The 72,089-nt window shown below is 37.4% G+C and overlaps 1 protein-coding gene across 1 annotated transcript; it reads left to right on the top strand.

Moving 5' to 3' along the window:
* Positions 1-59,265: 59,265 nt before the first annotated feature.
* Positions 59,266-69,342, top strand: LOC129899845 (uncharacterized). Its single transcript, XM_055974854.1, has 2 exons — positions 59,266-59,333; positions 68,871-69,342. Exons 1-2 carry the CDS (start codon positions 59,266-59,268, stop codon positions 69,340-69,342), a joined length of 540 nt encoding a protein of 179 aa, XP_055830829.1.
* Positions 69,343-72,089: the final 2,747 nt, after the last annotated feature.

Below are 72,089 nucleotides of genomic sequence, written 5' to 3'. Positions count from 1 at the left end.
TTGAGGAATAATAGCATCGAGACTTGTAGTTATCTGTCATTTCTTTTGTATTAGCAGCATGTACATATGACAACCAGTCGTTTGGGTTATTATAGTTGACTAAGACTTCCGTTTTCATACACTTATCTATCTATTTAGACTATTTCTGCTTTATTTCAATATTTGTTGGGGTTAGGGGGACATGCCTTTGTGATTTGATACGAGTGCCATCACACCTAGATTTGGGTTGTGATAAAATGGTATTAAAGTCTCAGGTTCATAGGTCTCACGTGTATAAGCTAATTCTAAGTAGTGTCTAGAGAATTGGTGTGGAGGCGTTTGTACTTATCTTCGTGAGGCTATGAAAACTGATTGGAAAACTTCCTTATTTTATTATTGCTTATCTTACGGGATTATTGCCACACTCATGTGCTGTTTTTGGGAAATGTCGAGGACTAGAGCTACAACTATTAGTAAAGGAGAGGTAGTCTCCAAAGCAGTTATTGAGACCCCAGCTAGGGGTAAAGGTAGGGGTTGAGCTAGAAGTTATGGTCGTGGACCAGTTCTAGGTAGAGTTCATTCCCGAGGAGAGAAACCTTCCCTAGGTCATGTTAGAGAGGCTCTTCATAGCCATATGTTGAGGTTGGTGAGGACCAGGGTACTCCAGGATTTATGGCACTATTGTTTAAGGAGACCATATTAAGGATGCTAGGTGTTTTAGAGAGTTTTAGTTAGGGTGCTGTAAGTATGCCATAGGGTTCACAGACTAAAGTCGGGTCACAAACCCCATAGCAATATCAAGTCCAAGTTGTTCAAGATCAGGTGGGTCAACCACCATTTGTTCCTGCACCAGCTCTTAGTGATATGTTACTCCATCTATGGTCATAATAGTAGCTGACCAGTAGTGTTAAAAGAGGTTTTAGAAGATGAAACCATATGTTTGAAGGTGGTAGGAGTGATGATGCTCATGAGTACTTGAGATATGCCATAAGATACTGAAGGCATAAGCATGGTTCATACCCAGGGTGTTTATTTTGTCTAACTGCAGCTCTGTGGGTCAGCCAGTGGTAGAGGACATTCATGATGTCTAGGCTAATGGGATCCCCTCTAGAAGAGTGGGCTTCTTTTGCTAGTGCTTTTGAGGATTGCTTCATCCCGTGGAGAATACATATGGAGAGAAGGTTTAGATTTGAGAGTTTGACTCTGGGTGGTATGTCTATTGCTGAGTATGAGGCATGATTCTGTCAGTTGTCGAGCATACTATGGCATTGATCTTAGATGAGGTGGAGAGAGTTCGGAGGTTTGTGAGGGGATTGACTTTCTCTATTCACTTGTATATGTTCAGATCGACCCATGAGGGGGCTTCTTTTTGGTCTATAGTGATCACCTCTAAGGAGTCAGAGTTGATGGTCAGAGAGTAGTTTTGGGACTCCAAGAGGGCCTGCTCCAATGGTCAATTTTTCAGCACCTCGTCAGAATGCATAGGATCGTATAAAGGTATTTAATTTGTTTCAACGACAAAGACCCATTCATGCTTCTACACCAGGCCGAGGGAGGATAAGTAGTTCAAGGGACCTACAGTTATAATAAAGGTGGTTATGATACTTCTTTCGGTTCATCATAGTAGAGGTCAACTCAGAGGTAGTTTTACACCTATGGGGATCCCGATCATCTCATGTGGAGGTGTCCTGCTTAGGCCGAATGGAGTTCATTAGCTTTAGCTAGAGAACCATCCCCACCAAGCAGAGGTTGAGGTATAGATCAAGCTATTAGGGGGGTCGTACTTCCGGTTGGGGTATTGGTGGTTCTATAGTCTTGCAAGAAGGAGGTCGAGGTATTACGCAAGGCAGAGGTGGCAGGGGAGAACAGTGTTATGTTTTTTCCAGGGAGGCTTGAAGACAAATCTTCTTATGCAGAAACAGGTATCGTCCCAGTTTGACATCGACCTACATCTGTGTTATTTGATCATGTATCTATGTTCTCCTATATGTCTACCTATTTTGCATCTAGATTTAATTTGACTTGTGATCGCATGCCTATGCCTATCCATGTTTTTACACCCATGGGTGAGCCCTTAGTGGTGGATTGAGTGTATCAATGATGTCTTGTTTCATTAGTTGGGTATGATACTTGGGTAGACATGATCATTTTGACGATGGTAGACTTTGAGGTGATATTGGGTATGGATTGTTTTTTTCCTTATCGTGCTATTGTTGATTACTATGTTGAGTGTGACTTTAGCGATACCTATCATCCGAGGATCGAGTAGAAGGGCACTAGTGGTTTTTATCCTAGTAAGGTTGTTGCTACCAAAGCACACACAATTGTACGCGATCGTACAAGTAATAAAGTGACTCTTTTTAGGAGTCAGATATCGAACCCACAAGAACTTGTCGATTAATTATTTTACTAAATTATATTATGTTTAATTATTTATTTAAGCAAGCTAAAACAATACTATTAATATTTGTATATTAAAAATTGCAAGATTTAATTAATAAAGTAAACTTACAATATGATTGGGACAATTCCAGGGTTTCAAAGTACTAAACATTCATGTTTCTCATCTCTTTCATGTATTTCATAATGTTATCAAATTAATGATTTACAGGTTGATATTACAATCAAGGTCTTCTGACATCTAATTACCTACCTTTGTTGACAACCTAACTACATCGTTGAGAGAGGATAGGGTGAACAAACAAAAATACATTAATGTTATCGTCCTGTTTAACAACCAAATATGGTGTATAGGTATGTGTCACGGGCATCCTATACACGAATCATCCTAGTTAACCCTAGAACAAACATGCTCCTTGCATTTCGTGTTCTATCCTCCTATTTGTCTTCTGAGTTCATGGCAAACAATAGATTTATTCTAATGGTAGCTAAGCATTAAAATAGTAATTCAAGAATAAAAGAGTAATTTACATTGATGAGGTCAGGTGCCATCACTATAGCGACTCCTGGCTGCTAAAGTGAGTGCCACTAAAGTGGCTATGAGGTCTCTAAGCGATGGGTGTCTCTAAAGAGACAAGAGGTCGCTAAATCGACCCCTCGCTAAAGCAACTGGATCCTCGCTTAAGCGAGGCCCACCTCTTTGGGATGTTCTCTTAAACGACTAGCGGGAGTTTGCTTAAGAGACACCTAAGGGACTTTTAAGGTTTAATTTTCAGTTATTTATCCAACTTTGAGACTTGATCTTTCTCTCAATTTTGGGGCATTTTGGATGATTCAAAAGGCTATATTGTGTGGTTTTTCGAAGGGAATCTAGTGGAGTGTCCAGAATTAGGAGTAAAGACATCATTTGAGGTAATTTTCCCTGTTCTCCATGATTTTAGTAGTTCTTGGGCTAAGCTAATTAGTATGGTGCATGTGTTTATTGTAACTATTTTTGTGTTTGAAATGAGTTTCCTTTTGGAACACAAGCTAGGTTTAGAATCTAGGACCTATTCTTGGAGTCAATTCCATAAGTTACGGAGCAGCTCTCATAATTTCTGAATTTTACTCTAAAATTGGTCATCTCCAAATTCGATAATTTTTGCATCTAAACAATAGTATTGATGATATAATTAACATTTTGCTAGCGTGACAGTGATTAGAGGAGATTCGGAGGATAACAGCTTCATCATGTTGGATTTAGAGTGGTAGTGATTGGCTTCGAGGTAGGCTATGGTCTCTCCCTTTTGACTGAACTCTATTAAGTATTTTGTAGTATATTTTACATGTGACTTACGTAAGTAATTATCGAGATTAGCATTCTCCTCATCCGATTCCATCTTATTATTCCAGGGTGATCTTTAGGCTAGAATAGTCTCATGAAATCCTTAGATTAGGTTGTGCACTTTGGTTATGGTGTTGACTTAGAATTATTATCCTTTTTAGGATTGATATTAATGTCCTTAGTCTAGGTTTGAGCCTTAGGTTCTTTATTAGGTATTTATTTCCCTCTTAGCTAGGCGTAGCTTTCAATAGGGCTTATTATGGATAGGATACCCTTTATGCTAGTGCTTGAGACCATTGGGGATTGTCGTAGCCATAGTTTGGCTTAGCTATTGTCAATTGGAGCTGAGGTGGAATATTTTAGGGTAAGTCATTGATCCTAGAGATATTTCTCCCCTTGCTGATTTTGAGCCATGTCGCAATTATTCGCTTTTGTTTAGCGGTAGGCTTAGGATGCATCTTTATCTATTACCTTTTGATTGAGCTGGAGGTCATGTTCGAGGAGAGACTAGATCCTAGGTTAGTCCCTTTTTGCCTTGTCAGTGTGGTTTAGCTTGATGTTACTATTTGTATTGTGTGTTTCTTGTTTAGATACTGGTGATGGCGTACTTGTATTGATTAAGCATATTCACTCGTTTTTGGTACAATCCTAATATTTCATTTTTTAACTACCACTTTTAAGATGGATTCCTCACATTTTACCACTTTTAAGTTGGTTTTAAAGAGAAACGTACCACCTAGGATATTGGATACTAGTTTTGAGATCTATGAGGCATCGAGGATGTGCTTCTTTTGTATTGATAGTTTCAGAGACATCGAGGATGCGCTCAGTTTTATTGATATTCAGTGTGGTATTGCCCTTTCTACATCAGTTTGGCTGCTCACTCTCTGCTACCACTATAGAGATTCTATATGTCTATATAAGACTTGGTTCTGGCCTGGGCAGTGTATACAGACTTCTCACATCCCCTATGGGCCCTTCTGGCCCGTGGACCACTGAACTTGATAAAGAAGATGCATGGGTCCCATCTGACAAGCCAAGGGTCAAGGTGGGTCTATACATTTCTAACTGTTGTTGATCTCTTAGAGCCATTGATGATTTCACTAGTTTTTACTACAAATATGCATTTATTAGCATCGCCTATCACTAGTACACTTGTATAGTATGGTCCCCCAGTTTTATGGGGGTCGGGGGTATGTTTGTCATTGATTGTACCTTTCAAGGGTATGGGTGTCCGGTCGGTTATTTTCTAATTTTACTTGTTCTTTTCTCTGTTGTACTTGTAGTTAGCACCTTTTGGTTGTATTTGAGTTGGATTGTAGTTGGTACTCCCTGTTAGGTCCATTCAGAATAGTTCCTAGGTGATTATATGGTAAGAGTTGCTAGTTAGCACTGTATCAGGTGCATTCTTTTACTCTATTCCTTCATCGATGTATTCAGTCTTCTTGCCTTATTTCCTGTCATTATTATGATAATTCCTGATTAATTACTTGTGCAGTATTTACCTAATTATATGTCAATTATTCTTGCTTTATTTGTGGAGCTGAGCTGACCTATGCCTACCGAGTACTATTTATTTAGTACTCATACTAAACTTCTGCCCCCTACAGATCATAGTACGAGTTATCATCGTTCATTTGGACTGGTACGGACTAGTTTCTTATTCAGAGATTTGGTGAGCTCCTGGCATCGAGAGTTGCATATTTCCATCCATGCTAGAATAGGACTAGTCTTTACTCGCTTTTGAAGATTATCTGTACTCATATTATATTTGTAATAAACCTTGTACTCCTATTTTTATTTAGATGCTCGATTAGTTACTGATGTCAGTTCTTGGGATGGTTTCGTGTGTTTGTTTTAGTTGTTCATTCTCTACTCATTAGCACTTACTTTTAATTTTATTTATCCATCTTCCGCTTGATAGCCCGTTGCCTCTGGTTTTGGGATAAGGGTTAAGGGTTAGGCTGACCTGTTGGTGGGTTTTAGCAGGTGCCATCACAGCCTGAGAAATTAGGTCATGACAAATTGGTATCAGAACTCTAGGTTGACCAACATCATTGGTATGAGGGAAATGTCTAGTATAGTCATGTGGATCAGTGTGGAGACATTTACATTTTATCTTTGGGAGGCTATAGGGCATTTTTAAGGAATTCTATTCTTGAATCCTTATCGTGTGTCCTTGCTTTGAATAATCTCTAAACTAATCATTTGTAATCTATTCTCTCTTAGATGGATAGCACGAGATTTTCGTTAGATATGGTCAGAGCATCAGCAAGTTCTACTAGAGTTTCGGCAGATGGTTTTTAGGCTAGAGATGGGTTAGTTGTTCCCCAGCAAGGTTCGTCCTCAGTATCAAAGTATGTCTTGGAATTTCTTTAGTGGGCTAGGAACAACCACACATCATCCTCTACGGATTGAGATATGAGTCGGGAATCCATTAAGAGATTATCCTTGCCACTATATTTGGCGGCATAGCCCTTAATAGAGGTTGGGTATTCCTTTCCTCAGGTGGTTAGTCATATGAAAGCCATGGAGCAGGCATGCCTTAGGGTTTATAGAGATAGCGGTAAAAGGACTCTTCATCAGTATAGTGGTGATGGTATCCCACTTCGTGGCGAGTATCAGTTTTGTGAGGGTCATCTTCTTTCTTGACCTATCAGGCCCACATCGGTAGCACCTCATATCCCCAAAGGTTTCAAGGTAGGATATGGGGTTTATAGTCGACAGGGTTCAGGTAAGACTTCTCAGGGTGAGTAGATTGGGCCTTCAGTTGTGGGAGCTCGTCCTATTCCAGTTGGTTCCTCTCCAAGGATTGGAGATGGTTCACAATTTATTAGGGGCGCCATAGGAGTTCTCCACATTCTTCACGCTGAACTTCAATCTATTAAGGTTTCTATGACTATGGAGGTTTAAATTACTGGTCCAGGGATTGCCTTAGGAAAGGGTTGATCCTTCATATGATTATGGCTCTTCTACTCCCCAGACCAGAATTGGTAGACCTTGTCGCATCTATGGAGAGATCGGCCATTGATCTAAAGATTATCCTCAGCATGGGATACATGCACAATTTGCTCAACCAGTTCAGTATCATTGTTTTATGCCATCTCTAGGTAGAGGTAGTGCTCAAAGGGCTACTAATGATGCTTTAGGTGTTTAGGCCAAGGTCGGTAATGATCCATTCCATACTTCCATAAGTCATTCTGAGGCCGAGGGTCCAGGTATTGGTGATATTTTCTTGATTTCCTTGTTTTGGTTTATATTATTCATTTTATGTGGTTTTGGGGTTTTCATACCCATAGGTGTCTATTGTCTTACTAGTTACCTCATGATTGTTGTGGCTGCCTTATTTGGACTTATGTATATTTATTTTAGCTCCGTAGTTGATTTCGTTTAGTATTGGATTGACTAGGTCGAATTTCTATTTGAGTTATAATTGTTGAGCAACTCCATACCTTCCTTGGGCGGTGTTGTTTTGAGTTACGGATGGTCTAGTTAGCCTTCCCTTTCATCTCCCTTACCATTAATTTTTCTATGGTGCTGACCCTTGTTAGATATGTGGCTAGATCAACGGTGTTGATTTTGGGATTTGTGATATTAGAGGATCTAGTTGGCATTAGGGGTCACCTAAGTTGCATGTTGCCCCATTGGTTAGTAGTTGAATAGCTCCTTGTATCCTTTTTGCATAGCTAGAGTTTCCTTGGCTAGTATTTCTCTCCGTCCATTCTAGTTTCTTGTCCTAGATGGCTATCTTCATTGTGAGGTACTGGTTGGTTCGGTTCTAGGTTGTGGGTTGACGTTTTCTCTGTTATCCTATCAGGTTGGATCCTTTCAGTAATCCTAGTTGACCGTCTCTTCCTATTTGCCTTAGTCTTATTCTCGGTTTCTAAGTTGCGGTCCATTCATTCAATATTTTGGGAGCTGTCTCTTTAAAGAGTTTTGGTGCCGGTTATGGCTTGTTGAGAAATTAGGATGTGTGACCTCCCATCGCGCCTTGTTATTTCTTTTATTAGTTCTCTATGGTGGTGTCGGTAGATCCAGAGGCTTTGTTGGTCAGTTAGAGTTGGAGCAGTGGTTTTCTTTGGTGGCTTCAGATATAGCCTAAGCTGGAGGTTTGAAATTTGGTTATAAATTTCATCCATAAGATGGGGTCAAAGTAATTCCTGAAGTGTGAGATTTAGAATTTTTTTAGGATGGAAGGCTTGATCTCATTATATTTGGTAGGTTGCAGTATTTATTAGTGGGAGTAGATGCCCTTGGACCATTTCTGATTGATTTTCCATGTTGATGCACCGCCTATCGACATAGTTTCCCTTAGACTTGGATAGTTGACTAAAATTTGAGGTGGCACAGTGATTTCTGGGCACATGATGCCAATTTTTCATAAGTTCCTATGGCGAAGTATGACACCATGACTGGGCTTAGTGTGGCCTTGTCAGTTTTAGGATAACCATCCCTTGGAGTGGAAAATTAAATTTTAGAATATTGTGTTTTCACACTAGAATTGTGGGTTTTGGAGCTAAAATTGGAGATTTGGGGCTTTGCCCAGGGTGTCTCCTTGTTTTGGCTGTTTTCATCCTTCGATGTTTAGATTTAGTATTTAGCTCCTACGAGGTTGGTGTTGTATGGTTTGGTAGGTAGTTTTTAGATAGAGTTGAAGCCTTTTAGGATAGCTAAGAACTGGCAGAATGCCCTTGGTGGCTAGAAAAAAATGGATTTGGAAGCATAAGATAAGTATTTGAAATTTTGAGTGAGTTGCATCTACCATGGTCCTGTATGCCTTATTTCGATGGTTTTGGTTTAGTTTGGTCCTCCTCAGTTGAAATTCGGTGTTGTTGGTCAAGTTCGAGCGAACTGAGCGAGAGTTGGAGCCCATAAAGGGATTTGGACGAGTTTTGAGAGTTTAAATTGAATTTGAAGATTTTTCTCTCAACCCGAGTTCTGTAATGGCGTTGTTTGATTCGAGAGGGTGTCAAAGGGTCTGGCAAAGCATGCGGGCCTAGTACCCTTGTACTTTTGTGCCTCCAGGCTGCGACTATACTTTTACTTTCACGGATGAAAGTTCTTTTAGTAGTTGATGTTATAATGATCCTCTAGGTCATTTTCTTCATTCTCCAATCTTTTCAGCATTTAGAGTTTTCTTGCAGCGACCACAAATCATTTATGACTTGCTGGCACTGATAGTTTGGTTGCATGGTCTTCGTTTGGGTTTTATGCCCATTTCCCTATTTTAGAGCTTTTATAACTTGAAAAATTGACTTTGGTCATAACTTTAGATAAATGACCTTAGAACGAAATTCTGATGATTCCATCAGCTCCAGAATAGCCAAATTAGGCTAGTAGCATAGACAGATTGAGTATTGAGGTAATTAGTACAAGTTTGGGGCCAATAGACGCTTTTTCTTTAAAATTTGACCTATGGTTGACTTTGGTCAAAATTCTTGGAAAACACACTTGGATCAAAATTCTAAAAGCGTGGTTAATTTTGAAATATTGAGTTAGGTCTAGAACAACCCTTCATTTTCTCGCAAGGCTTTCGGCCTAATCTCAGGCTCGTTGTAGATTTTGACCATAAAATGGCATTAGGAGTAGGACCCACATCCAATCAGAACAACCTCGTATGAAAATTTTGACTACACTTTTAAGTCCAGAACATCGAATTCAATAGGGTTGGATAATTCGTTTGCGCGCATGGGGTTCCGAATGAAACCCGAGCACCCTATCGGAGAATTAGACATACCAAAGTCCATTTTGCACCAGTTGGGTCTGGTGCCGTCACTAAGGCGACTCCTAGTCGATAAAGCGAGTGTCGCTAAAGCGACCAGCCCTTTATGGAAGGGTGTCGCTAAAGCGATTGGCTTCTCACTTAGGAAAGGCCCGCCTTTTGGGGCTGATTGCTTAAGCGACCAGCGGGGGTCCGCTTAAGCGACACCTGAGCGTCGTTTTAAGGTTTAATTTTTAGTTATTTATCCAATTTTGAGACTTGATATTTCTCTTAATTTTGGAGAATTTTGGTCAATTCAAAAGGCTACATTGTGTGGTTTTTCGAGGGGAATCGAGTGGTGTGTCCAAAATTAGGAGTAAATACTTCGTTTTAGGTAATTTTCCCTATTCCCCATGATTTTAGTAGATCTTGGGCTAAGTTCATTAGTGTGATGCATGTGTGTATTGTAGTTGTTTTAGTATTCAAAATGTGTTTCCTTTTGGAACACAAGCTAGGTTTAGCATCTACGACGTATTCTTCGAGTCAATTCTATAAGTTACAGAGTGGGTCCCACAATTCCCGATTTTGACTCCGAAATTGGCCCTCTCTAAATTCAATAATTTTGGCATAAAAATGATCCTATTAACGAGGTGATTAACATTTTGGTAGTGCGGCGTGATTGGAGGCGATTCGGAGGATGAGAGCTCATCGTAGTGGATTCGGAGCACACGTGATCGACTTTAAGGTAGGCTACGGTCTCTCCCTTTTTACTAAAATCTACTAGGTATCATATAGTATGTTTTACATGTGACTTAGGTGAGTAATTGCTGAGATTAGCATTCTCCTCATCCCATTCCATTTTCTTGTTCCCAGGTGAACTTTAGTCTAGAATTGTCCCATGAAATCCTTAGATTAGGTTGTGGGCTTTGGTTGTGGTGTTGACTTAGCATTATTTTCCTACTTAGGATCGATATTGATGGCCTTAGGCTCGATTTCAGCCTTAGGTGCTTTATCAGGTGTTTATTTCCCTCTTAGCTAGGTGTAGCTTTCGGCAGGGCTTATTATGGATAGGATACCCTTTGTGCTAGTGACTGACACCTTTGGGGCTCGTCGTAGCCATAGGTTTTGCTTAGCTGTGCTCGTTGGAAGCTGAGGTGTCATAGTTTGGGTAAGGCATAGATCCTAGAGATATCTCTCCCCTTGTTGATTTTGAGCCATGTCTCGATTGTTAGCTTTTGTTTAGCGGTAGTCTTAGGATGACTCTTTGTCTATTACCTTTCGATTAGGCCCAAGGTCATGCTCGAGGAGAGACTGGATCCCAGGTTAGTCCCTTTTTTCCTTGTAAGTGTTGTGTAGCTCGATGTTACTATTTGTATTGTGTGTTTCTTATTTGGATGCTGGTGATGGCATGCTTGCATTGATTGAGCATATTCACTCATTTTGTGGTACGATCCTGGTATTTCATTGAATCACGATGTCAATAAGGTCGTTATTATAATTAAACTATCAAATTCGGAGATGGACAAAGATTTAGAGTAAAAATCGAGAATTTTTCGGACCCGCTCAGAATTTACTCTGAGAATAGGCCTTAGATGTTAAGCCTAGCTTGTGATCAAAAAGTAAACACAATTCACAAAACCAAACTACTACAACACCAACATACACCAAAGTCTTCAACATAGTACAAGAACCACAAAAAATTTAGGGAAAAAGGGAAATTTACCTCAAAAGAAGCCTTTGCTCCTAATTATGAACACACCAATGAATTTCCCTAAAATATTTATGCAACTTCACCTTTTGAAGTGCCCAAATCGCCCAAAATTATAGAGAAAAATCGAGTTTGAAACTTAGGGCTCAAATTCGAAAAAGTGTCCAAAAATGAGCCTCTGGTGTCACTTAACCAAACCCCCGATGTTTGCTTAAGAGACCACCTCAAAAAGACGGGTATCACTTTAGCGACATCAAGTCGCTTAAGCGACAAGTTGCTTTAGCAATGAGTGGTCTCTTTAGCGACCGCTGACCCCAGGTGCCTGGTCGCATTAACGACCTCCTGACAGCTTTAGCGACACTTGCTTTAGCGACCAGGAGTCACTTTAGTGATGGTACCAGATCCCTATTGTAAAAAAATGAGCTTGGCATTCCAAGTTCTCCGAAGGTGTGTTCCATATTCATTCGGAACCTTTGCGTGTGTAAATGAAATATGCTAACCAACTGGAAATGGAATTCCAAACTCAATGGAATCGACGGACTTCCCAACGGAGGTCGCTTTGATGAAACATTGACCAAAGTCCAAGGTTTTCAAGGAAAAGACGTAACTCGCACAAACGGCCTAAGCCTCATTTTGAGCTCCTCGAGAAGTCAACTGAAGGTCATTCTAGAACAAACTTGGTATTTTGGAGCTAACTATGCTGACGAAATTTTCATCCTAGTACGTTTACTTAAAATATTGACTGAAGTCTAACTTGGCCAAAACTTTAACATTAAATCGACAAATCACGCAAATTCAAAATAAAGACTCCAAAACCCAAACCGACCTTTCTATAGACCAAAATGGACCTTCTGGGCTAATGGAACTGTCAGAATTCTCATATGACGTCGAATCTCTGAATGTTGACTAAAGTCAACTCTTTCAAGCCTTAATCCTCAAAAATGTCCAAACCACTACAAAACTCAAATGAACACCTTGGGGAGCATGCCACCCATCCCAACACCAAAAAACGCTACAAGAAGCTAGGGAAGAGGTAAAATGGTAAAAACATGCAAAAGCGCAAAAATGACCTTGGAGGTCATTACACCAGCCAATCCCAAAAAAAATTGAATATCAGTAGGGGAAGTAGTCTTGGTCCAGCCTTTAACTGCCTCAACCTTGGAGCGGCATTGTTGAGTGCATAGCATTTCATACACGTGGAAATCCAATTCCTCCAGGTTTTGGATTTTCCGATTAGTTTTGGAGTCAGTTATTTTATTTATAATTTTTTTTCTATGCCTATAAATATTCCATAAAATTAGTTTGCGAAAAAAAATTAACTTTTGATCTAAGGTTCGTTTCTTCTTCTTCTTTTTTTAGACATTAGTAGTTAAAGACCCTTATTTTGGGGTTGCAGCTATAAATGATTGTTGAACATTAATTTTGTGGATGAAGTTGGTTATTATGTAAATTACTCTTTTATTCTTGAATTACTATTTTAATTCTTATCTACCATTAGAATACATTTGTTGTCCGCCTTGAACTCGGAAGATAAATCGAAGGATAGAACACGGAATGAAGGAGCATGTTTGTTCTAGGCTTAACTAGTATGATTCATGTATAGGATGTCTGTGACACATACCTATACACCATGTTTGGTTACTAAACAGGAATGATAATGTTAAGGCATTTTTTTTGGTTCAGCCTATCCCCACTCAATGATATAATTAGCTGTAAACAAAGGCAGACAATTAAAGGTTGGAAGACCATGATTGTTATATCAACCTTGTAAATCAGTAATTTGATAACCTTCTGAAATTCATGAAAGATATGTGAAACATGAATTTTTAGTACGCTGAGCCTAACCCTTAACACTTAGCCTAGTACCAGAGGCAACGGGCTATCAAGTGGAAGATTGATAAATAAAGTGGAAAGTAAGTGCTAATGAGAAGAGAATGAACAACTGAAACAAACACATGAAACCATCCCAAGACCTGGCATCAATTAGTAATCGAGCATTTAAATCAAAATAAGAGTACAAGGTTTATTACAAATACAATATACAGATAGTCTTCGAAAGCTAATCTACAATCGCATGATAGGGAGATATCCAATCCATACCCAATATCACATCAAAGTCAAGCATATCTATTAATACTAAGTTTGCCTAAGTCTCTCTACTCGTAGGTGTCACTACACATCCCCAGTGCACCCGGTCCACCACTAAGACTCACCTATCGGGATAGAGACACAATAGGTACTACAAGAAGTTCACATACGTAATCAATATCCATGGAAAAATAAGTTGATATATAAGAACTGATAGACTCGGGATCCAATAACACTAAAGCAGCAGGATGGAAAATTGGGATGCTACATGTGATCGTTTCGTCGGAGGCCTTTGCCTAGATCTACCCGGTATAACATAGTATAGCCTCTGACCCCCATTACTCTGAGAACCACCACTACACTGCCTCGAGTACCCTGAACTCCACCCTTGGTACTCTTACCACCACACTAGTACCCTATGAAATACCTCAAACGGCTAAAACTGGTATATCATAGATGGCCTGTGACCCTGTCTGAATAGAAGAAGAATCATATCCTGGGAAATTCTTTTCCTCATGCTCAAACTCATCACAACAAAACCACCTCAAGGATCGAAACCTCACTGAGGATAACCAAGAGATCCACCAATATTATCTATACTCTGAATCACTGCATGCATTATCTTACCTTGATAACCCTGCGTACCCAGACCTGAATACACTCTACCTCTTCATGAATGGCCAATAAACTGACCCTAATAATGGAACCTCTTGGTGCCTCCTTACTTAGCATGTCAGATACTCTCCATCATCCTGGCATGGTCAATAATACTCCCGAATGAGCCACCTGATAACATAAGAGAAGGTGTGTCCTCTTGAAGATAACTAATGAATACGGATCTTCTCAATCTTTGTAGGATACTCGACAAAGCATGATGATACAACTCATGAAAATGAGCCTCATTCTCAGATACCGATAAAGAACCCTTCTCTAATCTGTCGAACTCATCTTTACGCTGATCATAAAGATAATAGGGCATAGACCTCCCGAGGGAACTTCAGTGAGAGGGGTAAAACACTCCATGTGCCTTAAAAATATCAAGATTGAACAACCTGCCCTGGCACTTGATCAAAACACCAAAATCCTTCTCACAGTCATACCATCAAACTTGGGAGGCAAAGATCTAATGAATCTCTCAAAACTATTATGCTCCGATGCACACATAGCAACACTAGAAGAAAAATAGGTGAAGTCACGGATTTTAGGGGAATGAAAAGTGGGGATGAATGGATACCCAAAATATTAAACCCAAATACTCAAGGTCTAACCGATCACTTCCCCACTTCTTCAGACCGATGCTCCATATTCTCATACTCATAGATGGGCTTGGGTGTGGCCGCACTAGATCATCCTTGAGCAGGAGCTGCCCTTTCAAACCCGGTCATCACCTTTAACATGGAACAAATAGATTAAAGGTTTACAACACTTGATATGAATAACTCACACGATAAGAATCAATGAAAGGAATTTATCCTATTAAGTATCGTGTAGCCTCTCAAAGATAAGTACAGACGTCTACATACCGATCCGCAAGACTCTATTAGAAACCCTACTCTTTAACTTATGAAATCGGTGAAACTAGTGCTCTGATACCATTTTGTCATGACCCAAAAATTAAGGCCATAATTGCACACATCCCAACACCCAACCTGATGTGTAATCCTAAAAGTAAAACTCATACGAGACTTCCAAAGGAAAAGTCAGGCCATAAAGTAAACAAAAGTTAGACACAGAAGCAATATCCAAAAACCTGGTGTCGTGTAAAGAGTATCTAACACAATGGTCAAATATGATATACATCATAAGTCTTCAAATAATAGAAAACACTGAAAATAAAAGATAGAACTAATGGCGATTCGAATCCTAAGACCTGATCACTAATTTTAATAGTAAGACATCTGCTAGAGAGACATCAGCTGCTGCACGGAATTCCCTAACTAGGATTTGCATCAAAAATGGACACAGAAGTAGGGGTGAGTACAATCAACATGTACTTAGTAAGTTGACCGACTGAGCAAAGGAATTAATCAAACCTATGCAATAAACTATGGAACGCTTCACAACTTACATGCAAAAAAGTCCCACTCTAGCATCGGTGCCGCCAATTTATATAGAACAATGCGAGTAAAGTAATATATAAGAACAGTTCAATATATCATAATATCAAATAAGGCAAATAATCCAAGATGCAACGCAATACAATGCAATGAGATGTTGCAATGATGTGGTGGTACGGTAGAATAAAGACTATTACATAGCCTGTCATATACACCTGTTGGGCTATGCTACCAAGCAAGACCCATGGGGGTCTTGTAGACCATATACCTCATCACAATCTCAATGTATCAACTCCTTACCACCTAGCTCGTGACCAAAGACTCATGATACTAATATCTCATCCGCTTGCCAACTAACTCATGGTCAATGATATAAAAAGGTGTCATATTTTCTTTCTCAAAAAGAATTTCCACAGTTCTCAACTTCTCAATAATCAAAGATATGATGAATGAGGATAAATGCATTCACAACACATAAGGCATGGAGGCACTATTCAACTCAATATGTAAAACAAGGTTCAAAGTTCTCAAAACTTAACCTAAACATGATATTTATCATGAATAGACAGTAATGGGAAGGAAATACCCCAAATTAAGTGTTCACCCTTTTTCAAAAATGTTTCAGTACTCAGGTATACTAAAAAACCCTAATTCAACCCCTCAGACGGGCATTACAAGTCAAATAGTCTCCTCACATCTTTCTCACAGGAAAATCATGAATCATATATTGTCAAAGTAGATAAGATAGCAAATAAGGCTCCCACACGGGCTACATACCACAAATAAGACCCACACGGGCATCTCAAAGTAAATTAACAGTCTCAAATTATACGACAACCCCATCTTAAAGTCTATAACATAAGAATGACTAATTACCCAATCCCAGTCTCAAAGAATCGGGGGTAAAATGGTCTAAAAATTGCTTAAAATTTTAAAAGGTCAAAACTGTAATTTTATTTGAAAATCATATTCTACATATCGAGGAGAGTTTTTTGTTGAAAAACCCATAAAATTGATTAAGAATTGAGTTAGAAATCAACAAATTTTTATTTTGAATTTAGGAAGAAAACCCCTCAAAAACCTATTAGAAATCAAGAATTTTATGAGATTTAAGAAGGTAAAATTAAGGAAAATCGATAAAGATGTAATAGATAGACTCACCTAAATGATTTTCCTCTAAAAATCTCCTCAAGAATCGTCTCTTCAAGCTCCAACCCGAGCAAAAAATGATAGAATATAAAAAATAGGCTAATTTCCCGACTAAACATTGTTTCAGGTCTCAGCGATCACGGAGCACAAAGGGGCTTCTCTTCGCGAACGCAGGCATCACTGCCGCGATCGCGAAGGTCAAAAGTATGGACCATCATGAATGCAAAACCCAAGGTCGCGAACACAAAGGGTTAAGATCCCTGCACCAGAACCAGAAATTTATCAAACTCCACATCTCTGATCGGACCCTTGGGATTCATTCGAAATTCGAAGTTACAGACTCAATGGTACCATCATAATTCAAATTCGAGGTCTCTCTGACCTGGAACTCGATAAGTCAAAACTAAACTAACTTTGAACCTCAAAAGACCAGAACGAGCTGGGGAACTCCAAAATATATAACGAATCGGCTTCTAGGCCTAGAATCACCCACTGAAACCAACAGAATCATCAAAAATCTAATTGGAATCTCCAAACTCGAATTGTTGACCAAAGTCAAACTTAACTCATTTAAAACCAATCTTTCCAACTTAGGACCTCAATTTCACGAAAAAACTCTGAATTCAAAAATGAAGATACTCCTAGACCAATTTCTACATTTTGGAGCTGATGAAATTGACGAAATTCTGTTCCGAGACCCGTAGCTCCAATTAGTACCAAAAATCACTTTTGAGTAACTTAAACCTTTAAAACTTAAAAAGTCACACAATTCACAATCTTTTAACAATTTACCAAAACCAACAACAAAAACTAATCAATTAACACCTAGAAAAACTAATGAGAGGGGTAAAATGGTAATTTCTCAAAAATTTCAGGAAATAACTTTCAAGGTCATTACATATACTGTCTATTATATTAATATACTAACATTATATTATATATACTTACAATTTATACCAAATATACTCACAATATACTATCTATTATATTAATATGCATATAATATATATCAAATATACTCACAGTATACTATCTATTATAATAATATACTTACATTATATCAAATATACTCACAATATACTATCTATTATATTAATATGCATACAATATATATCAAATAAACTAACAGTATATACTATCTATTATATTAATATACTTAAAATGTATATCAAATATACTCACAATATAATATCTACTATAATAATATACTTACATTATATTATATGTACTTACAATGTATATCAAATATACTCACAATATACTATCTATTACTCAATCTATACTATCTATTGTAATAATATACTTAAATTGTATTATATATACTCACAATATACTATCTATTATATTGATATACTTACAATGTATATCAAAAATACTCACAATATACTATCTATTATATTAATATACTTACAAGGTATATCAAAAATACTCACAATATACTATATGTTATATTAATATGCATACAATGTATATCAAATACACTCACAGTATATACTATCTATTATATTGATTTAGTTATAATGTATATCAAATATACTCATAATATAATATCTATTATATTAATATACTTATATTATATTATATATACTTATAATGTATACCAAATATACTCACAATATACTATCTATTAGAATAATATACTTACATTATATAAAAAATACACACAATATACTATATGTTATATTAATATGCATACAGTGTATATCAAATATACTCACAGTATATACTATCTATTATATTAATATACTTATAATGTATATCAAATATACTCATAATATATTATCTATTATGATAATATATATATATATATATATATATATATATATATATATATATATATATATATATATATATATATACAATGTATACCAAATATACTCACAACATATTATCTATTACTTAATCTATACTCTCTATTGTAATAATATACTTTTATTATATTATATATACTTACATACTATCTATTATATTAATATACTTACAATGTATATCAAATATAGTCACAATATATAATTATTATAATAATATACTTACATTATATTATATACTCTCACAATATACTCTCTATTATATTAATATACCTATATTATATTATATATACTCATAATATACTTGCATTATATTATATATACTTACAATGTATACCAAATATACTCACAATATACTATCTATTATATTATATGCATACAATCTATATCAAATATACTCATAGAATATACAATCTATTATATTAATATACTTACAATGTATATCAAATATACTCATAATATACAATCTATTATAATAATATACTTATATTATATTATATAGCCGTACTATGTATACCAAATATACACAAAATATCATATACCAAATGTACTCAAAATATACTATCTATTATAATAATATACTTAATTATATTAGTTATACTTACAATTTATACCAAATAAACTCACAATATGCTATCTATTATAATAATATACTTACATTATATTATATATACTTATAATTTATATCAATTACACTTACAATATATTATATATTATAATAAGAAAAAATCACCTGACATGTTTATTTAAGAGTGTATATTACAGATTTTAAAGATACTATTTTATAATGACTACTAATAAAGCTTTAATTACATGTCTTAACAGATTTATATTAATTTATATTATATTTAATTTTGTCCTTCCCCGGACTCTCCGCATAGCGGGAGATTTAGTGCACCGGACTGTCCTTTTTTATATTATATTTAATTTAATTTTATTAAGTGTTAGCATTGATTAATAAGTAAGAGAAGATGAACGTTTTTTTTGTACAAATCTATTACTACATTTAAGGGATTTCAAGTTACACAAGTTTTTCCATATTATCTCAATCAACAATATTTTTTCTCTTTCCACATCATTCTCCATATTCTTCAACATCTCTCTCCATATTTCAAAGAAAACCATCTTTCATCCAACATTCAAAAACAATTGTTCCATCTTTCTCGCTTCTTGAAGTTATTTTTTATGTGTGTTTATTTTTTTTGTTTGATTTTCATAGTATGCCTAAAAAATCAAAACTTGTTCTTACACCTAGAAAGCGTCATATGTTAGTCGTAGGCGAAACACATGTGAAGATAGAGCCACCAAGTTTTGAGATATTAACCCAAGCACCGGTGAATAAAAATAACACTCCAGTGAAGAAGAATCAAACACCATTGAAGAAGAAAGAAACAACAATGAAGAAAAATTCCACTTCTTCAGTTCAAGGGCCAGACCCAGAGAAACAGTTGCGACATAGAGGAATGTCTTTTTTGTAAAGATGTTGGATATGTTTTAATTTAATTTTTGACATTAAACTAAATATACTTTGTTTTATTAGTGGTAATATTCCTTATTAAATACGTTTCGTGTTTTCGATCATGATTTATGAAATTTAAAAATATAATTTTTTGATTATAATCTTAGCATATAATCTATATAGTCAGAGTAATCAGCTCATACAAGTAAAATTCAGTTACATACCAACCATTTACACAAAATATATTGTATGAGTTTGATATGAAATTTGCATTAATCTATTCATATTAGTTACACATTGAAATTTTATTTATATACTAATTGAATACATATTATACACACAAAATATATTGATATAAATATGGTTTGCAGTTTGTATTTTTATATCCACATTAGTTATGCAATTATATTGTTTTGTGTACAAATCTTTAGTAGTCAAATCTTTGGTTTGGATGCACATTATGATGACATTAGTTATGTTGGGATAAGTTATAATGGGATAAGTTATGCTGAGATTAGTTATTTGAGAGTAGTTTTTGTTATTTGTTTGGTTTGTCATATTCAAAATTATTTTTATTACATAAAATTTAAAAATAAGTTGTTTGTTTACAAAAATACCATCTACCTTATTTAGTTCTTTTTTACATTTTCTTTGCAAGCTTTAGTTATTCATTCTTAAAAATAAAACTTCCATCTTATTTAACTTAAATATTTTTGTGTATGCATTTCCATGATTGTTCCATGTATTTTAAAAATTAAACTTTCATCTTATTTACCTAATTTTTTTTTATAAATTTCCATCTTATTTAGCTTAAATAAAATGTCCATCTCATTTAACTTAAAAATAAAATTTTCACATTATTTAGCTTAAAAATAAAACTTCCACCTTATTTAGCTTAAAAATAAAATTTCCATCTTATTTAGCTTAAACATAAAACTTCCATTTTAAATTTATTAAAGTAAAAGAAATTTTATTATTAAAATTATCTACATTTTAAAGTTATTCACATTTCAATTGATATATAAAATATAAATTTTAAGTGAGTAATTGTCACGATCCGATTCCTCAGGTCATGATGGCACTTACTATAACCCACCAGTAGGTAAGCCAACCCATAAACCCGGAACATCAAGTAATGGGTTTGAGGGTGGAAACTAATACAAGAGTGGCAAATAATAAAAACAAAAGCAGAAACAATAAGCGAAAATAAACTAATACAAGAGTGGCAAATAATAAAAACAAAAGCAGAAACAATAAGCGAAAATAAACCAAAACATGATCTAAACAACTAAAGATCCCTTCCAAAACCTGGAAGTCACAAAGAGCTGCTACAAAATTAAAAATGAGTACAAGTATCGAAAGTGAACCGAAAATATATATACAACTGGCTAGTCTCAAAGGAAAAGACGGCCCATCCATACTGAAGAAGACAGAAATGATCCAAAATGTCAATTGCTCACCCTAGTCTCTGAAGACGACTGTAACAGGCTCCATCTATCCACGATGCTAGTTGGTGCTCTATCCTGCATCACAAAAGTAGATGTAGAGTGTAGTGTGAGTACCAAGACAACAGGAACCCAGTAGGCATCATAGGCCAATCGAGCAGAAAAGGTAAAAACAATATGAAAAAGAGGAATAAGCCTAAATAGGAATCAACATAAGCATCTAAAGTGAAAAGAGTACTATCTACGAGAACTATAGCTAACTATACCCAACTAGGCCTCCATAAGCCCATAAGGGACACTCGTGCACAAGTTAAATAAAAAACGGACGAACCCCTAAAAGCCCATAGATTAAACAAAATAGCTACAACTACCAAGGCTGGGAACCCAGAATCTGCAATGTCAGGAACCAAAGTATTGTATCATTTAAAAACCTAGAATCTCCAAAAGTAAATGAACAAGGGGGAGTGCTTTAGGGGTCGAGGCCGTTACTAGGACTCAGATTCTTGCTTAAATGTCCAATATATACATCAGTGTAGTCGAGCCCAGGATTGGGTACCTAGATACTCACCGTAACACATTAATACAATCAAGGCCAGCATTAGGTACCCAAATGCTCGTCATACTAGCAAGCCGGCTGAGGCTGAGGCTAGGTACCCAAATGCTACCTGATAATTTAGAATGGAGGCTGGGATTGGGCACCTGGATGCTCACAAATAATTCTTCCCATGGTAATGAATATTCTCCTTTTTGACTAGACAACAGTAGAACTGAGGATCTCCTCCCCAATGTGCTAATGAATATGCCTCCAAAACTTAAACTGGAGCCGAAGCCAAATGATCACGGAATCTGGTATTTCTGACACATCTCGCGGTCATGATTATATCAATTTATAGATAAGGGTGTTATTAAGAGCAGGGGTATCGCCTAGCTAAGGCCAACTACCAGGCACTATCCTACTACTCTATTTTACAAGGATCTAAGTCCGTCGGAGCGACGCCAGGCAACTAAAGTAGGTCTACAACCTATACTAACGCCAACATACTCCACAATATCAACAACATGCTCATTCAACTCTCCTAACAATACCAATGAATAACGACAAGACACACATGCTTCTAGATACTCGAAAACCTGATAATAAGCCTAAATATGATGTCTAAAATCTAATATATACAGATAAGCTGCCCAACCCAAATTCCATCAATCTCAACATGATTTCAAATATTTCGGCTCAATCTAAAGAAAGGAAAGTCGTAACCTACCTGTAGGCTGAACACGCGAGCTCCAAATTATTATGCCATAGCTTTTTCCCTTTTGAACGGCATCCAAATGCTACCATGCTATCAAAATAGAATCATAACATCGATATGATTGTTTAGACAGTAATTTCATAATTTTTGGAGATAGACCAATTTTAAGGTCTAAAATAGAAAATGTGGGACCCACATCTGAAACTTTGGATTTGACCCCAAAAATAGGTTCTAAACATCACCCCTAACTCACAAATCAACAATATAACACAATTCAGGGTGGGAAACTACGCGGGACGATCATGCAACCATAATTCACAAAAATTTGATTAAAAGGTCAAAAATGGCAGCTTCTTCATCATTTAATTCCGAAAAACCGAGGCCCTTACAACCCAAACTAATTATACTATGACGATCCTTGTGAAAAACCCCACAATCTAGCCTAAAAAATCACTCAAATTGAGTTTAAATTGATCAAGTTATAACCTCTACAATTTTAATAAAATACAACTCCAAAAATCACTAGAATAGTAGCTAAATTTGATTTCTTACCTCACACGAAGCTTCTCCTCGCGTTTCGAGCTCGCCACTAGATTCCCCACAAAAATCTCTCAAATTTGGACCTTTAGATCGGCAAATTTGAGCTTGAAACAAAGGAGAAATAGAGGTATGAAGTGAAGCTAATTTCCAAGTAAATGTTAAAATTGGTTGCTTTAATAGAGGCGAGGGTGCACCAGATACGGTGCACCAGATACGGTGCACCAGCACACCACCAGATTTCAGCAATCACCAAATCCTTGATTCCGACGCTCCGGACTCATCTGGAGTCGGAAAAACATAAACCATATATGGAATCTTATTGGAAATGATATTCCAAACTCAACGATGTAGTCAGAATTCCCATCAAAGATAGTTACAATAAATTGTTGGTCCCACCTCTGAATACCAAAATCCATTGAGGGGGTCAAAATGAACCAAAAAGTCTCGAGAACCAAACAAAAGGTTGTGCTAGAATAAAATCGATGTTCTAGATCTAACCACACTGTCAGAATTTCCATCTGAGTGCGTTTTAGAATGTTTACTAAAGGCAACCATATGCTACTTATCAAATTCAAAAGAGTCAAATGGCCCCAAACTCGTATAGATTGCCTCAAAATTCATGATGACCATGTCGTAGCCTAATTTGGCCATTCTGAAGGTAATGGAGCCATCAGAACTCCTTTCTGAGGTTATTTTCCTGAAGTTATGACTGAAGTCAACTTTTAAAGTTATAAAAGCTCCAAAATAGGGAAATGGGTCTAAACCCAAACGAATGACCAAGCGACCGTGCTACCAGCGCTAGAAGGTCATAAATGACCTAGGGTTGCTATAGGAATGCTTTAAACGATGAAATGGATGTAGTAAAATGACCTGGAGGGTCATTACAACATCCATTACTAAAAAAGCTTTTGTCCGCGAAAGTAAAGATAAGGGTATACCTGGAGGGCCAAATAAGCTGGGAAACTGCTCGTGCATCACCTACTCGGTCTCCTAGGTTAGCATCCTCAATTGTACGATGGTGCCACTGGACCTTAACCACATGGATGGACTTACAACGAAGCTGGCAAACATCTCTGGCTAAAATAGCAACTGGCTCCTCAATAAAAGTTAGGCAATCATCTAACTCAACAGAATCAAATTGAAGCACGTGAGACTCATTTGGAATGTACCGGCATAGCATAACAACATAAAAAATAGGGTGTATAACTGAAAATGTTGTTGGCAAAGCCAACTCATAAGAAACCTCTCCAACTCTCCTCAGAATCTCAAAATGCCCGATATACGTGGGGCTAAGCTTACCCCGCCCGTTGAATCTCATCACGCCCTTCAAGGGAGACACCCGTAAGAACACCCGATCTTTAACCTCAAAGTGCAAGGTCGACACCTATGATCAGCATAACTCTGGTTCCTACTCTGATATGTCCTCATGCTATCCTCAATAACCCAGACTCTGTCTATGGCATCCCAAAGTAAATCGATACTATGCAGATTAGACTCTGAATAATCAAACCAACCAACCGGAGTGAGACAATGCCTACCATATAAGGCCTCGAATGGGGCTATCTGAATACTAGAATGGTAGCTTTTGTTGTACGCAAACTCCGCCAAAGGAAAGTACTTCTCTCAATAACCCTCAAACTCTAATACACAAGCTCACAGCATATCCTCCAGAACCTAAATAGTACGCTCTAACTGACCTCGGTCTATGGATGAAATGCCATGCTAAGATCAACCCGGGTGCCCAACTCTCTCTAAAAGGCCCTCCCAAAACTGGAAGTAAACTGAGATCCCCTATATGATATAATGGACACCGGTACTTCGTGCAGATGGACCACCTCCTAAATATAGATTCGAGCTAGACGATCTGCAGTAAAAGTGGACCATGCTGGCAAAAAATATACTGTCTTCGTCAATCGATCAACGATGACCCAAATACCATCATTACCTCTAGGTGTCTGAGGCAATCCCATCAAGAAATACATGGTAATCCATTCCTATTTCTACCCGAGAATGGGTAATCTTTGAAAAACTCCACCAGGCCGCTAATACTCAGCCTTAACCTGCTGGCAACTCAAAAAATAGGATACATACTCAGCTATATCTCTCCTCATGCCACATCATCAGTAATGTTGTCTCAAATCCTGATACATCTTGGCAATGCCCAGATGAATAAATTACCTAGAATTGTGGGCCTCGCGAAGGATCGACTGAATAAAGTCTCCAACTTTAGGAACACAAAAGTGACCATCAAATCATAGTATCCCATATGAATCTATAGAAGCTTAGCCACCCTGTCCTCGCAATACTAACTCGTAAAGGTCTACCAATGCTCCATCCTCAAACTGCCAGCCACGAATTTAGTCTAAAAGAGATAATCGAGATCTCACAAAAGCAAAAATTAGTCCAAACTCTGAGATGTACAACCTGACCATCTAATTAGACAAAGGCTGGATGTCCAAGGCCAGGGGTCGCTCCATAGAAGAAAAGTAAGCTAAACTACCTATACTCCCCATCTTCCTACTTAAGGCGTCCGCTACTACATTCGCCTTGCCCGGGTGGTAGAGGATAGAGATGTCATAATCAACTAATAGCTCAATGTAGCACCGATGTTAAGAATTAAGATCCCTATGACTCATAATGTACTGTAAGCAGCGGTGATCTATATATATCTCACAATGGACTCCATATAAGTAGTGCCTCCATATCTTAAGCTCAAAAACTACTATCGCTAACTCTAGGTCATGAGTGGGGTAGTTGCGCTCTTGTACTCTTAACTCTTTGTAAGCATAAGCAATAACTCAGCCCTGCTGCATTAATACACACCCAAGACCTATACCATAAGCATCACAATATACCAAAAAGATCTTTCTCTCAACTAAAAGAGTTAGAACAGAAGTGATGGTAAGAAACTCTTTGAGCTTTCGAAAGCTCGACTCACACTCCTCGGACCACACAAAGGGAATATTCTGGCAGGTCAAATAGGTTAATGGGTTGCAATGGTAGACAAACCCTCAATGACTCGTCTATAATACCCAGTCAATCCAAAATAGCTTTAAATCTCCGTAACAGATATAGGCCTAGCCCAACCATGAATAGCCTCAATCTTTATCTAATCTACCCTGATACCCTCTCTAGACACCACGTGTCTCAGAAATGCCACAGACTCTAACCAAAACTCGTACTTTGAGAATTTAGCATAAAGCTACAGGTCTCTCATAGTCTAGAGCACAACCCTCAAATGTTGCGCATGCTCCTTTTTACTCCACGAGTATACTAGTATATCATCGATGAATATAACCATGAAGGAGTCAAGATAAGACTTGAATACTTGAGTCATAAGATCTATAAAATTTGTGGGGGCATTAGTAAGCCTAAAAGACATCAGAAGGAACTCGTAGTGGCCATAACAAGTCCGAAAAGTAGTCTTAGGAATGTCGGCTGCTCTAATCTACAAATAGTGCTAGCTGGACATCAAGTCAATTTTAGAAAATACGGCTTCACCCGAAAGCTTGTCGAACAGATCAGCGATATGAGGTATAGGGTAACATTTTTTCACCTTCACCTTATTCCGCTACCTGTAATAAATACACATCTGCATAGTCCTATCCTTTTTCTTAACAAACAGGATGGGTGCACCGCATGATGACACACTTGAGTGAATAAAGCTCTTACTTAGAAGATCCTAAAGCTACAAACTAAGCTTCTTGAGCTCTGCGGGGGCCATACGGTAAGGTGTTATAGAAATAGGCTAAGTGCCTAGATCCAAATCTATGGCAAAGTTAATATCTCTCTATGGGGTAGGCAAGGTAGGTAAGAAGGGAAGACATCAGTAAAATCCCTAACCACAGGGACTGAATTAATAGTAGAGGCCTCGGTGGACTCATCAAGGACATATGCTAAGTATGCCAAACACCCAAACACAACTAGCCACCGAGCCCGCATAAAGGATATGATCCCGGTCGGTGAGCAATTATATGCGCCTAGCCACAAGACTGGGGGAGTGCAAGACATGGCTAATGTAATGGTCTTGACATAGCAGTCCAAAACAACATAATAAGTAGATAGCCAATCCATGCCCAAAATAACATCGAAGTCCAGTATATCAAGTAAAATAAGATCTGCTCGAGTTTCATGCCCCTGAATAGTCATCGTATAGGATCTACAAAACCTGATCCACTATTAAAAATTCCCCTATCGGGGTCAAAATATGTAACGATACCTCAAGTGACTCATAAGTAATACCTAGACATGGAGAAAAATATATAAACACATAGGAATACGTGGAACTTGGATCAAATAAAGTTGAAGCAGTCTGCTGATAAAATGAGGATAGTACTTCTGATAAAATTATCTGATGCCTCAGCCTCTACCCTTACTGGAGCAGCATAGAAGTGACATTGGCCTTCCCTATGACTATCTGCCCTGCCACCTGACCTGCCTCCATAGGGACCTTCTCGAATACCCTACTAACCATTATCGTGACCCTGACCCCAACACCTTTTGGGGGAGGTGGCGCTACTGCTAACGGTCTAGCCCAGCTAGAACACTCTCTAGACTAATGCTTAGGGAGCCACATTTAAAGCATCCTAAAGCTAAGCGGCTCATGATAACTCATTTGAGGTAGGAAAGAAGCAGACATGATCCCTTCGAGCTTTGGCCTATAGTGGAACAACCTAAACGGGGCTGACTACTCTCAACTACTAGAAGGGAGGCCAGCACCGATAGGCTAAACTAACCCTGATAGTACCTATCCTACTGGAACTGCTGGCGGGGACGGTCATAGACTGGGACCCAATTAGCTGCCCTAATTTTTGGGTCTCTTATCGCTGCAGCCTTGGGCTTGGCAATGAATAATCTCAATCGTGCGGGCATGATCCACAATAGCTTGAAAAGAGTGGCCCGTAGAAACAAAGTGCTCGGTCCCTAACCTCAAGTAAGGTCTTAATATGTGTATAAAACATCATACCCTCTCATTCTCAGTGGGTAGAATCATAGTGGCATGCCGGGATAATTGATGAAATCTAGCCTCATACTCGAAAATCATCAAGTGGTCCTGCTCCAACCAAGTAAATAGATCCCAGAGTCGGTCCCTAATACTACTAGAGATGTATCTATCTAAGAAAGCCTCTAAGAAGTGGGCCCATGTCAATGGTGGTGGACCAGCTGGCCTGGACTATAAATAACAGATCCACCACTGCCTGGCTGCCCCTCAAAACTGGTGAGTGGTGAAGTTGGCACCTCTAGACTCCACAAAACCCAAAGAATGGAGATGCTCTTGATAGGTAGTCAGGAAATCCATGGCATCCTCGCTAATGACTCCAGAAAATATCGGGGGTGATAGCCTCTTAAATATCCCTAACATCTTCACCTCTTGTAATGATATCACACCATCCGGAACTGCTAGTGGGGGTGTAATAACTGGTGGAGGTGGGTGAACCTTAAGTGCTGGCTGGGCGGGCGGATCCCGCGTTATTGGTATGCTCGCTACTAGGGTCGGGGCCTGTGGTACAACTCCAATAGCCATGAAGAGCTACACAGTCACTACCTGTAGTGCTGGGTCATAATTGGTTCGGATAGGGGCTTTGCCGCTGGTGGTGACCCCTCCGACGGAGGAGGAATGGGAGCGTCCTGATACATCTCTACCAGCTCCACTCTATCTCTGAGTCGGGAGCTGGTGCTGCTTCCATGCCTACTCTACAAGGCCGTCCTCTAGGCCTGTCCGGTGTTGGTGGGTCATCACCTCCGATAGTACCATGCATACGAACTATCCCTGCAAAAGAGCGAATCAAATCAGATTTTAGGAACCCAATAAGACATAAGAATGCACAAAATAAAACAACATAGAGATTGTTCCTAATGACATCCTGTAGCCTCCCGAAGATAAGTTATGGACGTCTCAGCACCCATCCTCGAGACTCTACTAGACCTTAGCTCTGTACAAGTGAGAGCAACGAACCTGGGGCTTTAATACCAACTTATCATGACCCGATTCCTCAGATCATGATGGCACCTACTATAATCCACTAGTAGGTAAGCAAACCCGTAATCCTAAAACATCAAGTAATGGGTTTGAGGGCAGAAACCAATACAAGAGTGGCAACTAATAAAAAGAAAAGAAGAATGAATAAGCGAAAATAAACCAAAACATGATATAAACAACTAAAGATCCCTCCTAGAACTTGGAAGTCACAAGTACAAAGCTGCTACAAAATAAAAGATGAGTACAAGTCCCAAAAGTGGATTGGAAATATATATACAACTGGCTAGTCTCAAAGGAAAAAGACGGGCCATCTATACTGAAGTAGATAGAAATGATCCAAAATGCCAAGTGCTCACCCTAGTCTTTGAAGCCGACTATAACAGGCTCAATGTATCCACGACAGTAGCTAGTGCTCGGTCCTGCATCATAAAAGTAGATGTAAAGTCTAGTATGAGTACCAAGACAACAGGTACCCAGTAGGCATCATAGGCCGACTGAGAAGAAAAGGTAAAAACAATATGAAAAAAGAGAAATAAGCCTAAATATGAATCAACATAAGCATCTAAAGTGAAAAGGGTACTATCTATGAGAACTACAACTAACTATACCCAACTGAGCCCCCATAAGCCCAGTAGGGACACTCGTGCGCAAGTTAAATAAAAATTCGAACGAACCCCATAATCCCATCGAGTACACAGAATAGCTATAACTACCAAGGATGGGAACCCAGAATCTGCGATGTTAGGAACTAAAGTACTGTATCATTTCTAAACCCAAAATCTCCACAATTCAATGAACAAAGGGGGGTGCCTTAGGGGTTGGGGCTGGGACAAGGATGCATATGCTCGCCAAAATATCCAATATATACATCAATATGATCGAGACCGGGGATGCTCATCATAACAAATTAACATGATTGAGGCCAGTATTGGGTACCCTAATTCTCATCATACTAGCAAGCCGACAGAGGCCGGGGTTGGGTAGCCGGATGATCCTCAATAATTCAAAATGGAGGCTGAGATTGGGTACCCAGATGCTCATAGATAATTCATCACATGGTACTATATATTCTCTTTTGCTACTAGACAACAGTAGAAGCGAGGATCTCCTCCCTAATGTGCCAACTAATATGCTGCCAAAACTAAAACCGAAGCCGAAGCCAAACAATCACGGAATCTGGTATTACCAAAGCATCTCGCGGTCATGATTATACCAATTTATGGATGAGGCTGTAATTAAGAGCAAAGGTATCGACTAGCTAAGGCCAACTACCAAGCACTAGCCCTCTAATCCATTCTACAAGGATCTAAGTCCATCGGAGCGACTCGGGGAAACTAAAGTAGATATACAACCTATACTAATGCTAACATACTCCACAATATCAGAAACATACTCATTCACCTATCCTAACAATATCGATGAATAACGATAAGATACACATGCTTCTAGATACCCAAAAACCTGATAAAAAAACCTAAACATGATGTCTAACACCTAAGATATACATATAAGATACCTAACCCAAATTCTATCAATCTCAACATGATTTCACACATTCTGGCTCAATCTAAAGAAGAAAAGTTGTAGCCTACCTATAGGCTAAATACGTGAGCTCTAAATCACTGTGCCGGAGCATTTCCCTTCTGAACGGCCTCGAAATGCTGCCATGCTATCAAAAGTAGAATCACAACGTCGATATAGTCACTTAGACATTAATTTAATAATTTTTGGAGATGGACCAATTTAGGGATCTAAAACAGAAAATATGGGACCTGCATCCAAAATTTGGTATATTATCCCCAAAAATAGGTTCTAAATATCACCACACGCTCACAAATCAACAATATAACACAATTCAGGGTGAGAAACTACACGGGACGAGTATGCAACCGTAATTTGCAAAAATTGAATAGAAGGTCAAAAATGGCAGCTTCTTGATCATCTACTTCCAAAATACCAAGACCCTTACAACCCAAACAAATTATACTATGACAATCCTTGCAAAAAACCCCATAATCTAGTCTCAAAAATGACTCAAATCGGGTTTAAATTGATCAAGTTACAACCTCCACAATTTCAATAAAATACAACTCTGAAAATCACTAGAGTAGTAGCTAAAGTCGATTTTTACCTCACACCAAGCCTCTCCTCACGTTTTCGAGCTCACCACTAGATTTCCCACAAATATCTCTTGAATTTAGTCCTTTAGATCATCAAATTTGAGCTTGAAGTGAAGGAGAAATCGAGGTACGAAGTGAAGCTAATTTCCAAGTATGCTTAAAGTGGTTGCTTTAATAGAGGCGAGGGTGCACCAAATCAGTGCACCACCAGATTTCAACAATTACAAATCCTTGGTTTCGACGCTACGGACTTATCTAGCGTCAGAAAAATACAAACCGTATATGGAATCTGATTTAAAATGATATTCCAGACTTGATGGTGTAGTCAAAATTCCCATCAGAGATCATTACAATCAAATATGGGTCCCACTTCCAAATATCAAAATCCACCGAGGGAGTCAAAATGAATACGGAAGTCTCGAGAACCGAATAAAAGGTCATTCTAAACTAAACTCAATGTTTCAGAGCTAACCGCTCTATCAAAAATTCCCATCCGAGTGTGTTTTTCAAAAATGTTGACCAAATACAACCATAGGCTAATTTTCAAACTCAAAAGAGCCAAATGGCCCCAAACTCTTATAGATTGCCTCGCAACTCATGTCGACCATGCTCCTAGCCTAATTTAGCCATTCCAGAGCTAATGGAACCGTCAGAACTCCGTTCTGAGGCCATTTTCCTGAAGTTATGACCAAAGACAATTTTTCAAGTTATAAAAGCTCTAAAACAGGGAAAAGGGTCTGAAACCAAAACAAACAACCAGGCGGTTGTGCTACCGGCGTCAGCTGGTCATAAATGACCTGGGGTTGCTATAGAAATGCTCTAAATGATGAAATAGAAGCAGTATTAGGAAAATGACCCGGAGAGTCATTACAATAATAAACTATTTAATTAAAATATATAATTTAGTAGTGGAATGAATATTTTAAGAGAAATCAAAATATAAATAAACATAAGAATCAAACAAATAAATTCAACTTATACCAAAAATAATATCCAGTACTTTCAAAAATGGCTAGGGATTTGTTAATTATTCCAATGTAAACTATTGCATCAGACAGTGTATTTAGTCAAGGAAGACAGCAAACACTCATTGAGTAAGAATGCCACGAATGTTTTAATTTGCAGTAGAGATTGGATTAAATCAGAGAGAAGTAATAAAGGAAGACCACAAGATAGGGAAGAAGAAGAAGAACTTGAAGAAATAATGTCAATTGGAGATATTTCAGCACAAGCTAGTCCAAATTACGGAATAGTTGATTTTGAAAATTATGAGTCAATTTCAGTTAATGTTAACACAGATGAATTGGAGAAAACTATTCGAAATAAGTAGAAATTAAAATTTATTATAAACAACTAATTATAAGTTTGTAACTTTGTATATTTGATATACATTGTAAGTATATATATAATTTAATGTAAGTATATTATTATTGAAAAAATTCAATAAATGACATATTTAAGAGTGAATATTACTATTCCTAACAGGACTTTCTAGTTTTCAATATATAACATTAGATTTCTAACAATATCTAACAAATAATAAATTATTAAAAATAAAAAATAAAAAATGAATTAAAATAATTCTTAATCAATTAATTAACATTATCTTTTCCTTAACTATGTCAATCTCATGACTTTCTCGTAATTAGTTGGTCGTTATCAATCTTGGAACTAATAGTATCAATCTTCTATTTTGGTTCTTCTTTCATCCTTTTATTTGTTAATTGTTTTTTAAAAAATCAGTAGGTAGTTGGGATTCTACGGGAAAAAACTTTTACTACTTAAAAACTGATATCTTTATTAGTTTTTTTAATTCAAAAATCATTTTTTAAAAAAATAATTATTTTTATTTCTGAAATCTGTTTTATTTTTGAAATATGTATTTTGTTGTATTCTTTTTTTTATTCGACGAATGATTTTTTGTCTTAATATGCATAAAAACAAATTTATTTCTATTTGAAAATACTACATAATTTTTAATTAGCATCTTATATATAAATATATATATATATATATATATATATATATATATATATATATATTATAAATTAATTATTTTTAAAATTTATTAAAGTAAATCAAGTTTACCAGTTTGTATATAATTTTTATATTGAATGAAATGATCATATCTTTTTAAATATTGATTCACATGTGTCATTTATTGTGTAATGAGTATATAATCTATTTTTTATGATTAACTTTAACTAATACTATTGAAACCGATTTACATATCAACATTAAATAATATATATTTTTATAACAGATTGACTTTAATTTAAATTACAGATCATTAAAATATTTGAAACGCATAAATAACACCATTTCAGTTAACATTATTTTGATATGACTCTGGAGCCTGTCTCAAATAATAATAAGTTCATCTTGATTTTACGCTCCTTTGTAATGCAGGTTGTATTATATTTCAAAAAAATAAATTAATAACACAATGGGTAGACATACCTTGTGTCTGTTTTTTAGAATATGATGGCTCGTCAGAAGGATGAGAAGAGGAACAATATGAATAGCGGTAGCATTATCAAGTAAATTAACGTAATGATTATATAATATTTGAATATGATCATTTGTATCACTCATTTTCTTAAACATACTAGGTTTTTCGATATTTTTAATTTTAAAAGAACTATATATAATGCGAGAAAATTCAGACATATTAGCAAATTTCATACACGAATTTAACATAGCACCAATCAAATAAATAGGAGGAATACGAAAAAAATTAAAAAAATTTCAATCAGTTACAGCCTCTTTGTAATCTTCTTAAAGTTTATATTCCATAAGCAATAAAGAAAGATCGGCTATATAAGCTTAAATATTACAAATAGTAGGATAATAAGCACCAAAAAATTCAATAGTAGCCGCATAATTTTTTTCTACAAAAGTAACAACATCATTAATTTTAACCCAATTAGATTCTTGCTACATGACTTTGGGAATTTTATATGCATATTGATTAAAAGTTGTAATTATAGGGGTCCATAAATATTGCAAGTCTTTAAAACATCATGTCAAGACCCGATTTCTCAAGTCATGATGACCCTGCTAAAACATCATTAATTTTAACCCAATTAGATTCTTGTTACATGACTTTGGGAATTTTATATGCATATTGATTAAAAGTTGTAATTATAGGGGTCCATAAATATTGCAAGTCTTTAAAACATCATGTCACGACCCGATTTCTCAAGTCATGATGACCCTGCTAATACCCAACGGAAGATGAACAAATGAAGCAGAGAATAAATATTATTGAGAACAACAAAAATAATACCCAAGAAACCAGCCCAAGACCTAGCATCAGTCAGTAATGAGCATCTAATCAAAATAGGAGTACAAGGCTTATGTAAATACAAAATAGATACAAACAGTCTTCGAAAGCAAGTAAAGATTAGTCCTAGACCAAAATAAATGGAAATCGGCAACTCTAAGCACTAGGAGCTCATCCAATCTTTGAATCAAAAGTTACTCTGCACTAGTCCAAATAAATAGCGATAACCCATACTATGATTTGCAGGATGAAAAAGTATAGTATGAGTACCAAATGAATGGTACTCAGTAGGAATAGGCCGACTGTGCTCCTCAGATAAAGCAAGTATAGACAATATATAACAAGGTGAATATAGCACAAGTAACTAATCATGAACTAACACAATATAGGCAAGAAATAAGGCAAAGGATATATGGAGAAAAGAACAGAGTCAAGAAGTGCAAGCCATCAACCTATTGACAATAAAAAAGAACTATAGGAGTCAACTAATGAAGAACGAAATACTAATTGACACCTTTGATCACACAACCATCTAAGGATTAATCTAACTCAACCTAACTGATAGTACCAACAACAAATCTGAACTAAGACACCTTGTAAGCCAACTACAATCACAACATAAGACAGGTACAAGTATAATCAGCTAATAATCGACCGAACGCCCATACCTCAGAAGTTACAAATAATTATAAACATACCCCCGACCCCCATAAATTGGGGGACCAAATAACAAACAAGTATACTGGTGATAGGTGATGCTAATGAATATGACTTTGTAGTAAAAACCAATACATCATCATTGGCTCTCAAGATTATCAATAATAAGTGTATAGACCCACCCCACCCCTACCCTCAGCCTTCTAGGTGGGACCCATGCAGTTCCCTCATCCAATTTAGTGGTGCACTAGCTAGAGGGGCCCATAGGGGATGCGAAAAGTCCATATATATAGCATGTGCCCGAACTAGGTCTTACATAAACATATAGCATCCCTATAGTGGTACCGAAGAGTAAGTACCCAAGCCGACATAGAAAAGGGCTACGCCGCACCGGATAGTCAAGTACACGTGTCACGACCTAAACTTGGGCCAAGCTGTGAAACAATGATCTAGATGCAAAGGACCCCAACCATAAGACATCTTAGAATACATTGCATACATAAGGTAAAGAATACGATAAAGACAAAAGGAAGTAATAATCTCAAAGGGTATGGGACTAAGGGTAAAATCAACCAATCAATGTCCGCATAGACTACATCACATAATCGTCTAAACATGCCTCTAGTTTAACCCTTGACGGGGGCTTAGGACAAGCTCCTAGCTCACCCTAACAATAGAAGAAAGTCAAAACAATAGTAACATAAATAATAGTCATGCCCTCAATAGAATGAGGACTCACCAACTTCTTGCAAAATTTAGGGCAATCACTAGCCATAAATAGGATGATCGCAAGGGTCATCCGTCCCTATATTATGAGACAATATAGGCAAAATATGTGTTAGTACATTTGAATATACTAAGTATGTAAGGTATGCATGAGCAAGTAAATGAACGTAATCAATATGCCATAAGATGCATGACCTATTTATAATGAATATGAGTAAATCTTGAAACCAAATTAAAACATAAGAAACTCTTGGTCAATGCATATCATAAAACTTTATCATAAACTCATAACTTGACATCTCATAACTGAACTTCCATTTGTGTGGGATAGGACCATTAACCGAAAACTAAGACCATATGAGATATTACATAGAATCTGATGACTCCTGCATCGAGATGGTCCGATGAATCGTGCATTGAAAAAGGGGAGCTACCTTGCCAGGGCATACTCCAAAAGAAACTATTCAACTGGGCTATATGGATCCACTAGCTCGGTCATAAAGGCAACCTACGTGGGAAATGTAGTTTGGACTTTAGGTTGCTACTATGATTCCCTTAGGTAACTAACTACATTACCAGATCGAACCCCACCTAGAAGCCCTCTCGGTGCTTAGTCAATATCCCAAAGAAAACTCATAAAAATATTATCATAACATAATAGGGAAAGATAGTAACTGCCTATCAATCCATCTTTAAAACATATTAGGAATAGCTCATCTTAACTTAGTGATTAATAAAAATCCATAACTTCAGTGAGAATTGTCCTTATCACCATCAAGAAACATACTTGTATGAGAATTGGACTTATCACATTACAATATCATCTTTGATGTTACCTTGATCATCATCATACTTCAACCTTAAAATCATAATCTCAACTTTAAATCATTGAAAACTTTCATTGTAAATCATTGAACTCATAATCAACTCACGAACTCATCTTTGACTCATAATCATAGCTTAAAAATAGCTTTATGCATGGAAATCCATAACTCAACTTAAAATCATGCAATTCATATGAGAACATGCATATAATGATCATTGATTACATCTAAAAATGGAATTAAATGAGCCCAATGCAAATCATCAAAACTAAAGTTCATAATCAATTATAAATTGAATGAAAAGTTTGAGAAACTTTGGGACTTCATGGGTGAAAAGCGACCATGAATCAATCCACACATACCTTGCTTGAATTCACTAAGAATTAAAGAAGAACCTTGAAGAGATCTAGAAACCCTAGTTTGAATTTGGAGAGAAACCTTGAGAGGCTTTTTTCTTGCCTTAGTCAATTTTTTGGGAGAATGAGTTGAATAGGAGGAGAATTTGAAGAATTGAATATTTATAGAATTTGAACTTGGACATAAATGTGTCTAGGTTCATTGAATGAACTTTGAAAAAGACAAAATTATCCCTCATTAAACTTCAGATTTTTGAACCTATGAACCTACCGGTAGGGTCATCGAAGGGATGACGAGTCATCTAAACGACTCGTCCTGCAGGTCTTAGAAAAGGTCTAAAAATATAGGCCCTGAAGTTTGGGAACGGGTCAAGTTTGCGACCTGTCAACTTGAAAAGGAGTCATTCCTGAGTCTTGTCATACAAGTTCCAAAACTTGCAATTTTTAGTGTCTCTGATGTTTTGCGATGGGTGGTTGTTACGACCCGTAAGGTATTCTATGACCCATCCTGTCAGGTCTTCACTTTGGCCTTGGGAAAACTTTGAAAAAGTCCTCTAAACTCTGGTTGACGAGGGATTTCTATGACCCGTCAACAGGACGATGACTCGTCCTGCTGAGTCGTAGAACCTCTCCTAAGGGAAACATTTATTTTTTCTCTAGGGGTCACTCTATAACTACTTTACCAGTCGAAGAGAGCTCTACGAGCCATAAAAGTGACTCGCATACTTGGTCAATTCAAGATTTTGAGACTTTTCTCCTTAGTTCCAACTTTCTGACTTTCAGGGTCTTACAACATGCTAAAGGCATCCCAGATGTAGCTAATGTATAAAAAGAGTAATTTTGCACCATATATCAATAAAAAATGAGCGCATCCTTGATGCCTCTGAAATTGTCAGTATAAAAAGGAGCACGTCCTCAACTCTTATAATTCTCAAAATCAATGTCTAAATGATCCAGGTTGGACAACTCTCATTAAAAAATAGTTTTAGAAATATAGTAAAAGTGTGAGAATGCTTTCACAAAAATAGTAGTCAAGTGCATGAATAAATTGGGATCGTACCATAAAACATGTGAAAAATGCTCAATCAATGCAAGCATGTCATCACCAGCATCCAAACAAGACACAAAATTCAAAAAGTAACATCAAGTCATAACATACTATCAAGGAAAAGGAAATAACCTAGGATCCAATCGCTCCTCGAATACAGCCTTGAGCCTAACAATAGTTAATAGATATAATGGCATCACAAGCCTACCGCAAAAATAGAAAGTGAAGTAATCGGAAAATGACTCGAAATCAGATAGGGAGAGAAATATCTCTAGGATCAATGCCTTACCCCAAAATATACCATTTCAGCTCCCAACGAGCTTAACTAAGCAAAAACAATGGCTATGATGAACCACAGAGGTCTCAGGCACTAGCATAAAGCTACACCATTCGACACAAGCCCTATTAGAAGCTACGCCTAGCTATAAGGGAAACAAAGCATACACTAAAGAACCTAAGCTCATCCTGACCTAAGTTTATCAATATGAATCCTAAAAAGGGTACTAATAATAAGGCAATAACCCGAATGCAACCTATAGCCTAAACTAAGGGTTTTACTGGACGATTCTAGTCTAAGTCTCAACCTAGAACCAAGAAACCAGAATGAGAGGAGGATAACTCTACTATGGGAAATAACCAACCTAAATTACATGCAATATATACTACACATTATCTAATAAAGCTCAGTCAAAGTTAAAGCTAATTTGTACCTGTACCTGTACCTGTTGAGTTGCATCAACTAGTTTGCCCAAGTATACAAATCTCGGATGGGGTGCTCCAGATTCGTTCAAAACCAGCGGGCAAATGAACTATGCTATCCCATCAAATTCAATGTTCCAAACTCAATGGAACACTTAGAATTTCTATCTAAAGTTATCTAGACAAAAAGTGGGTCCCACACCTAAGCGTTATTTTAAGCCAAGATCCATAAGAAGTCTCAGAATGAGATTGGAAGCCTTGAGAATCGCACAAAAGATAGTTCTAGACTAAATTCGACATTCTAGAGCTAACCACGCTAAAAACATTTCAATCCAAGCACATTTACCAAGAATATTGACTGAAGTCAAACTTAGGCTAAATCTTAAAGGCTAAAACGCCAAATGGCTCAAACTCACCCAGAAAGCCTCGAGACTTGAGCCACACATGCTTCTAGCCTAAAATTACCATTTCGGAGCTTATGAAACCATCAGAATTCCACTCTCAGGTCATTTTCCTAGAGTTTTGACCAAACCCAACCATTTAAACTCCAAGATCTCTCAAATAGAGAAACATGGATAAAATCCAAACGAACGATCTGACGACCGAATTATTAGTGCCAGCAAGTCATAAATAATTTGGAGTCACTATAGAAAAACTTTAAACGCTGAAAAGATTGGAAAAAGAAGGAAATAATCTTGAGGGTCATTACAACATAAGTAGAATTCCACCTAGTCTCAATTTCTTGGGGCATTAATCTCTATCTAAGATTATTTTCCTCACATTTTCTTTTAAATTCTTTAAGTCTAACCTTTCGCTTATTTCCTTGAATAAAACCAACTGCATGATTACTTTTTAAATTATTGGCTCAAAAAATAAAGATCATCTTTTACAATTAAGTTATATAAATGACAAGCACATCTAATATAAAAAAATATTCACTAAAGGGGGGGATGGGGAGCTCAGTTTTTAAAGAATTAATATAAGCGATATTGTTAGATGTATTATCAAAAGAAATACATAAAACTTTATATTCAAGACCATAGTATTTTGCAATCATTAATATAAAATTAGAAAAAAATTGTGCAGTATGACTATAGTCTTCATCCATATTGAAATGCTAAAATACATTTTTGCATGACCAAATCACTATCTATCCAATGACAATTAATAGTTAGATAATCACTTTTGTTTATAGCACGACCAAGATCAGAAGTAAGGGAATCTCTTCATGGAAGATTTCTTAATAACCAACGTAGATAGTATGCATGTTGTCCATGAAGTCTAAAAAATCTGATCGACAAGTACTTTTAGGAATACCTTTAAGAATCTGATTATAAACTGATAATAATGAATAAAATCACCAAAATAGCAAATGAAAAAAGTAGACAAACTAAAACTATCATTTTCGCTAACTCTTCATGATTCTTCATTTTTTTATATTTCCCAATTAAATTTTCAGTCTGTGGATTTAATCTACCTTGAATTGGTCCAGTAACACCCCCAGGTTGTTGTATTCATTCTCTCTAATCAATATGCTCATTATCTAGATGTCTAATCAATTGACTCGTCCCACCTTTATTACCCTTGGTCTTACGCTCGAAAATTGTTTGACAAACTTTACATTGAACTTTATTGTTCTGGCTATTCATTCAAAATAATTCCATACTACACTAGTTTTTTCTTCTTTTACAGGCCATGGAGGAAGATTACTAGTTCTAGATTGAGCATTACCTATAACAAGAACAAGACTAGTTGGTGTATCATCATCATCGTTACCATTATCATATTTTGTTCTACTTCTACTTCAACTTCATTTGGTTCTTCTATATTGTAAGTTTCTTGATGTTTATATCCATTCATATCATGTGCATGTACACCTATTTCTCCAATTCCACTACGTGTTTTTTTAACATATGAGAATAAAATCTACTTGAATTACCTCTACCAGAACCACTTTTTTCTTACTACCACTACTACCTTCGGAACACAATTTTTTAATACTTTGACCGACTTTGTTTTAATCTATCCATTATGTAAATTAAAATAATAAAAATTATAAACACAAAAATAATATATTTAAATATTCAAGAATTAATATACTAAATAAAAGAAAGAGAAGGAAATATAATACCAAATTGTCGGAATCAAAGAAAGAATCATAAAATTGATAAAATATTGAACACTTAAAAGTTAAAAACTTCCACTTGATGTTGCTAATTGCAAAAAATAATAAAAGATAGTTATCACTTTAAGAGAGAATTGAGAAATTGAGAGAGAATTAGATGATTGTTGTAGGTAAAAATAATGAAATGTTGGAGGTATTTATAGAAAAAAATAATGAGTATTATTTTTTTTAAAAAAAAAACATAAATTACTGAAATCCATTGACGAATCCTACTCAGCGGAATATGGAGGTACTTATGGCAGAACGAGCCAATCAACGACAACTTTTCTGAAAAGTGGACCAACGATCACAAGACATTGAATAAAAGAAAATGGGGCGATGGATCGCTTCTCAGTCTCCTATCGGGACGATCTAACCGGGTTTAGGCCAAAAACCCACCCACTCACCCCAATCCTTTAACAAAGTGTAATGACCCTCCAGGTCATTTTTTGAATTAAATCATTCATTTCATTATTTAGAGCACTCTTGTAGTGACCGTAATGACTTGTGGGCACTGACTGTTCGGTCGCCTAGTCGTTCATTTGCATTTTAGGCCCGTCTCTCCATATTGGAGCTTTTATAATTTGAAAAGTTGACTTTGTTTATAACTTTAAGAAAACAACCTTAGAACAGAATTTTAACGGTTCCATCAGCTCCGAAATGGCATGAGTATCGAGGCAATCGTACGAGTGTTATGTCGAAAAAAGATGGTTTAAAATTAATTTAAACTTTAAGAGAAAAAATTAATTTTAGAAAAGAGAGTCGTCACTTAATTTTTAAGGAAAATCAAGATACCTTAATTTTAAAGACCCTAAAAAATTTAAGTCTTAAAATTAGAGAAAATGGGTAAGGGTTCAAATTTTCACTTTGAGAAGGAGTTAGCACTCAAAGTGGCCGCTAATACGTGGTTATCCGACGATTTGAAAATTGTTTGACTAACTTTTAAAAGTATTTATTTAAAATAAAATAAAGACTTTAAAATTACATTTGAAAAAATGATCAAGCTTATACATTGGAAATAATATGAAAAGAAAGTAAAGTTTATCAAAATGGCTAAATAAAAGATAGAAAATCATTTAAAAAGTAAATTAACATGAAATAGTTTATCTTAATGCGAATCTAATTAAGTTAAAACAAATTAAAATTAATATCTAAGCAATCATAAATAACATAAGTAAATAAATTATTACAACCCGAATCAATTTAAATAAACAATAAATAACACATGAAAATATGGCCCCACTTAGTCTCTGTACACCTGGAATAAGCTATTGGACCATCTACATTTTGGGTCTTAAGCCCAATTCCACTGTATATACATTATATATTGGACCGTATATATACTGTATAGTGTATACAAAATTATCTCTGTATACCGAATTTTTTCCCCCTGTATCTGCTGTATATCAGACTATATATATATTGTATATCAGTATATACTACATTATTTTCTTGCATATCAGACTATATATATACAATGTATTTCAGTGTATACAATACTATTTTCTACCTGTATTCCGTGTATACAACCCAATATCAATATTGAAACCATGAGTATTAGCTTCCTTTCCATCTATAAACTTTCCAGCAATTCAAGCAAGATGATGAGAGACTCAAAACTCAATGATATGTGAGGATTGAGTCCAAATATGGACTCGAATTGATATCACATGCACCAAAATAAAATTACATAAGTATTCATTTTAAGCTAAACCAAGAAATATATCCTGATATTTTAAGGTATCAAATTTATAGGCATCCTGAGGTGACTAACAACATGTATATATATAGACAAAGAAAAGGAAAAAAGAAATATATTCAAGCAACTAAAGGACATAGAATTAATATATACATTCTACTAACTCAAAATTTAAAGAAAGAATTAAATCAATTAGGTCATCAAAGTTCTAACTAAATAATAACTTAAGCATATTTCTGTTATCTAAATCACGTTAAATAAAGAAATTGAAAACATGAAAATCTATATTGTCAAAGAAAACTAGTTGAAAAAATAATGAATAAAACTAAGAGCTTTCAGGAAATAATCCTAACAAATGCTAACTATAAGAAATTTCTATCATTAATCTAATTATTCTTAATACATGCTAACTACAAAAACAAAATTATGAATCAACTAAATATAAAATATGAAATAATTAAATAAAATAAACTGAGAAAAGAATTTACCTCTTTTCGGGCAGTGAGACTAAAGACGACGAGCGGAAGACGGCTTTACCACCATCCAAGACCTTGATGGAACTCCAATCCATAAAAAGAAAAATTGAAAATTTAGACTCTAACATTCGTGGATTCGACATTATAAGAACTCTGTTCTTAGCCTAAATTTCGACTTCAATCTCCTTTTTTCCTCAAAGAAAAATATAGATTGAAAGATAGAAATTTTCACAACTTTTAGGATGAGGACAAGACTCCAAAATCCTAGTCAAGTAAGAAAAATTTATAACTTTGCGGTGGCCAAAAAACCTCCTACTTTTCCTCTCAATAATGAGAATATGAGTCTTTATATAGGTTCCGAAAACCCCAAATCCCTCAATGATTTTCGATGTAGGAGAATGAGCATTTGCAGATCTTTTTTTAAGTTACAAACTAAAAATTTCAAAAATACAAACAACAATTAAACAAAACTAATTAACATTGTATTTAGTTAAAAATAAAATATTTTTGAGATGATTTTTGAATAATCACATAAATAGTAATCAAAGATATAGTTATATAGAAATATGTATATTATACTAAAATTATATAAAAAGATAAAAGTAGTTAAGAATAACATGAAAATATCTTTATTTTATTATTTCAAAATATTCGAAAGTTAAAGAAATTCAATAGATAATTTACATTGTGGAGAGCCAAAATTGGGTATCAACAATGAGTTTGAGTCCATTTGGCGTTTTGCCTTTAAATTTGACCCATGGTTGACTTTGGTCAACATTCTTGGTAAACACACTCAGATGAAAATTCTGATAGCGTAATTTGTTTCAAAATGTCTAGTTTGTTCTAGAATGACCTGTTATACCCCGTACTTTTATACCTTGAAAAGTTCTTAAGCTTCTTAGAAGTCACCATGTGAGTCGGATAATCTATAACGCTATCAAACAACTCTAAGGAAGGGAGAATGTGACACCCTATAGTAGGAAAGATTGGAAATATGGTTATAAGAATCTGGAAGAAGTTGGAGGCCAAGTAATGAGTCATAGGACTCGAATTACGTACGTAAGATACCAACTTGAAAATCTTACATTCTTAAGCTACTTGAGTTCATACCAAGCTTACGTAACAAGAATTACATAAGTTCGTAAAGTAAGACAAGATTACGAACCCACGAGGAGGAAAAAAAGGTGACACGTGGTAGCAAAAGGGAGTGCCATGTGGCAACAGCTGGAAGTGCCATGTGGCAACAGCTGGAAGTGCCACGTGGAAGAAGCTGAAGCAAAGAGGTGGGCCCCCCACATGCCATGTGGCAACAGCTGGAAGTGCCACGTGGAAGAAGCTGAAGCAAGGAGGTGGGCCCCCCACATGCCATGTGGCAACCCCTAAGTGGAGAAGGTGATGCGTTGGCCCACTATGGGCTTGACATATATCACCACTTAGGGGATGACACGTGTCACCCCCCCTAAGGTAGACTATATATATATATATTATGAGTCATTCGTATCTTGAGCTAGAGAAGAGAGAGCCACGGGTTGGAGAAAAAAAGGGTAAGTCCTCCAATTTTGTTTCGTGAATTGATTATATAGGGTATAACATGATTATATGAAGGTGTTATTAATATAAATTTATGACTTTGGGCAGCACCAAAAGGAAAACAAGCAGCAACAAAGTTTTAGTCGCGCTAAAGGAACTTCCGAGGCGAGTTTTGGCGAGTTTGGCGCATTTTGGGAAAGATAAGGTTTTCCCTTTCAAATTGTAATTTATGATGATGTTATAAGGTATATTAATTGTATTAAATAAGGTTGGAAGTAGAAAAATTTCATAAGGATGCTTGACGTTAGAAACGAACTAACTTGAAAACGTTATAGTTAAATCAAAGTCGAGTAGTGTGTTATGATTGTGGTGCTGCAGTTGCAGCTGGTTTGGTTACATGGTGAAGGGATAGAAGGTTTTTTAAAAAGGGTGTGGGAGCTACTGGATTCAGCCACACGACCCTCTGTTTCATATTGTCAAAGGTTTTATGAAATAAAGATTAAAAACTCTATTTTGGTATCGTAGTTAAGCGAGTTGTTTGGAGTTTGTATTGTGTAAAGTTGAAGTAATTTACTTGTAAATATGCTGCTGGTTGTTGTTGGTATGGTTTTTGATATTTTGTCCAAGTTGAAATCTCGGGGATGTTGAAGTTATAGGGGAGATGCTGCCGAATTTTTGATAACTTCAGAGCTAGTAATAAGCTAGTTAAGGGAAATGAATAAGGAAATGATTCCTATAGATATTTAGTTGTAGAGTTGGAAACGAACTAAATTGAAGTCGTTATAGTTAAATCAAAGTCGAGTAGTGTGTTGTGATTGTGGTGCTGCAGTTGTAGCTGTTTTGGTTACGTGGTGAAGGGCTGGAAGGTTTTTTAAAAAGGGTGTGGGTGCTGCTGGTTTCAGCCACATGACCCTCCATTTCATATTGTTAAAGGTTTTATGAAATAAAGATTAAAAACTCTATTTTGGTATCGTAGTTAAGCGAGTTGTTTGGAGTTTGTATTGTGTAAAGTTGAAGTAATTTACTTGTAAATATGCTGCTTGTTGTTGTTGTCGGTATGGTTTTTGATATTTTTTCCGAGTTGAAATCTCGGGGATGTTGAAGTTATAAGGGAGATGCTGCCGAATTTTTGGTAACTTCGGAGCTAGTTATAAGCTAGTTAAGGGTAATGGATAAGGAAATGATTCCTATGGATATTTGGTTGTAGAGTTGGAAATTGGAAAGTGAGAGGTTATTAATCTTAGTATTACTCTCATGTTAAATAGGTTCAAACGATGACGAGGCGAATGTGGTTAAGAGTAATCCATAGGAGGTATGTGAAGCTACCTTCTTTCTCTTGGCATGTTTTTGGCATAGGTACGTAAAGCTACCCCTTCCTTCTCTTGGCATGTTTTGAGATAAGTATTACATGATGTAAGTTTTGGGGGTTATCCCATCCATAAATCTTTGAGCATGATTTATGACTCTTATGTACTTCCTAATGTTAGAAATTCCATAATAATGGAGCTATGACTCTCAAGCCTTCTATATGATGGAGAGTAGTAAAAACAATTGTGAAGCTATCTTTCTTTCTTTTGCATGGTCTTTATGAATAAAATATATGATTTTTATATGCTTCCAAGTAATTTCCTATTCTTAGAGACACTTGGATGGACAATGTTTTAGATTTCCAAAGGTTTTATTTTGATGCAATCCATAGTAATGTTCAAAGGGTACTTGATATGGCGCTTGTCTTGATTTTTGAATGATAGCTCATTTTGATCATTCCATAGAGTCTCAAATATGATTTAAATTGCATTTAGTTTCTCACTACTCTACTCGTGGATGCCTCAATGCTTCCTTTACTGAGCCCGGGCCAAGAGATACATGATCATGCGTACTTCTCTGCCTTGTTTGCCGTGTCCCGACGTGAGGGGGCAGGTATGCCCTATACATGGGTTATGGATTTATGCTGTGACATGTATAAATATATTGATGTCTGATGATATGATATGACCATCTGATATGATATGATCTGTTAAGGAGATATTCCCTGCTCTGGAGTTATGCTGTGCTGTGGCGTCGGTGACGGGATGACAACCATATTTTGTTCACCGCATCCCGTAATGGGGTCAGATATGATATATGTTTTTCTGCTTGCATTATCTGTGTTTGTGATAAGTATTTTGACATTTTGGATATTTTGCTCATTTTTTGTACTTTCTGTTCTGGTTATGACTTTATTTATTACAGTCCATGCTTTACATATTCAGTATATTTTCTGTACTAACCCCCTTTCATCAGGGGATGCATTACATGCCCGCTGGTATAGACATTTGAGTTGTCGATCCACTTGCTTAGGACATCCACTCTGCTGTTTGACAGCGTTCCTTTGTTCGAAGCCCATATTTTGGTACTGAACTTTCTGTAGCCTATATGTATACGTTGGTCAAGGGTACGATGGGGCCTTGTCCTGTCATATGATTATGCTATCGTTCTATAGAGGTCTGTAGATATGTATTTGTGGGTTCTGTATATGTTTTGGGGTTTTGTATTCTAGGACGACCTTATCGACTTTCGTGAGCTGCATCTATTTCCGTGTGCTATCTAGTGACCTTAATTACTTTCTATATTTGTTTATTATTCTAATATGCTAATTTGGGCTAAGGGTACGTATGGGTGTCCAACTCGGTTACGATGCGGCCTACGGGATCGGGTCATGACATGACCCTTCATTTATTTCTCAAGGCTTCCAATCTAATCTCAAGGCTCGTTGTGGAAATAGGATCAAAAGGACACTTGGGTGTGGGACCCACTTTTATTAAAATAACCTCATATGGGAATTTTGAATGCATCATTGAGTCCGAAATGTCAAATTTGGTGGGGTAGCATATCTTATTTGCTCGCACAAGGTTTTGAATGAATCTCGAGCACCCCATCACAGAAACGGATATGCTAAGTTCACTTTGCACCAGCTGGATCTGGTGCCGTTACTAAAATGACTCCTAGTTGCTAAAGCGAGTGCCTCTAAAGTGGCTAGGAGGTCACTCAAATGACCAGCCCTCTTGGGCGAGTGTCTCTTAAATGAATGATCTATCTCTAAAGCGACCTGGTATCGCTAAAGTGATGCCCACGTCTTTTAGGTGGTCTCTTAAGCAACTAACGGGTGTTCGCTTTTATGACACCTGAGGCTATTTCCTTATCCAAATTTCAGTTGATGTTCTATCTTTAAGACACAAATTATCCCTCAATTCTTGGGAGATTTGGATGATTCAGAAGGCTAAGTTGCATGAAATGTTTAGGCAAACTCAGTGGTGTGTTCAGAATTAAGATTTGAGGCTTATCTTGAGGTAAATTCCCCTTTTCTCCTGCGTTTCTAGTGTTCTTGGGCAATGAAGTTGATCATGAATGCATGTTTGGTTTGGGACTATTTTGGTGTATGAATTGTTTCCTTTTTGGAGCATGAACAAGGAGTAGTAATTGGAGCCTATTCTCAAAGTCAATTCTGTTAGTTATGGAGCGGGTCCCATAATTCTCGATTTTTGACTTTAAAATTGGCCCATCTCTAAATTCGATAATTTTAGTGCCATAACAACCGTTTTAATGTTGTGATTCTATTATTGATTATGTGGCAATGTTCAGAGGCTGTTCAGAAGGGGAAAGCTCTTGTTTTGTGAGTTGGAGCGCCTGGTCGGCTTACAGGTAGGCTATGTATTTTCCCTCCTTATACCAAGCATGTTTAGGCATTTTTATAATGAATTGTATGAGTTTTGAGGGGTTTGGGTGTTGGGTATACTAAATTACTAGATTTCATGCCCTAGGTGTTATTTTTGGGGTACTGTCAGACTGTTAAAGCATATCTCCAATTATTGCTAATATCCATACCTTATGGTGTGTACTATGCCTTTGGAAATATATTTGGGATCATGTTTGGTCTTAGTCTACACTTAGACTAGTGTTGCCTTAGACTTGAGAAATTTTGGTGTCGTTAGGCCTTAGAACTTCTCTGACATTATTTCGAACAACTTAGCTCCCTGTAGACTGATATAGCAGACTTGAGTCTAATAGTCTGAGCTTTAGCTAGTATTAACAGATCTTTGGAACCTTACCTCTATAATGCCCTATTCTTTTATCGGTCCTTTATCGCTTGGTTCTTAATTCTAGAAGTCTTTTGGATGATTCTAGTTAGATATGGTTCAGGATGGAGTAATTCATTAATGGCTCTTGATTTGGGGGTAATCCCTGTGATTATCGGTTGGATGCTGATCCTAATTTTGACCGACTCACCTCTGTTCATGGTTCAAGTCCCCAATTTACTATATCAGGAGGGAGGGGGGTTCAAGCCCCTATCTTGTTATTATAGCCTCGGTTTAAGTCTGTTGCTCTTCACTTAGCCATGGTTCGATCCCACCATCTTTATTATCGCCATGGTTCAAGTTCGTCGCTTTTTACTTAGACATGGTTTGATCCCACCGCTTTTATTATCACCTCGGTCCAAGACCATCACTCTTCACTTAGCTGTGGTTCTATCCCACCACCTTTATACAACCTCGACTCAAGTCCGTTGCTCCTTACTTACTTTGGTTCAACTCTTTAGCTACTATTACCTGATTCAAGTCCTTGGTCTAGTTACACGTGGTTCAAATACATGATTATCTATCACTCAGTTCAAGTCTGTAGTTACCTTTAAATCTCGCTTTGGGTCCCTAACCCTCTAGTGAATCATCAATTCAATTCCTTATCTACTCTAAGCTTTAGGTTAAGGTTTTCAGGCTTTTAGAGTGGTTCGGTTCAAGTCTGGGAAATTAGTGGCATTGCTGGATCTTTATCAGATCTGCCATTTTTACTTCAACTACCTTTGATCCTGTCAGGCTTATGGGGGTCCGTTCAGGTTGTTAGCTTCAGACTCGTGCACGAGCATACACATCGGGTTTGTGGGAGTCCGATGGATTTAGCTAGTTCTTTCTCTTTCTATGTTGAGTATGCTCGTGTACATACCTACATTTAGTTCTTTCCCTATCTTTGGTTGTGGCTATTTTCTCGCATTTCAGTGTGTTTTTGCTTATGTTTCTCAGTTGGCCTATGATGCCTACTAGTACCTATTGTTTTGGTACTCATATTATACTCTGCATGTATTTTTGTAATACAAGTCTGAGTACTAGCTATCGACTTTGATTCGAACCAACAATTATCCAGATCGGAGGCAAGGGTGAGCATATAGCGTTCTGTAGTTACTCTTCTCCCTCTGTACATATATATTGCATGTCTTTTGCTTTTTGAGACAACTCAATTTATTTTTTCCACTTTTGGGACTTGTACTCTTTTTATAGTAGCTCTGTACATGTGACTTCCAATTTCTAGGAGGGATCTTTTATTTGTATATATTTCATTCAGATTCCATTGTTCAGTTATGTTCTTTTTATTTCATTATGGTTTTTAGTTGTATTGTTGGTCTTCTACCCTAACATCCCATTACTCGCAGTTTTGGGATATGGGTTGGCTTACCTACTGGTGGGTAATAGTAGGCGCCATAATGACATAAGAAATTAGGTTGAGACAAGTTGGTATCAGAGTCCCAGGTTCACCGGTCTCACTTGTATGGAGCTAACATTTAGTAGAGTCATGCAGACGGTAAAGAGACGTCTGGGACTTATCTTCAGGAGGCTAAAGGATGTCTTTAGGAATGTGTCTCTTTTGTATTACTGTCGTGTAGTGTGTATCTTATTAGTTTCTGTAAATCTAACTTGTTCCACTCTTTTACAAAATGGCTGGCACACGCACTAGAGGTAGAGGCCGACCTCAAGGTCATCCCAGGGCTGTAACACTATCCTGGGATAGAGAGTGGACTCTAAAGTAGGAGGTGTAGCCACCAGTAGCTCCAGCATATCAGCAGTCGGTAGGCCTGGGACCAGCCCAGCCACTACTTGAGCTAGTTGCAGCTTTGGACTTACAGGGATGTTAGCCCAGATTTTGGCTGCTATTGGAGGTATGCAACAATAGTTAACTCCTACTGCCCTGGTGTTGTAGGACCAGCCTTCACTAGAGGCACTAGTTATTCAGTAGCCACCAGCACCTATCGATCAGCAGGATGATTTGGAGGGATTCATGCTACTTCAGGAGCAGAAGATGCTTGGGGTATTCCTTTGAATATTACCGCTGAGGTTTTTTGGGGCTGTGGGTAAGGATTCCCCTGAGTTTCTTCTCACTTGCTGAGAGCAGCTGTAGACTTTTGGTCTAGTAGAGTCGAGAGGAGTCGACTTTACTACTTATCTGTTAGATAGTCCCGCTCGACAGTGGTGGCGTTTATATTTGGAGACTATGCTAGCTAGGTCTCCACTAGTATTGTGAGTTGAGTTCTTAGAGGTCTTCTTGGCCAGTTTTATCCCTAGGAGCATCAAAGATTAGCTTCGAGATAAGTTTTTGCAGTTGGAGTAGGGTTTTATGACCATATGACAGTATAAGGACCGATTCCATGAGCTCTCCAGGCATGCCACCATGGTATTACCTAGTACGAAGGAGAAAGTTCAATTTTCATTAGAGGACTAAGGCTACAGTTACGGATTGAGACACAAACCTTGGTCTTAGTAGGCCACTCATTTTTGTATATGGTAGACAATGCATGCACACTTGATCAAATCGATCACGAGGCCTAAGCGGGTAGCGATAAGAGAGATAGGCAAGAGGATAGCTAGGATGGGCACCGCTTTAGACCTAGCGAGTCCAATGACAGATCTCGCTAGATATTTTAGCCGAGCCAGTCCAGCTGCCCCTCCTAGGACTTCCTTCATACTTCAAAAGGTGACCAACACCATCAGGGTAGCTCTAGTGCCTATCCGAGTCAGGGCTAAGGTGGTTCAAAAATAGGTTCTTTCGGCTAAGGTAATTGACTTCTATCTAGGAGATGACAGTCACAGAGGTGCTATGAGTGCGAGGAGCTAGATTATTTATCTCGCGAGTTCCCTAATCGTATGCCAGCCTTACCTGCTCCACAGGCAGCTAGACCTGCACCAATAGCAACACCTCCGATTAGAGGTGGAGGCTAGGGCTATGATTGCAGGGGTTATTATCAGGGTGCAGGGGGAGGTTCCTGAGGAGAAAGAGAAGGAGGCAGGGTCGATGCGTAGGGTAGAGGAGCCCAAGCCCACTATTATGTAGCTCCAACTAGAGTAGAAGCTGAGGCCTCAAACAATGTGATCACAAGTACTGTTTTCTTATGTCATCAGCCGACATCCGCTTTATTTTATCCAGAATCTACTTATTCTTATATATCTTTTTATTATGCCCCTTGACTGAGTATGAGTCTGGAGCCCTTAGTTAAATCATTGTATGTTTCAACCCCGGTAGGTGATTCTTTAGTTGTAGATAAGCTCTTTAGATCTTGCATAGTGACTATCCAAGGGCGAAACACTAGGGTTGTTCTCACGTTGCTTGATATGGGGGATTTTGATTTGATTCTAGGTATGGATTGGTTATCCCCTCACTATGTGGTCTTGGATTGCTATGATAATACCAATACCTTTGCCATGCCTGGTATTCCATCGGTGGTGTGGTAGGGCTCTTATAGTCACACCTTGGGTTGGGTCATTTATTGTTTTCAGGATCGGAGGTTAGTGGCTAGTGGGTTCTTATAATACTTGGCTTGTGTTAAAGATGTGAGTAAGAAGGGTACTACAGTTGATTCAGTACATATAGTCCAAGAGTTTGTAGATGTGCTTCCCACCAATCTACCTGGTCTTCTTCTTGATCACAATATTGACTTCGCCATTGATGTAGATCTGGGTACTCATCCTATTTCCATCCCATCATAGTGTATAGACCTGCAGAGCTCAAGGAGCTCATTCAACTTTAGGATATTTTGGATAAGGGATTCATTCAGCCTAGTGGATCGCCTTGGGGTGCCCCGGTCCTATTTATTAAGAAGAAGTATAGTACTATGCGGATGTGTATTGATTACAGGCAGTTGAAGAAAGTGACGGTGAAGAACTGTTACCCCATGCCTAGGATTAATGATCTATTTGACTAGATTTAGGGTGTCATGGTATTTTCTAATATTGATTTGAGATTCGTATACCCCTAGATGAGGATTAGGACAACGGACATCCCTAAGACCATATTTAGGACTCGTTACGACCACTATGAGTTTCTAGTTATGTCTTTTGGGTTCACTAACGCTCCTTCCCTATTCATTGATTTGAGGACTCGGATGTTTAGGCTATACTTGAAATCATTTGTGATAGGATTCATCAACGACATTCTGGTATACTGACTGTTCCGGGATGAGCTTGAGTAGCAATTAGTGCTCTAGACTTTGAGAGATCAGCAAATTTATACCATGTTCTCAAAGTGTGAGTTTTGGCTTGAGTCTATAGCATTCTTGGGTCACGTGGTCTCCACGGATGGCATTATGGTAAATTCGACAAAGATTGAGCTTATTCGTGATTGAGCTAGGCCCACCTCTGTGACTGAGATTCATAGCTTCGTCAGATTGGCAGGTTATTACAAGCTCTTTGTTGAGGAGTTCTCTATTATAGAGGCACATCTGAGTTGATTGACTGGCCAGGATATTTCGTTTGTGTGATTTGATGAGTGTGAGATGAGCTTTCTAATGCTCAAGAAGTTGCTTACGACTGCTTCTATATGGACTATTCTAGTAGAGGGCAAGGGATTCACCATTTATTGTGATGCATTCGACATTAGTTTGGGTTGTGTACTGATATAGTAGGGTCATATTATTGCTTATGCATCGAGGAAGATTAAGATGCATGAGCATAACTACCCCACTCATAAATTAGATTTGGCAATGGTAGTTTTTGCGCTTAAGATTTGGAGAAACTACCTGTATGGAGTTCAATGTGAGATTTATACTGATCACAGGATCCTTTATTATATTATGAGCCAGAGGGATCTTAATTCGAGGCAGCGCTACTGTATTTAGCTCTTGAAGGACTATGACCTCTCTATTCTCTACCATTTGGGTAAAGGAAATGTAGTAGCTGATGCCTTGAGTTGGAAGGCAATGAGTATGGGTAGTCTAGCCTTCCTTTCTATTATGGAGCGACCATTAGTTGTGGATATCTAGTCCTTAGCTAACCAAATTATTCTACTTGAAATCTCTAATTTCCAGTGTGTATTAGATTATGTGGGATCTTAGTCATCTTTATTGGATCAGAGACGTAGTCAAAAGTTTAAGGATGAGGAGTTCGTTGCACTTCGAGATCATTTTTGGGAGATGACGCCGGCGTAGCTACTTTAGATTCCGATGGGGTATTGAGGTTTGGTGGTAATATCTATGTTTAAGAGTTGGGGGTTTGATTCAGTTGATCCTTACTAAGGCTCATGATTCCAGATATTCTATCCATCCTAGTACCACTAAGATGTATCGTGACTTGAGGTAGCATTATTGGTAAAGAAGCATGAGGAGAGATATTGAGATTATGTGTCAAGTTTTTTGAGTTGTCAGTAGGTTAAGGCCGAGCATTTGAGGCCTGGTGGAGAGCTTTAGAGATTACCATTCCCGAGTGGAAGTGGGAGTGGATCACCACAGACTTGATTATGGGTTGCCTCGCACTTCCCGTGCTCTTGATAGTATTTGGGTCATAGTAGATCGATTAACCAAGTCAGCACACTTCTTCCCCATTCATACTTGCTCCACTTTCATATACTTATACATGTGGTATAACTCTCGTCAAACAGTAAGTTAAATAGTAAAAAGGGAAACAATCTTGTTTCCTCGAAAAATGATTGTAAAAACCCATGCATATACAGAGATCGTACCATAATACTCGTGAGAATGAACAACCAATGCAATGCATGCCATCACCAACATTCAATAAGCACTTCTCTCCTAGAGCACAGAAACTGTCACGACCTGAATCAGTGTGTGATGGAACTCATCTTAAACGACTAAGACAAGTCAGCCCAACCCCAACAAATGCGAAAATAAAGCAGAAATAGTCTAACTAGATAGAAAAGTATATGAAAGCAGAAGTCTTAGCCAACTACAATATCCAAAAGGACTAGTTGTCACATGTATAAGCCGCTAATACAAAAGAAATGAAAGGTAAATACAAGTTTTGATGCTATTGTTTCTCAAGTAGAAAAAAAGCATAATGAAAAGAAACAAGAGAGATCATCGCGCGTCACAACTACCTCTCAAGTATCTTAGAATAGCTGCGGATGAAGAAAAGGAATATGTATTATTGTCTAGCCTCAGAACCTACACAAGTATCGACAAAAAGGGGGTGAGTACCAAATAACATGGTACTCAGCAAGCAATACACTAAACACAGGTAAAGCTAGCTAGAAACAAGTATTCCCGACACGCTATCCCAACCTCCATAACTAAAACCTGCAAGAAGAATAACCTAGTCTAACAATATATAAATATATAATTCATGTAGCACATAAGTCAAAGTGCACCTTAACAATTCTGATAGGCCAGATAGGTATCATCAGTACCACATGTATATCAGTCATAATTACACATATTAAGGGAAAATACTCAGATAATCAAACAGCTGCAATGAGTGCCTAATAAGATGATGCATGTATATCCATGTATCCACCACGACATGTGGTATGACCCTCAATTATCATTTAGTATTAAAAAAGGCGCATGGCACATCTCTCGATATTATAAAATATCAACCACAACATGCGGTACATCTATCGAATGTCATAAAGCAACAACCACGGCGTGTAGCACGTCTCTCGAATCCTTTTTGTTTTTATCTTTTATCATAACTTAGCGAGAACCATTACACATCGGCATAATCATTAATTTGGACTTCTACGATAAGATTCAACCCAAATGCATATGAGATAGTCATGCAATCATTGGAAATATAATGAAGTCCACTACCATATTCAATTCATATCAAGAACATCACAGTGTAATCTCCACAACGAGCCAATAATGTCAATTAATACAAATACATCAATTCACTATGTCAAATTTCATTTTTATATTCCCGATTGTCAATATAATCTAATCAAATAATGATTCACAATCAAATTATGGAACTAACGATATCAAAATCATAAAATTCAGGCAAAATGATCAAAACGACTCAAAAATCTGATTTAAAAAATGGGGTCTAAATTTGGAAATATTTGGATGAAAATATTATTTGAAGTATTTGTGACTCATTGACAAAAAACATTTTGAAAATGGAGTTGTATTCGGCTCATAATCATCAAATTACAAAAATCATGTTCGTGAACAAAAACCTCCAATTTTTAGAATTCAAAACACTGATTTTGATGTTAAATACAAGTTATAATCAATGGGTAATCAAGACTCTAGATTAAAATCACTTACCCAATAGTTTTCCACGAAAATCTCACTTGACATCACCTTCCCCCAAACTCCCAAGTCCAAAAATGGTGAAAATGGACTATTTCACAACATTTAAGAAGGTCACTATTTTTAGGGATTTTTATCCCTTCGTGATTGTGGCTTAGTTAGCCCGCGAATGCGATGACTAAGTTGGTAGACTCTCTGCAATCGTGGAAAAAGCTCTGCGAAAGAGAAGGTTGATGGTCCTCTCCATCGTGAATGTGATAAACCCTCCACGAATGCGAAGGTCAACAAACTGACCGTATGCAACTGAAGTCAGGAGGGTCCGCCAACACAAAGAGTATTCGTGCACTAGATATCAGCAATTTCAAACAAGTTCCAAAGTTCCCAAATAGACCCTAGGGATTCATTCGGAATTCCATGTACATAAACCATATATGCTACATACTAATTTTGACATTCCATACTTAATGGAACCATCAGAATTTAAATTTGAGGTCTCTTTGACCTGAAATCTGATAAGTTGCAACAAAACTAACTTTACGCTTCAAAAACTAAATCAAACTTGGGATCTTTAAAAATTCAATAAGACCTAGGCCTAAATCATTCCTTGAATCCAATGGAGTTGTGCGAATTCAATTTCGAGCATCGGATCTCCAAATGTTGACCAAAGTCAACCCTATGATCAAAATTTTAAGAAATTCTAACTTAGGAACTCAAATACTCAATACAGCTTCGAATCTGATTATTTAAATTCTCTTGGACCAAATTTCACATTCTGGAGCTGATGGAATCAATGAAATTCTATTTCGAGACTCAGAACTCCAAATGACATCAAGTATTACTTTTAAGCAACTTAAGCCTTGAAATTCCAAACCTTTACAAAAACCTTGACTTTTCAAAGAATTTCACAAAATTGACTTTGAATACTGATCAAACATGACTCAAGACACTATCAGGAGGGTAAATGGACATTTTGAAAATTTTATCAAAAATGACCTTCAGGGTCATTACATCATCCACCACTAAAAAGCTTGTTCCTCCTTAAACCTAAAGTAAAAGAAAGTACCTAAAGCCACAAAAAGCTGGTGATATCGAGCACTCATATCATCCTCTGACTTCCAAGTAGCCTCTTCGATTGAATGGTACCTGCATTATAACTTCACTGAAGCAATCTTCTTTGTCCTAAGCTTTCGGACATGCATATCTAGAATGGCCATGGGCTTCTCCTCAAATTTCAAATCTAGACCCAACTCTACCGAATCAAGGAAGATCACATGGGACTCATTCAAAACATACTTCTTGAGCATGGAAAATTAGATGCACCGCCAATAAGCTAAGTGGCAAGGCCACCCTATAATCCACTTCTTTGACTCATCCCAAGATCTCAAATAGGCCAATGAATCGAGGGCTAAGCTTTCCCTTCTTCTCGAACCGCATCACACCTTTTATGGGCAAAACTCAGAGCCAAACATGATCACCCTCCATGAACTCCAATGGTCGAACTCTCCTATCTACATAACTCTTTTACCTACTCTGGGTTATCAAGAGCCTACCTTGAATCATACGAACCTGTTTCATGGAATCTTGAGCATGTCTATGTCAAAAAAGTCCATCTCAGCTAAATCAAACAAACCAATAGGGGATCGACATTACCTACCATACAATGCCTCGAATGGGTCCATCTGAATGGTAGAATGATAATTATTGTTGTAGGAAAATGTTGATCCCACCTAGCACCAAAATCAATAACTCAGGCTCAAAGCATGTCAACCAATACCTGAATCATCCGCTCGAACTGTCTATCAGTCTGTGGGTGAAAAGATGTACTCATATCAAGTTTAGTACCCAAACAATTTTGTAATGCTCTCCAGAAGTGCGAGGTAAACAATGAACCCTGGTCAGAGATAATAGATACATTCACTCTATAAAGTCGAACAATCTGATTGATGTACAATTGGGCTAGCTTCTCTATTGTATACTTCACCCGAATAGAAATCAAATAGGCAAACTTGGTCAGTCTATCCACAACTACCCTAATAGAATCATAACCACTCACGCTGGAAGGCAAACCCATAAAAAGTTCCATGGTGATCCACTCCCACTCCCACTTCCAAGTAGGAATGAGCATCCTTTGAGTCACACATCTAGGCCGTTGGTGCTCACACTTGACTTGTTAATAGAATAAACACTTGAACACAAACTCTACGATGTCGCTCTAAGAATAACGACAACAATGAGCCTCTTCTAGAATCAATTTGATCAGATCACCCACCTTGGGCACACAAATCCTGCCTTCAATCCTCAAAACACCATATGAATTAAGTATAGCCTACTTGTCTTCACCCCTCAAAACCTTGTATTGAATGAGATATAACTTCCCATACTCAAACTGCCGCTCACAAATTTGCTCAACTAAAGAAGAACGGGCCTCAATGAAAGCAATAAAACCATGGCTCCTCGGAAACTCGCAATAGATGAAGCTGTTGGCTAATCTCTGGACATCCCTCGCAAAGGGCCTGTCATCACTAATCGTGACAAGAATACTTATACTAGGAGTCTTCCTACTCAAAGCATAGGCCACCACATTGTCCTTCCCCGGATAATACAAGATAGTCATGTCATAGTCCTTTAGTAGCTTAAGTCATATGCGCTTTCTTAAGTTTAGATCCCTTTGACTGAAGATATACTGACGATTTTGGTGATTGGTGAATACCTCACAATGCACACCATACAAATAATGATGCCATATCTTCAACATAAACACCACAACTTCTAACTCCATGTTTGGGTAGGGTAGTTCTTCTCATAAGCCTTCAACAGTCTGGAAGCATAGGCAACTACCTTCCCTTTCTACATCAACACACCACCTAAACCAACTCTGGAAGCATCACAATATATAGTGAAGTCCACACCCTCCTCGGGTAAGGTCAAAATAGGAGCAGTAGTCAATAAAGTCTTGAGCTTTTGGAAGCTCTCTTCATATTTATCAGACCAATGGAAATCTACTATCTTCTGAGTCATTCTAGTCAATGGAGCCACAATAGTAGAGACTCCCTGCATGAATTGTCTGTAGTAACCATTTGTCACAATCCAAATCCAGCCCATAGTGGCTCCTACTATAATCCCCAAGTAGGCAAGCCAAACCCAAATAATGCAAAAGTCAAACCTCAATATAAGTAATTAATTACTAACATGAGAATGCAGAAGTAAGAAGAATATGAAAAAAGAAATCGGGCCAAGGTATAGATATGTAAATATAATACAAAATATTCCAAAAGGTCCAAATATGACATAAAATGACAAACTGATGATAGACCAAACCTTGAACCTGATGTCACCTATACACGAGTTGTTAAGTGCAAAAGTTAACAATATATGAATTTACAACGCAGATCTGACTGTCTAAAATACAAAATACAAGTAGATGAAAAAGAGAGAACGTAGTAGGTCTCTAAACTCCAGAGCTCAACACAATCCAAATCTGGCACAACTACGGGTGATCAAGCGCGCGATGGGGGTGGCTCGAACTGGGAGCTACATCAAAGATATAGATGTGCAGTATGAGTACCAAAACATAGGGTAATCAGTAGGCATCATAGGCTGACCGAGCTTAGAAATAATAAACATATAATATGCAACACAATGATATTAATAATAATGAGAGAGAAGCACAAAATTATAGTTACAGGGAAAGAGGGTACGGGAAGAAATATATGGTATCAAGTAACTCCAACCAAGTAGGTAATCATATTAACAATCTCAATCCATAAAATATCGGAGGAATGCATGAATATAAAGTAGTAGATATGGATCAATATCCCCCAAAGGTAGCATAGAAAGCCCAGAATAACCCTCGATTTTATCAATAAAATGGCCGCCCGAAATCATACCTCGAGCTCATCAACATCGAAATAATAACCCGGAATATGTATCAACGGGCCATCCGTAATTCACATCTTAAGCTTATCAACGGTGAGTATAAAAGTGTAGCCCAAAATTAATAAAAAGGCTGCCTGGAATCATACCTCAAGCTTATTAACTATTAATTTCCTTAAATAAGATATCACCGTATTTCCTCAAATTCCTTATATTTATTCATCAACCAAAAATCTTATTCTCTTCTTTTAATATTTATTTTAAAAAGATTTTTTTAAAAAAAACACCGGCGAGGTAAATAAGATAAGTTGCTTGTGAAAAATCATATGCCAATCAATATAGGAAAAATCCTATCAAAGACACCATATTACTAACCTGAGACTCCGATATACCAAAAGCACGACCTCGGGATCAATATTTCAATATTATAAGCAAACATAAGCATAAGCCATGATCACAATGAATGGCCAACCGAAACTAAAAAAGTAAAACAAGTGTTATACAGAGTTCAAATCACCTAGGAGCAAGTTCTAAGTATTCTAAGAGATGTAAACAAGCCAAGCTAGCCTAAGACTAAGGCTCCAACGGCTAAAATCCCGATCTAGATACTAATGATGATCATCGACTCCAAAATGCTCATTAGGATATCAACACCTAAATCACCAACCTAATCACACATTACCACCCAAAATATATCAATTTCAGCAAAACCAAGTCTAACAAGAGAAAACCATAACCTACCTCAAAGCCAAAAAACTGCACAGAAACACTAAACCTGAGCTTTTTCTTTCCGAGCCACCTCCGAACAATGTCACTCTATCAATAATGGAATCACAACATCAATACAGTCGTTATGACATTAAAATTATCGAATTCAGAGATGGGCCAAGATTTAGAGTAAAAAATGGGAATTTATGGGACCCGCTCCATAACTTACGAAATTTACTCCGAGAATAGCCTTAGATGTAAACCCTAGCTTGTGCTCCAAAAGAAAACACAATTCATACAACCAAACTACTACAACACAAATATACACCAAAGTCTTCAACTTAGTATAAGAACCATAAAAAATTTAGGGATAAAGGGCAATTTATCAAAAGAAGACTTTGCTCCTAATTGTGAACACACCAATGAATTCCCCTAAAATATTCACGCAATTTAGCCTTTTGAATTGCCCAAATTGCCAAAAATAGAGAGAAAAATTGAGTTTGAAAGTTTGGGCTTAAATCTAAAAAAGGGACCAAAAATAGGCCTCTAATGTCGCATAAGCGAACCCTCGGTGTTCGCTTAAGCAACCTCCTCAAAGAGATGGTCATCGCTTTAGCGACACCAGGGTGCTTAAGCGACAAGTCACTTTAGCAACCCTGACTTTAGAAAACCCCGGCCCTAGGTGCCTGGTCACTTTAGTGACCTCCTAACCACTTTAACGACAATCAGTTTAGCAACCAAGAGTCACTTTAGCAACCAAGAGTCGCTTTAGTGACGACACCAGATCCTTACTGGTGCAAAAACAAGCCTGGCATGCCAAGTTCTCCGATGGGGTGTTACGGATTTGTTCGGAACCCCGCGTGCGCAAACGACATTTGCTATCCAATTAGAAATAGCATTCTAGACTGAATGGAATTGATGAATTTTCCAACGCATGTCATTTCAATGAAATGTTGACCAAAGTCTAAGTTTTTCAAAGGAAAACACATAACTCGCACAAACGGCTTAAACCTCATTTCTAGCATCTCAAAAACCAAACCAAAGGTCTTTCTAGACCAAACTTGGTGTTCCAAATCCAGCACACTGACGTAATTTTCATCCGAGCGTGTTTACTCAAACTATTGAACGAAGTCAAACTTGGCCAAAATTTTAAAGTTAAAATGTGAAATCACACAAACTCAAAATGAAGATCCAAAACCCAAACCAACCTTCCTCCTAGACCAAAATGACCTTTCGGAGCTGATGGAATCGTCAGAATTTTCATATAATGCCCAAATATCTAGATGTTGACTAAAGTCAACTCTTTCAAGCCTTAAGCCTAAAAAATGGCCAAACTACCTCAAAAATGGCCAAACTACCTCAAAACTCAAACGAACACCTTACGGAGTGTGCTACCCATCCCAACATCTCATAAGAGCTACGAAGAAGCTACGATAAAGGGTAAAATGGTAAAAACATACAAAATCATGAAAATGACCTTGGAGGTCATTACAATATCTACTACCAAAAGGACTTTCATCCTTAAAAGTCAAGGAAGAAAGGTGCCTGGTGGCTCAAAAAGATGAGGATATCGGATCTGCATGTACTGCTCGGTCTTCAAAGTAGCCTTCTCAATCGAATGATGCCTCCACTGACATTTCATCGATGGATATCCTTAGACCTGAACTTTCTAACTTGTCTGTCCAAAATAGTCATAGGCTCCACCTCAAAGGCTAAGGACTCATCAAACGAAATTGAATCCCACTGGAGCACGTGAGACTCATCTAGAATGTAATATTGTAGCATAAAAACATGTTAAACACAGTGAACACTTGATAGTGCTAGGATCAAGGCCAACTCATAAGCTACCTCCCCTACCCATCTCAAGATCTTAAAAGGGTCAATAAACTCGGCGCTTAGCTTACCCCTCTTCCCAAATCTTATCATGTCCTTCATGGATGACACTCGCAGGAATACTCAATCTCCAACCACATACTCTAAGGGTCGAACCCTCTGATCAAGTTTACTTTAGGCTGTATGGAGTCTCTCCTAGATCATACGAACCCTGTTCATCGAATTACTTAGTAAATCAGTGCCCCAAGGCCTAACCTCAAAATCATCAAACAAGCCCACTGGGGAATAACACCTCCTATCATACAATGCCTCAAAAGGTGCAATCTCGATGCTCGAATGGTAGATATTATTATATGCGAACTCTGCCAAAGCCAAGGACTTATCCCACTGACCCCAAAATCAATAACACAGGCCCGTAGAATGTCTTTCAAGACATGAATAGTCATCTCTGACTGACTATTAATCTAAGGGTGGAAAGATGTGCTGATCTTGACTCGAGTACCAAAATCCATCTATATAGACCTCTAGAAATGCGAAACTGAGTACCACAATATGAAATGATATATACTGGCACCCCATGCAATTGGACCACCTCTTAGATGTAAATTTGAGCCAACCTCTATGAAGTATAGGTAGTCTGAACCGATAAAAAGTAAGTAGACTTGGTCAATCAATCTACGATGACCTAGATAGAATCAAAACCTCGAGAGGTATGTGGTAAACCCACTACAAAGTCCATAGATATCCACTCCCACTTCCACTCTAGGATGGGCAGCTACTGGGTCAAACCACCTGGCCTCTAATGCTCAAAATTAACTTGCTGACAGTTCAAGCACCTAGCCACAAAAGCTGTAACGTCTTGCTTCATCCTATACCACTAATAATGTTACCATAGGTCATGATACATCTTTGCCGCATCGGGATAAATGGAATATCTGGAACAATAGGCTCTTAAAGGATTATCCTGACTAGATCCCTAACTTTAGAAGTACAATTACGACCCTCTATCCTCAAAATGCCCTCCGAATCTAAGATCACCTTCTTAGCCTCACCAATGAGTACCTTATCACGAATCACCCTCAACTGTGAGTCCTCAAGCTATTATGCTCGAATTTTCTCCATCAAGGAAGACCTAGACTCTACACAAGAAAGTACCCTGCCAGACTTGGAAATATCAAGACTAACCATCTAGTTAGCTAAGGACTGAATTTCCAAAGCTAAAGGCCGCTCCTTAACTTATAAGAATGTCAAACTCCCCATATTCATGGCCTTCCAGCTTAAAGTATCTACTATATTTGCATTGCTCGGGTGATATAGATTAGTGACATCATAGTCCTTCAGTAACTTCAACCACCTACGCTATCTCAAATTAAGGTCTTTCTGTCTGAATATATACTGAACACTATGATGGTCAATGTAGATCTCATAATGGACTCCATACAAGTAATTCCTTCAAATCTTCAATGCGAAGACTACCACTGCGAACTCTAAATTATATTTCAGGTGATTTCGTTCATGTACCTTCAGCTGCTTAGAAGCATATACAATAGCTCTACCTTACATCATCAGAATGCAACCCAAGATAACATATGATGCATCATAATACACTGTATATCCCTGGTCCTCAATAAAAAGAGTAAGAATCCAAAATAAAGTCAACAAGGCTTTGAACTTCAGAAAGTTCATCTCACACTCGTCAGAGCACTGGAAAGAAATATCTTTCTGAGTCAATTTGGTGAAAGGTGTTATAATAGAAGATAACCCCTCCATAAACCGTCTTTAATACCCTGCCAACATAATAAAACTATGAACCTCGATAGGAGAAGTGGGCCTAGCCTATTCACGAACTGCCGCTATATTTACCATATCTATCGTAATCCCATCTTTGGACACCACGTGCCCTAGGAATGCCACAGACTCAAGCCAAAATTTGCACTTATGAAAAAAATTTCATACAACTCCTGATCCCACAAGGTCTGAAGTAATATTCTCAAGTGTTGCTCATCCTGCTCTCTGCTCCCGGAGTAGACTAGAATATCATTAATGAATACAATGACAAAGAAGTTCAAGTAGTGCTTGAACACACGGTTCATCAAATCCATGAATGTTGCAGGGGCATTAGTGAACCCAAAAAACATGACTAAGAACTAATAGTGCTCGTATCGAGTCCTAAAAGTAGTCTTAAGGATATCTGACTCACTAATCCTCAACTGGTGATACCCTCATCTCAAGTCTATCTTAGAAAACACTGTTGCACTCTAGAGATGGTCAAATAAGTCATCAATACATGGCATTGGGTACCTATTCTTGATGGTCACCTTATTCAACTGCCTATAATTAATACACATACGTAAGGTACCATCCTTGTTTTTCATAAACAGAATAGGAGCACCCTAGGGAGACACACAAGGCATGATAAACCCCTTACTAAGGAGGTCCTAGAGTTGTACCTTAAGCTCCCTCAACTTAACTAGAGCCATCCGATATGGTGGAATAGAGAATAGTTGTGTACTTAGCTCAACATCAATACCAAAATCAATATCATGCTCAAGAGAAAGACTAGGTAGATTGGTGGGAAAGAAATCATGGAACTCTTGAACCACCATAACAGAATCAATAGAAAGAGTGTCAGCACTAGTATCACAGACATAAAAGAGATAGGCTAGACACCCCATTCATACTAACTGCTAAGCCCTGAGGAAGGATATCACACCAACCGATACATGACTAACTATATTTGCCCACACAAATGGAGGAATATCAGACATACACAAGGTAATGATATTTGAGAAGCAATCCAAAACTGCATGATGAGTAGACTACCAATCCATGCCTAGAATAATGTTAAAGTCTACCACATCTAGCATAATAAAGTCTGCTCTAGTATCATATCCCATAATAGTCACCACACAGGATCGATACACTTGATCCATTACTAAAGAGTCATATACGGGGATAGCCACATATATAGACACAAGTAATGGCTCGCATAAAACATCCCATTGAGTAGCATAATGAGCAGACACATATAAGTAAGTAGACATCAGATCAAATAAAGTATAGGCAGAGTGATGAGAGATGGAGATCATGCCTATGATGATAACATCTAATTGTTTTGCCTCTAGCATACTCGAAAAGGAATATATATGACTGCATCCACCTCTACCACCTGTTTGTCCCACCTGAGGACCAACCCTACCTGAGAATTACCTCAGCTACCTTTCACACTCTCTCTAGGTAGTTGAATTGGGGATTGCGGCCCTGAACCTGCTGACCCTGCTGAATTTAGCGTCTGCGATGGCTAATAGTAGGACACTTTCTGGCAAATTGACCTACCACACCATACTCATAGCATAGCCCCTTAATAAACCTTCTTATGAAGCCTCAGCTTAACCTAAATGGCCATCATAACCTGAATACAAGGAAGTCTGGCCCCAAGAAGACTGACCTAAAGTCTGGCCGCTCTGACCACTTACATCTGCTAGTCCACCATCGATCAGCTAAGACTGCCTAAATTGGTATACTAAGTAGATACTTCTATGGATGGCCTCTTCCAAAAGAACCCCTACCATATGACTGACGTATACTAAAACTGCTCTAGAGGTGAGGCCTTTTGTTACTGTCTCCGTAGGCGTCATAATGTATAGCCTCAATAGTGTGGATATGATCTACTATCTACAAGAACGAACAACCCAATGAAACCATCTTCTCTGTATCCAACCTCAATGGAATAGATAATCCTATGACAAACAGGCGCATCTGCTCCTTCATTGTCAATATAATTATCGTAGTATGCCTAGATATATCATGAAGCCTCTCTTATACTCTATGACCATCATCTATCCCTTTACTAATGTTTTAAACCTCTCTCTCAAACTATGGGGTACATACTTCTCCAAGAAAGCCTCAGAGAATTGAGTCCCTTATATCAAAGGTAAGCCCGCAGGTCTGCAGTTAAGATAGGATCTCCCCCACTGCTTTGCTGGTCCATCTAACTAGAAAGAAATATAATCAATCCCGTGGGACTCCACCAACCTGAGTTTATGCAACCTCTCCAAGCAACTAACCAAAAACTTATAGGCATCTTCGCCTGCGACACCCGATAACCTAGGAGGGGCCAATCTGATAAACCTACCTAATATCTTTTTCTCTTCTATAGTTATAATATGTCTAGCAACCATATGCTAAACAATTATAGGTACAGGTTGAACCAACGGATTGGCAGCTGTAGTAGTAGGCTATAGAACTAGGATCGAATCATATTATTCCCCTACCTGCCTTGAAGTCTGAGCCTCCTCTTGTACCTAAGGTCCAGCTAAAGTTCTAGGTAGTATCCCTGCTTGGTACATACCCTCTATGAAGTGGAGGATCTAGGCTAAAGTATCCTATAATACTAGCATGGCACGAATCCGAGCAGAGGTTGGGCTGGATCCTTCTCCATTGGCTGATGTGAGAACTACTCAAACTCTATATCTAGCTCTAGCATTGGTGTTGTGTCCTGAGCTCTGCCTTGGCTTTTTTGTTGACCTCATTCCCTATCTCGAGCTGGGCTTTATTTATAGGCGTAGGGGGTCCTCGTCTACCATGAGTAGATCTCTTCCTCGCCATATGAGAAAGAGTGAAACAAATAGGATTTAGAAGTGTTCATAATCATTAGCACGTGATCAAAAAACAAGAATTGTGAATTAATTCCTAACAAAGTCCTATAATATCCCAAAGTTGGATACGGATGTCATCGTACCGATCTATGGGACTCTACTAGACACTTGCTCCTGTAATAGTGAGAAAGTGAACCCTAAGATATGATACCACTTTTTCATGACCCAAATCTGGCCCATGATGGCGCCTACTATAACTCCCAAGTAGGCAAGCCAAACTCAACTATTGCAGATATCAAACTTGTTATTGATCAAGAAGGAAATCCAAAAAAAGCTCAAATTTTTGGTGCAATCGCCCGAGAATGTTTCTAATTCTTAAATAAGGTTGAATAAAAATTTGATTCACCATTTGATATAATTGCTATGCTTAGTGTGTGACTCGTTGGTTTTTTTGAAGGTCCAAGATTGTAACTTTAACCTATCCTGGTTTTCCTCATTTATTATGGAAAATTAATCCGAGTTCTTATCCAAAGGTAATGATATCTTATATTTCTTGCACATCATATATAGGAGAAAGATTTCTTGTCCTATTTGTCCTATGTTTGTGATACAACTAAGGAATTATCTTTTTTGGAGATCATGCGAGTAGCGAGAAAGTTTATGGATATATTTCCTATAGACTTTTTGGGTGTTCCTTTGGACTGTGATATTGATTTTGTGATTTATTTGGAGCCAGACACTAAGCCTATTTCAATTCCTCATTATCGGATGGCTATGGCCGAGTTGTAGTAAATGAAGGAATAATTGAAAGATCTACTGGGTTAATTTGGCCTAGTGTTTTACCATAGGGCGCGCCTGTATTGTTTATGAAGAAAAAGTATAGTACTATATGTATTGACTATGGATAATTGAACAAAGTCATAATAAAGAACAAATATCATCATCCTTGCATTGATGATTTATCTAATCAACTTTAGGTTATATTGATGTTTTTTAAGATTGACTTGAGGTTGGGTTACCACCAGTTGAGAGTTTGGGAATATGATATCCTAAAGACCACCTTCAGGACTTGTTATGGGCACCACAAGTTTGTGGCCATGTCTTTTGGGCAGACTAATGCCTAGACTATTTTTATAAAATTGATAAACTGGGTATTTCAGCCTTATCTAGACCCCTTTTGTGATTATATTCATCGATGATATCTTGGTTTACTCCAAGAATGAAGCTGACCATGTTAAGCACTTGAGAGTTGTGCTTCAGAGATTTGTGCCCACCAGTTTGATGATAACAAGTTGAGAATGATCTGAGATAGTGTTGAAAGGTGAGGTTAAGTCGGCTTTTATTAATCCCCAGAAAGTTATGAGGATTATTGGTCGTATTTGTATGCTTAAGGTGGGTGATTGGGTGCTTATTATATTAGAAGAGGCTCATTATTCGAAGTATTCTATCCATTCGAGAGCGGCAAAGAATGTTTAATGACTTGAAATAACACTATTAGTCGTGTAGTATGAAGAGAGATATTATGGACTTTATGGCTAAGTGTTTGAATTACCAATATGTCAACTATAAGCATTAGAAATTGGGTGGTCCTATGCAAAGGATGCCCATTCCTAAGTGGGAGTGGGAGTGCATTACTATGGACTTCATCATATGATTACCCTTGACTTTGGGTAAGTATGATTTTGTGTGGGTGATTGTGTATCAGTTGACCAAATCGGCTCATGTTCATGGAGCAGTTAGCTAGGATCTACATTCGTGAGATGTTTCAGTTGTATGGAGTGCCCATTTCTATTTCGTCTAATAGAGGTGCGTGATTTACCTCTTATTTTTGGAGTTTTATGCAGGAGAAGGTGAGTACCAAACTTGAGTTGAGTACCGCTTTTCATCCTCAGACCGACGGTAGGTCTGAGTGGACTATTTAGGTGCTTGTGGACCTGCTCCAAAATTAAGTCATGGACTTTAGTGGTCATTGGAACTAATCCTTACCTTATGCAGAGTTTTCTTATAACAACAATTATTATTCTACCATTCAGATGGAACCATTTGAGGCTTTATATGGGAATAGGTATGGATCTCTTGTGGACTAGTTTGATTCTTTTAGGAATTGGCCTTATGGTACCAATTTGTTGAGAGATGCCGTGGATAGGGTAGAGTTGATTCAGCAGCACCTTGTGACTGCCCAAAGTAGGCAGGAGAGTTATGTATATAGGCTTGTTCGTGATGCGTCATTTGTTATTTATGAGCGAGTGTTGCTTAAAGTGTCACCCATTAAGGGTGTTATAAGGTTTAGGAAGAAAGAAAAGCTCAGTCCAAGGTTTAATGACCCTTTTGAGGTTTTGGAGAAGTATGGGGAGGTAGCCTATAGATTGGTTTTGCCTTTGAATCCTTCAGTTGTTTATCTTGTGTTCTATGCATCGATGCTTAAGCGATACCGACATGATGATTTTTGGGATATTTGGTGGGACTCTATAGTTTTGTATCAGGACTTGTTAGTTGAGGATAAGCCTGTTGCTATCTTGGATAGTCATACTAGATATTTGAGATCAAAGCATATCGATTCAGTGAAGGTGTAGTGGAGGCATCGGCCTATTGAGGAGGATACTTGGGAGGTGGAGTCCGACATACGTCGTAGATACCCAAAGCTTTTTGAGACTCCAGGTACTCTTCTTTATCTTATGTTCAAGGACGAATATTATTTTTAGTGGTGGATGATGTAATGCCTTGAAAGTCATTTTCAGAAATTCTTAAGAAATTACTATTTTAACCCTCTTGTTAGTTTCTTCGGGTGTTAAATGATCAGTTTGTGTGGTTGGTTTTGGTAAATTCTTAAAAGATTTTGAATTGTTCGAGTTTTTGAGTTTCAAAGATTTAAGTTGCTTAAAAGTGGGTTTTGATACAAACTAGAACTACAGGGCTCGAAATAGAATTTCGTTAGTTCCATCAGTTCCAAAATGAGAAAATTGGTCTAGGAGTGTCTTCATTTTTGAATTCGGAGTTGTTTCATGAAATTGAGGTCATAAGTTGGAAAGTTTGGTTTTAAATGAGTTAAGTTTGATTTTGATCAAGAATTCAAGTTTGGGGACTCGAATTGAATTTTTGATGATTTTATTGGTTTCAATGGGTGATTTTAGGTAGCGGCTTCTTTATAAACTCTGGAGTTCCCGAGCTCATTTTGGTCTTTTGAGCTTTAGAGTTAGTTTAGTTGCGACTTATCAAGTATCTAGTCAAGGAGACCTTAAATTCAAATTTTGATGGTTCCATTGAGTCCAAAATATTGAATTTAATATGTGAGCATATATGGTTTGTTTGTATAGGATCCCAAATGACTCTCGAGGGTCTAATCAGAGATGTAGAGTGTAAGAAATTTCTAGTTCTGGTGCAGGAATATTAACCCTTCACGTTCGCGACCTTGATTTCCGCATTTGCGATTGTCCATCTCTTTGAGCTCCACGATCGAGGCTGTCACGACCCAACCCCATGGGCCATGACTGGGGTCTGACCTGGGCCCCCGTATACATAGCTAGCAAATATAATGATCAATATAAGAACAATACATAAGAACCCAGTGGGTCATAGAATTTTCATGCCTGTTGCCTTTTTCATTTGCATCTTATCATGAAAGGAATGCCAGCAGACAAGGCTGCCATAGTATCTTAATATTTACAATACATCATATAGACATAACTAAACAGAACTTACACGTATAACCCACACATATGTCTACATACCTCTAAGAACATTAATAGTAACATATGGTGGGACAAGGCCCCCGTCGTACCCCTGAATAAACAAATATATACATAGCAGGTTTGGTACTACAACTCGGCTTCGAATCAATGGAGCTTTTTCCAAACTAGTTGAGTGGAATCCTAAGCTGGCGGACTCCCAAAACCTATATCTGTACCTGCAGACATGAAATGCAGCCCCCCAAAAAATAGGGTCAGTACAACATATGTACTGAATATATAAGCATAATATAACTGAGATAACAACTGCAACAGGGATGCAGGAAATCAAGTATAACATTTAGTAGGGTACTGTACCAACACCTCATAAAATAAATTCCTACCTACCAGTATCACGTACTGTATCTGGCCCGCTCGGGGACTCGGTATTATAAATACATCATTTATCATGATAGGCATACGCATATTGTTAGCACTGTGGAACGTACAGCCCGATCCATATATATCAAGTTAGTGCCGAGGAGCATTTGGCCCAATCCATATATATAATAGGTTAGTACCGAGGAACGTACGACCCGATCCCTATATATAACTCATTAGTGATGAGGGACGTACGGCCCGATCCCTATATATATCACACGTTAGTGCCGAGGAACGTTCGGCCCGATCCCTATATAATATAACAATGCATATATGTGCACATAAAACATGGTAGCATAACAAACATTTCCCGAATATCATCATAAGGTGTGTAAAAGAGTCTCTAGGTATAGGAGCTTACACCTCCAATCATTATTCAACATATACAAGGGTCAAGGGTCATAGTTCAACTACTTCAAGGCCCTTATCATTTAAAAGTGAGTCTAAGTCATGGGTCACATCCAGAACCTATAAAGTAAGTCTATGTCTCTAACTCATATCATATATCATTTCGCTTACATTAAGTTATTTCAAGAAAAGGAAGAGATAGGCTTTACGTGTATTACTTTTTATCACGTAGAAGGCTTACAAGACCATAACCAACCATCGCAGGAGTTCTAACATCAAGAAATGACTAAGATTAATGAGTCATGCTCGGGGTTCTAAGAATGGAACTACCTCCACACCACAAATACCAACCACTTATGGCTAAGACATGACACAAGAAAAGAAGAGTTAAGCTTTACATACACTACTTTTCAGCATATAGAAGACTTGAAGGATGAGAGCTTAACTACTTTAAGAGTCTGAACATTCAGAAGTGAGCACGAATTATGAATCATGAATCATGCTCAGAGCTCATGAATAGAGTTACCCCATTCTTCATACACATATCATTTGTCACTTAAATCTAAGACATGCCCAAAAGAAAGAAAATATAGGCTTTACATACCTCTTACGGATTAATCTTTATCGTGTTTGCCTCGTCGTCCTCTGAACCTATTTAATACGAAAGCAATATGAATATCAACAACCCTAGACTTTTTAGCGTTTTAAGTTATACATGAGTATTCATAGAACTCATTTCCTAGCTCGCTTCCTCGACTAGTTCTTTAGTTAGGTAAAAAGTTAATGAAAATCGAGCAGCACCTTCCCTATAACATGTCCTATCCGAATTTCCAATTACATCCCTAAGCAATACAGACAACCAACAA

Source organism: Solanum dulcamara, chromosome 8 (assembly GCF_947179165.1).
Source record: "Solanum dulcamara chromosome 8, daSolDulc1.2, whole genome shotgun sequence".
Classification (NCBI taxonomy): domain Eukaryota; kingdom Viridiplantae; phylum Streptophyta; class Magnoliopsida; order Solanales; family Solanaceae; genus Solanum; species Solanum dulcamara.
Note: the sequence above shows the minus strand (reverse complement) of the source record. Positions and strands in the feature narration are given on the sequence as shown.

What these genes read in the sequence shown, in the direction of transcription:
- LOC129899845 (XM_055974854.1), top strand. Translation starts at nt 59,266, where the DNA reads ATGGGGGTGGCTCGAACTGGGAGCTACATCAAAGATATAGATGTGCAG. An exon ending in TATGAGTACCAAAACATAGG is followed by an intron (nt 59,334 to 68,870) that starts GTAATCAGTAGG and finishes TGATTCTTTTAG; the next exon opens with GAATTGGCCTTATGGTACCA.